This window comes from Chenopodium album, chromosome 9 (assembly GCF_948465745.1).
Source record: "Chenopodium album chromosome 9, dcCheAlbu1.1, whole genome shotgun sequence".
Taxonomy (NCBI): Eukaryota; Viridiplantae; Streptophyta; class Magnoliopsida; order Caryophyllales; family Amaranthaceae; genus Chenopodium; species Chenopodium album.
This window is the reverse complement of record NC_137842.1, coordinates 59,586,047-59,658,135: the sequence shown is the minus strand read 5'-3', so window position 1 is coordinate 59,658,135 and position 72,089 is coordinate 59,586,047. Positions and strand designations below refer to the sequence as shown.

Here is a 72,089-nt window from a genome sequence, read left to right as displayed (position 1 = left end):
CTAAGTTTTTGGGTCAAATTCATAAAAAAAAGCCATTTTGAGCCGAAATGGCTACTTACTTGCCTTTGTTCTTCATTTCTCAACTTATAAACTCCTTGCATCTCAAAACAACTCATAATCACATATTTATAAGTGTTTGTCATTTCAAATTACATAAAAATCGCCAAGTGCCTATTATAAGTGATTGTGAGTTGAAACTTATTATTTCCCAAACTATTTCAGATTTCCAGTGGAAGCAAAACTTCAAAGAGAAAGAGGGTGGAGAAGCCTAAAAGAATTGATCAACCTAAGAAGAAGCTTAGTGAACAACAGTCCAAGAGTGAACAAGCGTCGAAGTTGCACTCTTCGAAAGGTTCACCCATGCCACCTACTCCAATTGTTGAAGACATTGTTCTTCAATCGCTCTCTACTGACATGACCTTTCTTCACAACCGTGCTTGTTATTTGGTCGATCCCATGGAAGTTGCACTTCCTAAGGCAATGTTCCACTATGATGAGGATGCAATTGCATGGATCAGCAAAGAAGATGTGAAGGAATTTCTGCGTGGTGCAAAGCTTAACATTTCCCTCATTCAAACATTCATGAGGTAACTTCAATGCCTACTTAAAGTTCATACTTTTTTCAAGTTATTCAAATTGATGGTGATTATCCTACATCTGATAAATTAATCAATGTTCATGCACGCAGAGCACTACAGGAGCACTTAACTGACACTGATTCTCCGTGTAAAGTTGGGTGGTTATGCCCCGAGCAGTTATCCACTACTAAAATCATAGGCAACCCCCATGACGTGTTGTACTATGTTGAACAAAGTATAAGGGAATCAACGCGTGCGGGAGACAAGTTCATATTCGCCCCATGTTATAGAGAGTATGACTAACCATGTCAAATTCAATCGATTTGGCCTCATTATATGTTGACTCCTAAATATTAATTACCTTGTCTATTGTGAACTTATGTAGGGAGCATTGGAGCCTCATGGTGATTTGTAATTCCACTAACACAATTTATCACCTTGATTCAGCTCGATCATCGGAGAAGTGGCTCGTGAAGTCTATATTGCAAAAGTAAATATATATAGCAACCTATAGTGATGATTATTGCTAATAATAACTAATTTAGTAATCATACGACTAATCAAATTTGATTGTATTTTTTATACTACAGTGTTATGAAGAAGCTACATTGTCGTGCTCCAAAGGGTCCAACATGGAAGACACCGTTGGTAATTTACATGATATTATTGTGATTATCTTGAAAATCTATGGTAGTAAATATTTGCTCATTTCCTTTGCATGTTTCACTGATGTGATTTGTTTGTCATATGCTAGTGCGCACAACAAGAGAATGGAGTTGATTGTGCTTTGTATGTGATGAGATTCATGCTTGACATTGTGACTAATTGTACGGACACTCAACAGCTTGATGAGGTAAGTCCTAAAATTTCTTGAAATGCTATATTGATGTGATTTCTAGCCTTAGACACCTAATATTATCCAACAATGACATGTTATGAGAAACAAAAAGGCTATTTCACAAGAAAGGTAGAAAATGGGTTGAATAGAAGTCATATGGGCCATATTAGGGCCATTTTGTGATAATATGCTCTTTTGATGTGATTTCTTTCCTTATACACCTATAACTAGATAATATTGACATGTTATGAGATAAATAAAGTTCATTTAATAAGAAATGTAGGAAATGGGCAAAGTAAGGTCATATAGGCCATATTCGGGCCATTTTGGGTAAAAACCGTCATAAACCTTAATAAAATGCTCTCCTATACAATTTTAGGGCTTACACACATACAAATACCCAACATTGACATGTTATGAGAAAGAAATAGTTCATTTGATAAGTAATGTAGAAAATGGGCTATATAGAAGTCGTATAGGTAATATTTGATTAAATACATATTTTTTGCCTAATTAATTATTTTTAAAATAATGTTTTTGTATTTCAAGTTTTGCAAGGTCCAAAAGGATGGTCCGTTGACAATCAAGGAGCTTAATGAAGTTCGTGACATGTTGGCGTCTTTCATCACCTTCAACATGTAAATGGCATGCATTGTAATTGTAAATTATTTATGTTAACTTTTGAACTATATATAACTTATTATTCATTATATATGTGTACTTACTATTATTTGTATATATGTAAGCAACTTTTTTTTTTTTGTATTGCGTTTGGGAATATTTATATCTATATATATATATAATTGAATTCTTGTATCTAATATTATTTTTGTATATAATAATTAATAATATTATTATTAGTTATTATAATAATAAAATTATTAATTATTATATTTAATATAATTGCTGGAATTACAGGGTATTATTATTGCAGGTTTTTTGTAAAAAATATTATTGCACGATGGAAAAAAAAAAAGAAAAAAAATATATATATACAAAAGGCACCGGTTAGGCAGGAACCGGTGCCTAAACTATCCACCACCCAAAAAAAAAATGGCGGGAGAGCAGTATTAGGCACCGGTTAACCGGTGCCTATTCCACCCTATGACACCGGTTAACCGGTGCCTATTAATAACTATGGCACCGGTTTTGAACCGGTGCCAAATATGGGGTTTTTGGCACCCCTCAAATAGGCAGCGGTTCAAACCGGTGCCTTAGACCGGGTTTGAACCGCTGCCTAATGCGTTTTTTCTACTAGTGAAAGGAAAGAAGAACGTCAATCCTTCTTCCTCCAAAATCGCCTACTCGAATAATGTTAGCGCCTTTAATCTGGGAGAAGTCCTCGCCATGAACAATCAAGGACAAAAGAAACCGTTTAGGAGAAACTTCACTCCTATTGGCATGAGTTATGACACCGCGTTTGATCGGCTAAACGCAAAAGGTCTTATAACTCCCATTGGACCATTTGGAGATCCACCAGTCGAGAAGAGGTCGTCTAATTGGAACCCCAATGCACATTGCAAATATCATCAAGGTAGGGGCCATTCTACTGAAAGTTGTTGGAAGCTTAAGGAAGCTATACAAGACCTAATTGACAGTAATAAGCTGCCGTTGCCTCCTGCCAGTAAGAAACCGAGTATTGACAATGCACCTCTAGCTCACACATTGGCTATCTCCGATGAAAAAGGCGAAGTTGACCCTTCATCTCTCATTAAGCCTGTCAAAGAAACCAATGTCGAAGAGGAAGAAGAAGAGACCTTTTTTGATGTCGAAGATAATCTTCCAGAACCAGCAAATGAGGTAGAGATACGAATACTCACACTGTATCTGAGGGAGACATCGCAACTGTTACATGAAAATCTCAAAATTTTGAATGAACTTCACAAGGAATATGATGAAGAACCTAAGAAAGAATCCGCACCAGTAAAAACGACTTATAAGGCAAAATACTTTCCCTTACAAGTCACCGAAAGACCCAAGAAGAGCAATAAAGTTTATACTCCAATTGGGATCCCGTATGCACAAATGTTTAAAATGCTCTCATAGAGTGGAAAGGTCAAACCTCTCGAACCGAGACCATTTGAATCATTAAAAAGAACAGATAGATATTACTGTCAATACCATCAGTCAGGAGGACACACCCTAGAAAACTGCTTCAAATTCAAGGATTTGGTGCAGAAAATGATTGATAGAAAGGAATTAGTCCAAGTTCAACAAGAAGAGGATATAAATGTTAATGGAGTATGGGACAGTGGCGAAGAAGATGTCTATCTAAAAGACATATTAGGACATTCACCTTCTGTATCATACACCACGGACGACATTTGGGCTGAAGAAGATTCATCAATAGACGTCCTCATAAGATCCGGGAGAATACAACCTCCCGTTTCAACACAACCTATGCCTACTGTACAACAAGTTCCCATACCTATCATCGAAGACAATGACATCATTAAACAATTCAGGAAGACAAAAGTTGAGATGAATGTATGGAAGCTTCTGGCAACATCTCGAGAACATAGGTTGGCTGTGATGAATGCCTTGGATAAAATTGGGATAGATTCTGACACCACTCCTGAGGGACTAGCTAACTTCCTCACGAGTGATCTCCCTAGTCCAATTAATCTAATCACTTTCTCTGATAAAGATTTACCCCCGGAAGGTCACAAACACTACAAGGCGTTAAACCTCACAGTAGTCTGCAAAAGAATGAATGTTCCCATGACTCTTGTAGACAATGGATCGGCTATTAATGTCTGTCCACTTAGGACTGCGAGGATGCTCGGCATAAAGGATGAGGATTTAACTCCGTCCACACAAGGAATAAGAGCCTACGATAATACTCGACGTCAAGCTCTTGGCAAAATAACTCTAAATGTGACGGCAGGAGCAATAGAACACGCTACTACTTTTCAAGTGGTAGACATCAAAGCCTCATTCAATCTGTTGTTAGGATGCCCTTGGCTCCATGATCTAAAGGTCGTCCCTTCATCTCTCCACCAACAAGTGAAAGCCATAGTTGGAGGAATACCCATCACTATTGATGCTTCGCCAATGAGGATCAAATCGATAGAGAATCCAATCATCAACGTGGAGCATGACGAAGATGATGAAGACCTATGGGGCTTTAACGAAGAAGTCTCCTTAATACAAGAGGATGAAAGGACATCTCTTTACCACGACCCCCATTCCAACATGATTATCAACATTATGCTAAAGAAACAAGGACACTTCCCTGGGATGACCTTAGGAAAGAAGAAGGGGATAGCAAAATCGATAGAGTCACCTGGCCTCCCTAAGCTAGATAATTTCGGACTTGGTTTCGAACCGACTCGGAAAGATCTCAAGCGAGCCCAGGACAAGTTGAAAGCACGTAGGGACACTCGCATTCAAAAAAAAGCAATTCCAATGGATCAGTACCCTCTTACACTTAATGGACAGTTTATAAAAGAAGGAGAGGACTATCCATGCCATGAATTTCCCGAACCATTTGTTGTAAATGGCATACGACAACCAGGATTCGAGATTTTCTTGGATTGCTACTTCATTGACGAAATCCCAACTCCCGTCCATAAGGAGAAAGCACCCCCATGCTTTGACTTCAACGTCATGGGATTACTGTTTGGGCGAGAAAAGATTGAGCCACTTTATGAGGAAGATAACTCCTCACTCATTCAAACGGTCCTACAAAGTGAAAACTTTGACCCCTCAAAGCTAATTACTCCATCCGAAGGATTATTGCAAGGGTGGCGCAAGACTATCAAGGTGACCACTCTGAGTGGAAGGAAGATATCGATCACGACAGGACAAGGGCCAATGTTTGAAGAATCGTCAGAGTCTGAGTCAGAGTCTTTCCCCATAGAATCTTCTGGGTCTTTAGCTATAACACCTCCCCTTCTTATTTCTTCTCCTAGGATAGTTAATGATCCAGTCCCTAAGAACATATCACTCTTTGATGTAATGATCTCAGAGTATAATAACATCGCTCATTCTTCTTACTTCTCGTGTTCTTCTCTAACCCAAGATGATGAACTTTGCTTAGCTAACGATGAAAAAGATAAAGAAATTATTAAAGCAATGGAAACACTTGAAAAGAAAACACCAGTAATTGAAGAGACTGAAACAGTTGACATCTCAAATGATTCAACTCATAAAAGAGAAGTTAAAATCGGACTAACATTGAATAAACAAGAAAGAACCGATTTAAGTAACTTGCTTAAAGAATTCATCGATGTATTTGCTTGGTCATATGAAGATATGCCAGACATTAACAGAGAAATAGCTCAACACACTATACCATTAATACTAGGAATGAAACCTGTAAAACAAAAGTTACGTCGAATGAAACCCGACGTAGCACTTAAAATAAAAGAAGAAGTTCAAAAACAAATAACTGCAGGTTTCATCAAGGTATCCAAATACCCCGAATGGGTCGCCAACGTCGTCCCAGTTCCAAAGAAAGACGGAAGGGTAAGGATGTGTGTCGACTATCGGGATCTAAATAAGGTAAGTCCAAAGGACGACTTCCCTTTGCCACACATCGATATTCTGGTAGACAACACGGCAAATCACGCGCTTCTCTCATTCATGGACGGATAAGCCGGGTACAATCAGATTCTCATGGCGGAAGAAGACATGGAGAAGACAACTTTTATCACACCATGGGGCACTTACTGTTACACGGTAATGCCATTTGGATTGAAAAACGCAGGTGCTACTTACCAACGTGCAGCAACTGCCTTGCTCCATGACATGATGCACAAAGAAGTTGAAGTATATGTCGACGACATGATTGTGAAATCAAAAGACCGTCCAGGCCATCAAGTAGCCTTAAGGAAATTTTTCGAAAGGTTAAGAAAATACAATATGAGGTTGAATCCATCAAAATGTGCTTTTGGAGTCACCTCAAGCAAGCTCTTGGGGTACGTCATAAGCTCTAGAGGAATCGAGATAGATCCAACCAAGATTAAAGCAATCATGTCAATGCCACCGCCCAAGACTGAGAAACAGATTCGAGGATTCATTGGCCGGTTGCAATATATAAGTAGGTTCATATCCAAACTGACAACGATATGTGAACCAATCTTCAAAAAGCTCAAGAAGAATGTACCAGTAATATGGGATGACGAGTGTCAAAAAGCCTTTGACCGGATCAAAGCCTATCTCGCAAATCCTCCCGTATTAGCGCCAGCACTTCCCGGAATACCTCTTAGGTTATATTTGACGGTTACCAAGGAGACAATGGGAGCCATGCTAGCACAAGAGGTAGAAAACAAAGAGAATGCAATCTATTACTTAAGTAAGAAGATGCTCGAATACGAAACACGCTATACACCACTCGAGAAATTGTGCCTCGCTTTGGTGTGGGCCACAACTAAGTTGAGACATTACATGTTGGTGCATACTGTTTTCGTGGTATCTCGATTGGATCCACTCAAATACTTATTCGAGAAATAAACGCTCAATTGACGTATTTCAAGATGGATAGTCAACTTAGCCCAGTTCGATGTGCGGTTTATGCCACAAAAAGCTATTAAAGGATCTGTGGTGTCAGACTTTCTGGCAGATTTTCCAATAGAAGACTCGACACCAATACAGGACAACGAATTTCCAGATGAAGATTTGATGGTCACCGAAGATGATACTTGGACCTTGTATTTCGACGGAGCCTCAAACCAAAAAGGATGTGGTGTCGGAGTGCTACTAGTATCCCCTAAGGAAGAACACGTCCCAATCTCAATAAAGCTTGATTTCGACGTTACCAACAATGATGCTGAATATGAAGCATGTGTGGTAGGCCTTGAAACAGCTCTGGCATTGGGAGTAAAGAAGTTAAGGATATTCGGAGATTCCTCTCTAATCATCAATCAAATATCTAAAAGGTGGAAAGTAAGGAGTGAAAGCCTAGCCCCGTACCAAACTTATCTGGAAACTCTTACCGATCAGTTAGAAAAGGTGGAATACACATATCTACCTAGAGAAGAAAATCAATTTGCTGATGCCTTGGCAAGATTAGCCTCAATGGTTAGGATTCCCACGGATATCAAGCAAATGCCTCTAACTATCGAAAAAAGGCACAAACCAGCATATATACAGGCTATAGAAGACGACGACCCAGTCCAAGACGAAGATGAAGAACAAGAAGAAGAACCATGGTACACAGACATTCTCAACTATGTCACCAATGGAGAATACCCTCCTCATGCTGATAAAAGAGCAAAACGAGCCTTGAGACTTTTGGCTTCTCAATACGTACTCATAGACAATGAGCTACATAAAAGGGTACCTAAAGGTCGAGCCCTCCTATGTGTAGGGAAGGTGGATGCACAAAGAATAATGAGAATGGTCCACGAAGGAATCTGTGGAACTCATATAAATGGCAAAATGTTAGTCCAGAAAATAATGCGAGAAGGATATTATTAGACTACCATGAATAGAGACTGCCATCAATATGTGAAAAGATGCCCTAAGTGTCAAATTTATGCCAATTTACAACACGTTCCCCCATCTTTGCTCTACACCTACACATCACCATGGCCATTCTCTACATGGGGAATTGACATAATTGGCAAGATCGCTCCTCCAGGGACAGGAGGCCATGAATTTGTTCTAGTAGCGATTGATTACTTTACAAAGTGGGTTGAAGCACAATCATATGCTAAACTCACCGCAAAACATGTAGCACTCTTTATCGAAAGAAATATCATTTGTCGATATGGAGTCCCACGTGAAATGATAAGTGACAATGGAACTCACTTTCAAGCCGAATGTGAAGAATTGCTACATAAATATGGTATCCAACATCATCATTCGTCCCCTTATAGACCTCAAGCAAACGGAGCAGTCGAGGCAACTAATAAGAATTTAAAGATTATCATCGAGAAAATGACAGAAAATTAAAAGGATTGGCCTGACAAACTTCACTTTGCATTGTGGGGTTATCGCACGTCAATCCGTACGTCAACAGGAAATACACCATTTTCTTTGGTATATGGAATGGATGCCGTACAACCTGTCGAACTAGAAATACCATCTCTACGTATTGCGCTAGAGAGTAAACTCGATGAAGTCGAATGGACTAAGGCACGATATGAAGAATTGATCCTACTCGACGAAAAACAACTAGAAGCTCTACATCACACTCAATGCTATCAAACTCGTATGGCTAGACATTTTAATAAGAAGGTCAAGACAAGAAATATCAAAATAGGAGATTTGGTATTAAAAGCGCTAAGGAAAAATGTTTTAGATCCAAGGGGAAAGTTTAGACCTAATTGGTCTGGCCCCTACATTGTCAAAACAATCCTGTCAGGTGGTGCAGCAAAATTAACTGACATGGATGGCAATGAATTCTCAAACATGACCAATCTTGACCAACTTAAAAAATACTACCCATAATTACTTGAGTAGGACACTCAAGAGAGCTACGTTCGGCCTGATTCCTTAGGAAAGGATACGTAGGCAACTCATTACGGGTGCGGCCACTTTATTTTTCGACATCTCCGCGTTCAAGAATCAACAAAAAGTCAACAAAAGTCAGAAAAGCAACTGGCGTCACAGAACATAGTCTGGCGCCAGCCAAAAGCCATTAGCGCCAGACGATGGAATTGGCGCCTGGCGCCAGACCTCAATAGCTGGCGCCAATCTGCAATTACTGACGCCAATTCAGTCATAAAATCTGGGCGAATTTTGGTGTTTTTTCGGAAAATTTTCGACTTCCGTACTCGAAAGATTTCCGAAAATTAAATTTTTTTTTTTTCGATTTTTCATTGCTTTAATAAAATAAATTTAAAGTAACAATTTAATTGAAAGCTGAAATTTCATTAATGAAATAAAATTGCATTGTCAATGGAATTTAAATAAGGCTGAAATAAATTAACTTTAAATAAAAATTAAGAATCTAATAAATCTAAAGCTAAGCAATGGTCTAGTCTTTCTTCTCCTTCTTTGCTCTTTTCCAATTCTTTTCCGTTTCCTCCTCTTCATCCATTACTTTAGCTAGTAGGCATCCTTTAGAGGACCTACATTCAATTTTAGAATAGATTGTTTCTCCTTCAGCTAGCACACCATGCTTCTTTTCCACCCAAGCCTTCTTGTCTGTAGCTTTCCTTTTCCCCTTGTCTTTAGTAGTATTCTTCTTCTTAGGCATTATAGGTGTTTTGAACTCAATTCTTGCACCTAAGCGTTCCTTGGCCGGTGTCACCCTGTCACCTAGACGATTCTTCACATCGGTTCTACCCTGATTAATTGAAGACTTCTTCAACAACCACTTCTTTACATCATTAGGTAAAGAAGGGGGAACCTTTTGGGTAATCACTTCCCATAAAGGTCTAGCGCTCCAGTAAGTGTCAAATTTATCTACTTCTTGAGATATGGGATACTCATAGGGAGGACGAAGATCCCCGGAAGGAATATTTTGAAGCAAGCCATATTGTCTCTTTACTCTGCAGCGGTAATAATATGTCATGCGAGACAAGCTTGGAAGACGGCAGAAAGGTTGCTTGTTAACACCAACCATCCTTTTTATTTTCCACCATGGGATGACCCACTTGATAGCGAAATCACGTGATTCAAAGACTTTCTTCCACCCATGGCGCCCAATTTTAGGGATGCGCTTCTTTCTTCTCACAAAGCAAGTGGGCGTATAACTTTCAATGTCGTCCGGAGAGCTAATTAATCCTAGCCTCTCCATTAGCCACATCTGTAAAAAAAAAAATCCAATGCAAATAAATTAATATTACAACACAAAAATATGTGTTTTGATTTCTGCAATTAAAAATATTATTTTTCTACCTGTAATAAAATTGGAGAACCGCAAAGAGGTGCTTTTGGGTCCCTTTTCAACTCATCTAGACTAATCATAGTCTCTCCAACTATCAATGGCATTGGATTTCTCCCTGATTCAATTTGTTCTAGCACAGTGGTCATAATCGATTGACCCTCGTTAATTTTACCACTACTAAGACAATATTGATTAAGCATGCAGAATAAAAACGCCCTTCTTCTATATATGTGAAAAGATGCAGAAAGCGGTTTATCAAAATAATAGCGTGTGAATTCTTTTAAGTTCACGACATTGCCATCTACTATTTTTGTTAAACCCCTTTCCTTCAAGTTAAAGAAGCGCTCGAAATCCTTATAGTAATATGCATCTACTCTAGGGATTACTACCAGGTCTATTGCAGGGAAGCCTAAAATAACACCAAATTCCTCTGGCAAAGGGCTAATTTCATCATACCCTATTCTAAAACAATGTGTATCAATGTTCCAATATTCTAAAGCGGTATGCATGAAGTCTATGTCCAGATCTACCCCTTTAACACCATAAATTCCCCCCAAGTGAAATAAATCCAATTCTTTTCTTTCTCTAGCATTAAGAGATCGACACCATTCATGAGAATATTGGGTGAAGGTTTTAGTGGCTAAAGACATGATTATTTATTTATTTTTTTTCTAAAGAGAAGAATAATTTGTTCGCTGGAATTATGTGAAGAATCGGCTGAGCAGGGGGCTATTTATGCACAAACTACGAGGAATTTCAATCTGAATGAAATACGGAGTCAGCGTCAATTGGCGTCACACACCCGAAATTGGCGTCACCCATCTGCTATTGGCGCCACACGCTAGAAATAGCGCCTGGCGCCATGCGCCACAGGCTGGCGCCAGCTGGCGCCAGGTCAGCAGGACAGCCGCGCGTGCTCAGTTCGCGTTTTGATATTAAATTGGAGTCGGTTAATGACTTTACGGCCCCGTTTTAATTTCTTCTAAATATTTTTCTATCCTTTTATTAATTAATTAAATATAGCAATTATTTTTAGTTAATTTTTTTTTTTTTTTTTTATTTTTTTATTTTTTGAATTTTATATTAAAATTCAAAAATCAGCTTTTTTCTCCGTTTTATTTTTCTTTTTGGGGGAGAGAGTCGGATAATACCCACCATCAATAATAAAAATGACGGAATTTTTGCGCAAAGTTATTATCACATTTGCACACACTAACATACACTAACATAATAATAGATAAATTCACAATAACAATAAAGTACAAGTGTCTAAATAACAAATTAAAGGCAAAGTTCTATAAAAAGTCAAAATAAAATACATATACAGAAATGAACTACGGCGCCGGAGGACGTAGGCCCATCATGCCATAAAACTGCGCCGTCCGAGGAGTCACCTCTCCACCAGCTCCGGCCTCAGCACCAGCTCCAGTCTCCGTAGGAGGAGGGAAATTCAAAACAGGACCGCTCCAGCCAAGGTCAACCTGAGGCTGAGACCGCGGAGGTTGCTGCGATGACGAGCCAACCTCGTACATCCCACCACCTCTGAAAGCCGAGGTAGCCTCTCCTACCGGTGCAGCAGGAGCACCCTCAGAAGAAGACCCTGAGCCCTCAGCAACATCGGCTCGAGCAGCCTCAGAACGACCACCTCTACCTCCTGACGAAGTGCGACGACGTCTCGAGCTAGACCTCGCCGGCTCTCTCCGCCCCTCAGGCCTCGTACGGGTGTGAGAAGCAATCTGCTGACCCTGCAAAAAGAATTAAATCAGAAGCAAGGTAAAAAACTGAAGTCATAATGCAGATATAATAAGTAAAGAAAAGTTACCTCTCGGACAGCGTCGTCTCGACGACAGGTAGCCGCGTTCCTCATCCGGACGAGTTGGCTCCGGAAGGCATCTATGCATCGTGCCATAGCCGAAACCACCTCGCGTGAGAACTGTCAAGGAAAGTTAAATTAGTAAAAGTGCATGATAACTGAATACAAGACTCTGAAGTAAAACTATGCTTACCCTAGTCTGGTGACGAGGAATCGACCGCTCCACGAAGCGCTCACCCTCAGGAGCCGGAGAAATCATCTCCTCGATCGGCCCGTACATCCCTGGTAGTGGATGGACATACGGGGTGGCACAAACTCAGTGGGGCCATCCTGATAAAACAGAAAGAAATCAGCAAGGTATTACTTGGGGGCTACTCATTGAAAAATAAAAAGTTAAGAATCTTACCCTCACATCCTCGGCCGGCACGGGGGCTGGAGCCAACAAAGGAAGTAGCTCCTCAGCATAACTCCGCCCAAGGATCACATGGGACCGCCAGAGGGAACCAGACTCCTCAGCCATGCTCGACAACTCTCTCTCGTCGAACATGTGACGTGGTGGAGGAGCAGGAACAATAAAAATATCGGAAGAGTGTTGTCTAGCAACTCTCTCTCCTAAGTACGCAACCGCTCCATAGGTCCCCAGAAAGTAGCGGCGCTCAGCAGAGTACTGTACGGCTAATCCAGGGACTGTCCAACCACCCCATGGTCGGTATACTACCTCAGGTCCCTATAAAAATACCAATCGAGTAAGAACATGTCTAAAACGTCGCAGAAGAGCAAGATAAACACTAAAAGTCGTACCGAGATGATCCGACTCCGGACACGTGCAGTAGACAGGTCCACATGGTGGCCTCCCCAAGAGGCGCTCACCAGATACCCCCTCGGCGATGGTCTCGCCGGCGCAATGGAAGGAAAGTACTCATAGAACCAGATCTACAAAAAAAGTTAAAGCATGAGTAAATGTTGCCTAACATATAGGGCTAAACTTTATAGGGAATAATGTTTACCTCTACGAATTTCCAGAAAGCACCGACATACAGGTTCAAGAGCAAAGAGCACCGACATAAAGGCTCAAGAGCAGAAAGCACCGACATACAGGTTCAAGAGCAAAGAGCACCGACATATAGGTTCAAAAGCAAAAGAGCGTCGACGTACAGGCATAGCAAAGGCAAGTTCAGGCGAACTTTTAAAGATCGACATGCGTGGATCTTCGGTATTTTCCTTTGGGAGCTTATCGCATCAAATGAGGATGACTTCAAGAGAAGATGTCTTCGACATCATTCCCTAGCTTGCGGAAAGTTGTCACAAACAACTTAAGGTAATTTCGGGCGAAATTGTCTTCGATCATAGTTCCTGAGGCATGGAAGATGATCATAATGCGGATAAGAATTATTTCAAGAGAAATAATTTTCGATGATGTTCCCTTGGACGTGGAAAATTATCATAGCGGAGAGGATAGTTTCAGGCGAAGCAATCTTCTAATTTGGAAGCAGTTACAAGGCGTAGCGGTTTTCGAGCGAGATGGCATTCTCTAGCTTGCAGGAGGTCGTCAAAACAACAGCAACAACATACAGCAACAATCGGTTACTTTCAGAGACGTGTGCTCGACGGTGCAAGATACGCGTTTCTTAACTCTTTTATCTGTTTTAACTAATGCTAGTTTTGCAGGTATCGGCGTTACAAGATTGATTTAGGATCGCCAAAAGTTCTGAATCATTCTCCGTCCCTATCGATACTTTGACTTTCGTTTTCGAAACTTGCGTTTCTCCAAACTCAGTCAAAGTGGGGGCTTCTGTAGACACCCAAATGTGTCTCCCCAAAACCAAACCCAGTGATGAGTGCCTTTCACGTCGAATCATAATCGAATGAAACGAAAGTGTGGAAAGGTCTAGTGTTGCGGAAAGTTTTTATTTCTTTTCTTTTCTCTTCTCTCTGTTTTTGAAAACTTTATTTTAAGAAAACAGCCAATCCAGTTTGGTTGGTCCATGATATGGGTCCAATAGTGGTGTAGTTGGATGGGGTTTGCAAAGACCTTTCCAACGATATATTATAAGCCCAATTCCGATGAATATTGAGGAATTTATGGTCAATTTACTAAACTGGGCCCGGTTTGAGCTTTAAGTACGGCCCAATGATCTAGGGGAGGGCCTAATATGATTTATCATTCCTAATGTAATTAGGAATGGTTTTGGTCTTCTAGAACATTCTAGAAGGTTTTTATCATTCTTAATTCAATTAGGATTCTTTAGAGTTTTAATTAGATCAAATAGCATTTTCGACTGAAATTATATTATTTTATCTTCCAGTACGGGAAATTTATCAGATTTTCGAAAACGCGTTGAATTCCAATTTGGCGTCCAACCCCAGGCCTTGGCGCCTGGAATCAGGATTGGCGCCAGACGCCAGCATTGGCGCCTGGCGCTAGCCACTGGTCCTGGCGCCAATGAGCCAGGGCTGGCGCCAAGGTAGTTTTGTGGTCTTTAGACTCTGTTTTGATAAATTATCTTTTTTGGATGATTTTCTCTATAAATATCGTATCAAAAACTCCGTTTTGATTCATCATCAACCATTCATCTACAATTATCATTCATCAACAATCACTTTATGAATTACCAATAATCAACTCTTTTCATTAACAAATCGTTCACCAATTATTTTCATCATCTTCATCTCTTTCGTCATTAGTTCTTTCATGAATTCTTTAATACTTTGCCTTTTAATACAAAATTCCGCATTCACAAGATCTTGATACACCTAGCCATATTCGAAGTTGCCTTCGCCCTAGACGTGAAAGGTTTTAATTTCTGAGGGTTTGGTCCCAAATCTCTATTTCAATTATTTAATTTAATTGCTTTGTTTATTATTTTCCTTGAAGTTACTAACGTGTGTATTTTGTTATTAGAAAGAGGTACGAGGCATCCAAGTAAGTACTTTAATTGATTAATTGATGTTATGATGTAGAAATCATGTTTACATTGTTATTATAGTATCATGTCTAAGGTATTTTTAATATTAAATATGATTGCTATGATGCCTTTTATTTTCTTCCTAATATTTATGATTGTTAGTATCATGTTAGGGTTAAAGATTTGATTTTTATTGCTTAGTGACATGCTAGGATTTGTTATTAATCTTGTTAGTATCATGCCTAGGATCTTGCTATTTTTATTATGCCTTAATATTAACATTAACATGATAATTATTATAATTGTTATTATTTGTGATTATTATTTTGATGATGATTATTTTATTCATGATAATTATTATTTATGATTATTATTGTTGCTTGATGATTTATTTATTTATTGCTTGATCACCTTTATTGCATGTTAAAGGGAAATTGATACTTGTAATCACGCTTAATAAGATAATTAATAATCTTGTTAGGATTAATTATGATTATAATTTCAAGTGATCGCCAATAATGATTTATTTGTGCATTAAATTCAACCAACATAGATTAAACAGGTTTAGGGTTAATCCTATTGATTGTATGTTAGTCAGAAAGCGCACATGAATACGAGCAGAATAAAGTAGAGGCCTATTATTAGGGCAGGTTCAATCTCTTTTAGGTTGGATTTGTACCATCATCCCCGGACCCTTATTTGGTTCATGACCTTATGGAGTTGACGATCTCTTGGATCGTTAAGGGGTGTAACCTTCACCTCGTGATGGTTTACAAGTTCCTTAAAAACTTGTTGGCGACTCTTTTGCTCTATCTTCTTCCCTTTTGGACGCCATCGTACTTGTTCTTCCCCGGAAAATGAGGGGTGTATGATCACAGTGGGGTTCAAGCTAGTGGGATTTTAAAGGCTTGAAACTATTCCCCACAGCGGGTCTTGTGTTTTTGGGCCTTATCAGCTTTGACTTAAATCCTGTTTTTACTTGTTTTTTGTTACTCTGTATTCACAATGCTGCTATATCGGCATATTCCCTTTTTTGTGGTGATGCCTGTCGATTATTATTTTGAAAGTTTTTCTTATGTCATGAACTTCTACATTTGGCTTATCATCCTTTAATTACTTTATCAGCTATTATTTTTCTTTTCTTTCTTCCCTCTTTTTTTTTTTTTTTTACTTTAAATGGCGATATTATTATTATTATTATTATATATTTTATTTTTTTTTACATATACGCTCCACCGTCTTTCGACCGCCAAATTTTACTATCGACTTTATTAACTATCGGCAATTTCGTCACAGCTGAAGGAAAACTGTACTTAAAAATAATTAATTATCGGCAATTTCGTCACAGCTGAAGGAAAACTGTACTTAAAAATAATTAAAATAATTAATACATAGATGCCATATCCATTTTATCCCCACAGTGTATATGGTTAAGAAGTAACTATATACACTTGTTGCTGGTTCATTGCATAGCCCTGATCACTTACTGCGCTATACTTATAGCCAGTGAAGTATCCTCTCGGCGATCGCATTCAAAGCTACGCTTCAACTGAGCATATACTTGAACCGATTTAACCGGTATTATACATTGAACCAACAACCTCGCGAATCAATGGTCATAACTGATCAGGTTATAAGGTCATTGATTTCACGGAAGTGGTTTTTAGCTGTCCATCCTACATAACGATGTTACTGTTAAGTAGAGGATGCCTATATCAAGAAAATTTTCCTTTGAAACTACTTGTATTTATTGTTTCCGAACACTTAAAATTACTTATATTTCCAAATACAACATTTTATTCAAAATATTTCTTTAGTACAGCTGTGTTCCAAACATTCTTCAACGGCTTTCCATCCATTCCTTCTAGGTAATATGAACCCTGCATTACCATATCTCTAATACGATAAGGTCCTTCCCAATTTGCCGTTAACTTTTCATCTTCATTCCCTTTCCCGATTGCAGCTGTTCTTCGTAGTACAAGATCCCCTACAGCGAGAGGTCGGTGATTGACACGCTTGTTGTAAGCCTTTGCCATTCTGTTCTTATAAGCCGCCGATCTAATCGCCGCTTTTTCACGTACTTCTGGTAGGAAATCCAGCTGCTGCCGTAATAAAAGATCGTTTTGCTCTTTGCAATAGTGCTGAACTCTAAATGTCGGCAATCCTACTTCTGCCGGCACTACTGCTTCCGTTCCAAAAACCAATGTAAAAGGTGATTCACCTGTCGCTTCCTTGGCCGTTGTTCTGTCAGCCCACAATATTTCTAGGACCAAGTCAGCCCATAACCCTTTTGCATCTTCTATCTTTTTCTTAATTGTCGTTATTATTTGCTTGTTAGCTGCTTCCGCCTGTCCATTCGATTGCGGATGGCACACTGCTGCATACGCAAATTTAACCTTGTACATTGTCAGGAGTTCTTTTATCGGCTTACAATCAAATTGAGATCCATGGTCGAAGACCATTGCCATCGGCAACCCAAACCTTGTGAAAATATTTTTCCAAATGTACTTTTTCACTTCTGCTGTTGTTATCTTTGCTACCGGCTCTGCTTCAATCCATTTTGTAAAATAGTCGACAGCTACTATTAAAAAATTTCTGCTGCCTGTTGCTGATGGAAATGGCCCTACTATATCCATCCCCCATTGCGCGAAAGGAACTGGATTCAATATCGGCGTCAAATCATTTGGGAGGAGGCTGATAACTGGGGCAAACTTCTGACATTTCTCACACGCTTTCACATATCGAACTGCGTCTTCATTCATGGTCGGCCAGTAGTAACCTCTTCTCATTGCTTCCCTTGATAAAACTCTCGCCCCAAGGTGATTACCACATGTACCTTCGTGTATTTCTTCAATCAACCTTTTTTATTCAACATCACCTATACACCTCATCAATGGCAATGAAAAGCTTCTTTTATACAACTGCCCTTGATGCATGATGAACCACACGCTGTTCTTCTGTATCTTCCGTGATTCCCCTTTATCTGCCGGTAACACCCCATGGATGAGGTATGCTAGTATGTCATCATACCATTGGGCGACCCTATCAATGCATAATATTTGTTCTGGTACATCACTTATGCTCTTCTCACCCAGTATTTCAACCATCACAGTTCTTTCTAAGTTGTTAAAGCTTGAGCTTGCCAACTTTGCCAAAGCATCTGCCTGCGCATTTTGAGCTCTCGGTACCAACCTTATCTGAAAATACTGTAACTGTGCCGTTAATTGCTTTAACTTTTCCAGGTATTTAATCATAGCTGGGTCTCGTGTCTCATAATCTCCATTGTATTGACTTGACACGAGTTGGGAATCAGTTATAAGCACTAGACGCTTTGCTTCAGCCGCAAGAGATAACTGGATTCCTGCCACCGCTGCTTCGTATTCGGCCTCATTATTCGTTGCTCTGAATTTGAATTTTATTGCATACTCAAATACTTGCTGATCTGGTGACGTTATGATTATGCCAGCCCCTGATCCCATTGATGTTGCAGATCCATCCACAGATACCTGCCAGGTGCCTATATCTTCTTCTTCATCCAGATATGAAGCCTCTACTATGAAGTCTGACAAGTCCTGTGCCTTTATTGATACCCTGGGCTTATAATGTATTTCATACTCCGATAACTCCACAGCCCATTTCAGCAGCCTCCCCGACGTATCCATCTTGTGCAATGATTTCTCCAGTGGATAATTTGTTAGGACATCTATTGGGTGTGCATCAAAGTAGGGCCTTAACTTCCTTGCTGCAACTACCACTGCCAACGCCATTTTCTCAATTATTGGATACCGGCGCTCTGCCGCATTCAGCACATGACTTACATAGTATATCGGCATTTGTTGTTTCTTCCTCTCCACTACCAGCACTGAAGCTATCGTCTTTGCAGACGCTGAGATATATAATTGCAACTGTTCCCCCCTTTCCGGCCTTGCAACCGTCGGGAGAGATTTCAAGTGATTTCGAACCACCTCTAGCGCATCTCTTTGTTCTTTACCCCATTCAAACACTTTGTTCTTCCGTAGAAACACAAAAAAGGGAAGCGCCTTATCAGCTGATTTGCTAATAAAACGAGTTAACCCTGCCATTCGGCCAGTCAGCCTTTGTATATCTCGGATTGTCCTTGGCTGCTTCATCTCAAGCACTGCATTCACTTCATCAGGATTTGCGTCTATTCCCCGTTCGCTGACCATGAAGCCTAAAAACTTCCCTGATCGGACTCCGAATACACACTTCTCGAGGTTCAACTTCATCTGATATTTTCGCAAAGTTTCAAATGTTTCCCTCAAGTCCGCTATGTGATCCTGCTTTTTCTTACTTTTTACAATTGTGTCATCCACATACACCTCCACATTCCGGCCCTTTTGCTTTTCAAAAACCTTGTCAACTAACTTCTGATATGTTTCCCCAGCATTCTTTAACCCGAACGACATGGCTTTGTAGCAAAATACCCCTGCATCCGTTATAAAGGCCGTCTTTGGTCTGTCGGCTTTGTGAAGGCTGACCTGATGATACCCTGAAAATGCGTCTAAAAAGCTAAGAATTTCATGACCAGAAGTGGAATCCACCAGTCTATCTATCCGGGGCAATGGATAACAATCCTTAGGACATGCCCTATTCAAATCGGTAAAGTCGACACACATCCGCCATTTTCCTGTCGGCTTCCTTACCATGACAACATTTTCCAACCACTCCGAATATGTGCACGGTTCAATAAAACCAGCCGCTAGGAGCTTGTTAACTTCATCCTGTATAGCCTCTATCTTCTCAGTAGAGAAGTTACGCTTTTTCTGCCTTACCGGCCTGAACCCCCTGTTGACATTTAACTTGTGTTCCATCACCCCTGGGTGTATTCCTGGCATTTCACTGGCCGAGAAAGCGAAGACATCGGCATTTTCGCGCAACAGGCTTATCAGATTGCACCTCATGTCCACATCCATATCAGCTCCAACCCTAACCGTTCTGCTGGAGTCACCCGGCTGCAACTCAACCTGCACCGTTTCTCCTCCCGGTAACAGTCTCGGAGCTGATTCCGGCCTTGTATCAAAGTTCCCCATGGTCAAATCACGAACTGTGGGCTCCAGATCCTTTTTAGGATTACTCGGTACTGATCCATCTCCAACCGGATTTTTCAAAGCCGTTAAAAAACACGACTTCGCCATAACTTGCTCCCCATGAACCTTTTCTACGGCTCCTAAATTTGACACATAAGCTATTGTCAAATGGTATGTTGATACAACAGCTTGGACATCGTGAATTATCGGCCTTCCAATGATCGCGTTGTAAGCTGATGGAACATTGACAACCAAAAACTCTGCCATCACATCCCTCGCTGTAGGCCCATCACCCAGTCGTACCGGCAGAACTATACTCCCCTCTGGTCGTACTGAAGAGCCATTAAATCCGATAACTGGGTATGATACCGGCGTCATATATTGTCTCCCTATCATCATCTCATTAAAAGCCTTCGTAAAGAGAACATTGGTTGAACTTCCTCCATCTACCAGAACTCTTTTTACATCAGCTCCATTAATCTTTGTAATCAGTACCAACGGATCATCATGCGGAAATACTATCCCCCTTGTATCTTCTTCAGTGAACACTACAGCTGGGATTGAAGTTGGTCTGGGGCGGCTATCGGTATCCAGGGCATTGATTATATGGCGGTGTTCTGATAAGTGCTTCTTTGCTCCACTTATCGTCCCTCCATGCACCGGCCCTCCAGTTATCACATCTACTCCTCTTCCCATCGATAACGGTGGCATTCCTCCACCTCCCTGCCGGACCACATTACCTTGCGGCCTTTCTGGCCTTGCCTCGAGCTGCTGCCTTTCAAGCTGGCGGGGTGGCGGCTGGCTTCCACTCGCACCTAGCCGATATTGAGATAAATGGCCCTTCCTTATCAACTCTTCTATATTATCCTTCAGCTGCGTACATTCTTCTGTATAGTGGCCCACATCCCTATGAAACATACAATATTTTTTGGCATCTCTGGGTTTAGCCTTCATGGGAATCGGCCTCATCCAACCTTCCCTGTTCTGATTTACTGCATAGATTGTCGCCCTTGGTGTATTAAGGGGGGTATACGAACTGTATCGCATTGGTGGTTTTGCTGCCCTTACCTCCTGCCGACTTCCACCTCTTCCCGGGGTAGGAACCCTTGATCTCACGCTACCGGAGGCCGCTCTCTCAGCTTGATACCTTCCAGCTGATATACTCTTATTGCTTGTCTTCATCAACTCTTCACTTTTTATGTAATCATGCGCCTTGTTGAAAGCGGCTGCCAACGTGGGAAAATTCTTCCTTGTGAGATATCGCTTGAACTCAGAATCATTCAAGCCATTCATGAGAGCCATTACGGCTATTTCTTGTTGCAACTTTGGGATTGTGTTCGCCTCATTATTAAACCGCCTGATATAGTCCCTTAAAGACTCATCCGATCGCTGCTCTACTGCCATTAATTCCCCTGAAGTCCTTTGCCTTACACTGTTACTAATGTATTGCCCAACAAACATCTCTGTCAACTTTGTAAAGCTATCTATAGTTCCGTTTCCCAGGTTGTTAAACCAATCTGCCGCTGCCCCAGTTAGAGTTGTTGGAAAGACCTTACACCATACGGCGTCTGAATTTGTGTACAAGATCATGTGCCCTTCATAAGAGGTTATATACTGGCCTGGATCCCCTCTTCCATCATACCGGCACATTGGCATCTTTATCTTTTCCATAGGCTGATTCAGGATTTCTTGTGTAAAAGGCGACGCCCTCAATTGGACTACCGTTCGCACTGTCCCTAACTGCTGGTTTTGGGTACTTACAATGGGACCCGTAGACTGAACTTCTGACTCCCATTGAGTCGGCTGTGACCTTATCGGCGACCTTTCTTGTCGACGCCTCTGTGAACCTCCTGCTCGGTTTGATTGACTGCCATGACCAGTAATCGGTACCCCTTCCCCATCTTGGGTTGCCTTAGCCTCTTTCCTTTTTCTACTCATGGCAGTCATTACTCTTGCTACTGTTTCGAGCTCTTCTGGCGTGAATTCAGCCATTGGATCATGTTCCCCTTCTTCCTGACTTTCTGGGGTTAACGGCATATGGAAATGATTATCTTCCAGCGTATGAGTTTCATCTTCGATTTCAATCTCCGGATTTGGTGCTCCCATTCCCATTCTAATTGTCCGATTAACAACCTTCTCGGCTATCGGTGTACTCTGGTTTTCAGGCATTTTTTTTATTTAATTTTTTTTTTGTGTGTGTTGTAGGGTGTGAGGTTCTTAGGCGATAGAAGCAATTATAATGCTCCCCTCCTTCTAGCGCCAATTGTTCCTGCAAGGATCCGATAACCCGGTCCAAAAGTCCAAAGCACGAGTATAGAACCCGTAAAGCTCCTATCGGCCAGACGAGAACCTACACAGAGAGAAAGGATTAGCTAACCCCGGAGTGTTCCGGGGATAACCACTCCGATGACAAAGTTAGAAAGTGTTTAAGAGAAGGTAAGTAAAAAAGAGAGAGAGAGAGAGAGAGAGAGAGAGAGAGAGTGTGTGTGTAATTCATACCTCATTAATGACTCCCAACCTACTATTTATAATAAATACCATGACAGGTGTCTACAAAGCATGCAAAGCCTTTTCTGCCAAGTGTCAAGCTGTTCTTGCCACGTGCCCAGTATCGACAGACCGATATGTCTGCTTTACCAAACATATCTGCCCATTTATCAGCTCTACCGGGTTTAGATCCGGATTTGTAAAAGATGTCGGCCCGTCCTACATATCCTCCCATACACCTATGTTCATTAAGAGAATTGAAAATTATCAGATTCTACAAGAATGTAAGAGAAACTTTTTATCAAGTATGATGATTGCTTCTGCTTTCCTCATCACGCTATCTGAGAATCATTCCATGACATTACCCAGAAATCCCGTTGCATACTTGCATAAAGTAATGGTGACTATGAATCTATAATGGTTATGATGGTTTTTAAATACAACAATATTTTGTAGCCGATTTTAGATTGGGGGTGCTCCACCATATGGCTTCTTGTTCTAAATATTTAATCAAACAAAAAGATTGACCAATGAAAGTTCAATTAAAAATGTTTTAGTTGATATAATAATTTCTCTCAGTTGAATAAAAATATGTCTCAGTTGATATGAAATTTTGTTTTAGTTGATATGAAATTATATTTAAGTTGAATTATCTGATAAATTATGTTTCAATTGAATAAAAAATGAACTCAGCTGAATAAAAAAATGTCTCAGTTGAATAAAAAACGTACCCATAAATAATGTCTCAGTTGATATTAAAATATGTCTCAATTGAATAGAATAATATCTTAATTGATAAAAAATTATGTTTAAGTTGAATAATCTCATAGATATTTCTCAGTTGTTATATTCCATAAAAATGTCTCAGTTGAAAAAAAAAAAACTCATAGATAATGTCTCATTTGATATAGAAAAATATGTCTCAATTAATATAAAAATATAACTCAGTTGATATGAAATTATGGGCGAACCAAACAACGATCAGAGAAGCAACAGGTGAATCCCCCTTCAACTTGGTCTTTGGGACAGAAGTGGTGGTTCCGGCAGAAGTAGGATTGCCGACATTCAGGATACAACATTACTGTGAAGAGTAGAACGATTTGCTGCTAAGACAGCAACTGGATTTCCTGCCAGAGTTGCGAGAAAAAGCGGCAGTTAAGTCAGCAGCTTATAAGGATAGAATGTCAAGGGCGTACAACAAAAGGGTCAGCCATCGCCCTCTTAGTATAGGAGATGCGTAGAACAGAGGCAACTGGAAAGGGAAATGAGGATGGAAAGTTAACGACAAACTGGGAAGATCCGTATCGGATCAAAGATATGGTGATGCAAGGTTCATACTATTTGGAGACAATGGAAGGAAAGCCATTGAAAAATGTCTGGAATACAGCGGTGCATAAGAGGTACTATGTCTGAAAAACGATGCAGTTTGTTAAATAAACAGCAATGCTGATATGTAAATATGTAAATAATATCGGCTATGAATTAAAGCAAAAAATATTTTGTCAGACTATATCATTTGTACAAGTATTAGGCATCCTCCACTTAACAAACCATCGTTAAGTGGGACGGACAGCTAAAACCCACTTCCGTGAAAAGAACGCACTTGCAACCTGATCAGTTATACTTGTTAACTCACGAGGTTGCCAGTTTAACATATAATACCGGCAAAATCAGCATGTGGTATATGCCGATATGAGGCATAGCCATGTTACTGATCGCCGAGAAGGGTACTTAGCTGGCTACTAAAGTAGCACAGCAAGTGACCGACATTATACATTGAAGCAGCAGCTATAAAGGAAAATCACAATCAAAATCCTTAGTGCATATATCCAAGAACACGGATATATGCACTAGGGGGGCAAGAGAATATAAGATAATTGTTTAGAGAAAATTCTTGATTATTAAAAGAAAATTCTTGTTATCTGTCAACCACTGATAAATATTGCAACCAATTCTTGTTATCAGTCAACCACTGATAAATATTGAAACCGTTGATAACAGTTAGGCTGGGAGGACTCGCTGGAAGGAAAAAAAAAGAGGTTGTTTTAAGTTTATGTTTTTTAGGCTAAAACTAATCTACTATTGGAGTTTGTATTTAAAGTAGATTGGAGGTTGTATTTAAACTAAATTGGAGCCTTTCTATGCTTGGTAACCGGTTGTTACAGGTTATCTCTCCGGCGGTACCCAAGTTCAGTACCCAACTTGCAACAAAGCAAAGTTGAGTACCCACATTTTATATTTACTCCAATTTTAATGTCTTTTTTTCCAACAGGATTCCAACTGGGCAATCTGTAAGCTGTGGCAGCCACCACCCCCTCCTACTAGGGGTAGGGGACGACCTAGGAAGACTTGATAGAGATTGGGACTAAGAAGTTGGAAGGTGGGAGGACTCGCTGGAAGGAAAAAATAAAAGGTTGTTTTAAGTTTCTGTTTTTTTAGACTAAAACTAATCTACTATTGGAGGTTGTATTTAAACTAAATTGGAGGATCAAACTAGATTGAAGGTTGTACTTAGAGGTTGTATTTAAAGTAAATTAGAGGTAGAAATACTGGATTAAATTTATTTTTAGTAATTTAGTAATCTAATCTAACTCTTTATGAAAGAGTTAAGGCTTGTAGTTCATTAATCATAAATATTATAGCATTGAAATGTTTTTCGCCTATCACATTAATTAAACGCAAAATGCTGAAGCTTTGTATAAAAGCATTATTATACTGTTGTATTTAAGTAGTACTAGTTGTGGCTTATTGTAATTTCTTTATTTCAACTAATTAATGATAAAGTTTTGTATAAACCAACAACTCTGTTCTTACATTTTCCAATGGTTCAGGAGGAGTCTTGTGGTCTACCAATACAACAAGGTCAGTAAAGAATCCAATTGCACAGATTTTGGATGATGGAAACTTTGTTGTAAGAGATAAAAATGATGACAACCCTGATAATTTTTTATGGCAAAGTTTTGACTATCCTTGTGATACTATGCTGCCTGGAATGAAGTTGGGAAGGGATGTTGTTACCGGGTTTGATCGGTTTCTAACAGCATGGAAAAGTAGTGTGGATCCTTCTCCGGGTAGCTATACATATCAAATGGATCCTCATGGATACCCACAACCATTTGTTTTTAAAGACTCTTCTATTGAGCTGTTCCGAGATGGTCCGTGGAATGGTTACTGGTTCTCTGGGACCCCGTTGTTAGCAGATGACACCAGGGTTGAGTTCTTCTTGAATGACAAAGAGATGTACTTTACCTATGAAACGGGTGATGTCCCTACTAGGAGGACTTTGGATATAAATGGCAACATTTTGCATCTTAATTGGAATAATGTTACTAATACTTGGGAAACATATCATACAAAACCAAATGATAAGTGTGACCATTATGCAGTCTGTGGCTAAAATGACCCCTAAAATCTTAATCGAAGATTTTTCAACATGTAAACCAATGAAAAAATTAAATCGGGCTGCAATTTGCAAAAAAAAATTTAAATGGTTGCAATTTGCAAAATACGAACTTTAAATGGCTGCAATTTGTAAATTTTCCATTTACAATTCACCGTTGTGGCAAAATACTACTCGCATCAAAAGGTCCGCTAATTCTAAACAACTGGTAAACTACTTCTGCACTATTAATTTATTACCTCATTTTGGAGAATTATTAAAGACTAAAATGAAGTGATTACGGTAACAAAATTCATCTCATAATTTTTTATTTTTTTTTGATATATTATTGATTGATTCTCTGCTTATTTACTTTTGTTTGAATTATCTTGTCAAATTGAATTTTGTGATTAAATGTTTATTTTACTTGGATTTTAGTTGAATTTCATTTTTGTTCACAATTGTTGATTTGGACACTATTTTCAGCATAATTTTCTGGATTGAAGAGAGGAAGAGGGAAAGAAAAGCCAAATTTGGTAGTAAGCTGAATTGCTCCCACAGCCTGGTTTTGTTTTTCACATTAATTAATACTCCAATTTAACATAATGCTTGGATTTACAGCCTGTTTGGTAGTCGGTTATAAATAGATTTTAGTGTAATTTGGCAAATTAACATCATAATGTGCTTAATGGATGGTCTAATATCATTACCATGAGAATGAACCCTTGAATATTCAAACTTATGTATTATACCACTTTTTAAAATGTGTAATTTCCATTACCAATATTTAAGAGGAAAATCAAGTTGATAAATTTGATTGACTTTGTCAGCAATGGTGAATCTTGGCTGCAAATATTGTTTTTTTTTTTTTTGGTGTTCTATCCGGTTCACCCATTGGGCTAATTCGGATCCGGGGATCAGTTATGGGTGGTTAGGTTTCAGTCCCCTCCCAATTGTTGTTGCGGGGGATCGAACACAGGTTCTCCCTACCAAGTGTAGTCCCAATCACTACTACACCAACATCCAATTGGTTGGCTGCAAATATTGTAGGAGCCGGGATTTAAATATTTTATCTCTTGCTCAAAACTAATAACTATACCCAAATATTTTATAAAGAAATATAGGTTATTTAAGTTCATTAAATAATTAATTACAATAATTTACGGGGTCAGGCTCCCAAAAGGCCAGGTGAAAGGTCCAAAAGGCCCAGGTGAAAGGTCCCCCCTTTGTTAGAAAATGGGCAGGGGGGATAAGGGTATTTTCAACTATTTCAATGAGGGCATAAAGATATTTTCGTCTATTTAAATGTGAACAGTGTGTCAGCGTTTGTAATTTGAGATGGCGAACTTGGTGCAAGTATTTACAGGAATGTCACATGATAGGGCAAACTTGGCATATAAGCTTAATTGATGGGGTCTCGCTCTTTTAATGCAACTTATGACTTACTAAACAGGCTGGTAGAAAAATGTCCATAGAAACCATTGTATAAGTCATCCAATTGAAATTTGAAGTTGTGAATACGTAGCAAGGGGTGTTGATATTCTTACATAAAAGTAGTAGGAACCGTTGTTTACCAATGTTGGATAAAAGTATTTTTCAAAATGGTTTTAAGTTAAACGATGAGCAATAACTAAAGTTATAAGTTGGTATGACTTTTCCATTTGTTGAAATTAAATATCAAATCTAAAAGAGCTTACACTAGTATTCATATTACCTCAAAAGCAATCCAATGCACATTTCTGTTTAAACTTAGCTAGATTTGGTACATAATCCTTCTATGTTTAAACTCGAGTTTGATTTCTTCGAGTTCACCCCCGAGTTTACTTTAGTGGATTAATAAGAGCGTGCCAATCAAAAGTCTTCTATTGCATCGTATTACCTTTTATGTGCAAACTATTCAATCTTTTTTCCATTTTACTGCTCAACGAGGACAGATGAATGTAACTTACATATGGTGTAGTTTTTCGGGTTATTTAAGTGCAGAGCTTTGTTGTTATGGGCACCTGTAAATCTGCAATACCCTTTTATAATTTTAAGATTTGAGGCGTAACTTCTTTTAAGAGGTTAGATTGTTATATCCATATTTTATGATTTCATAAGATATAGTCCACTATAAATTTTATATCTACTTAATGGTTATGTGTGAAAATTTGTAGTAAAAATGCTACAATTTTTAAGTATTCATTAGATAAATGTTTGGTAGTATATCTTAGAAAAGTGTTACTTGAGCAGCTTTTGCTGATTTGTGTGTTTGTATTGTTATGCTCAGTCAATTGATCATTAATGCTTAAAAATTTTGGTGTCAAATTGTGGAGATATTGCACTTGAATGTTTCCTAGGAAGCAGTAGAAGAAAATCTGTTGGAAGTCTATTAAAAAAAATCCATACCCAGCCACCCAAGCAATCGTGATGTTATACTAGCTTCTCGATTCTTCTGGTGTTCTTCAGATCACCGACGACTTTGCTCTCATGCTTTTAAACAGTATATGACCAGTCTTGTGCTCTGTTAATACAGTTAGATCAGTTTTCACAGCTTAAGAACTGTGTAATCCTTGCTGTCAGAGATCAGAATGATTATGAAATCCTAAGAATTGTAGAATACCAAATTTTTGCACAAGATTTTTTATTGGAAGCGAAGATGAGGCATAAACAAAGAGGATGATTTGGACATAGTAATATTCTTTCTGCATTTTTGCACTTTTCCTTTCATTCCAAGTCCATATGCTAATGCTTTATTGTTTTAATACAGCGGCTGCATGCATCCTGAGCATACAATTGATGGGTTATTTTCGGTGAAATATGATGTCTTCAGCTTTTGAATAACAATACTTGAGATTGAATTTGGCAAGAAAAGCAGAGGATTCATCAGACCACCATCACAACCTACTTGAACATGTAAGACTTATTTTTCCTTATCTCAAAATGCAAGCCCCCAAATACACAGACACACACCAAAGGTCATTTCATGTCCACTGAAAGTGTTGCTTAGGCAAAAGGCTTTCTCCAAATTCTTGTGGAATGTTAGCGTTACACCATCACATCCTCCATATAATCTCCTTAGTTTAAATTCTTATTTTGTTATTCTTGGTGAAAAATTGATTACAGCGTACCTTACTTGAATACTTCATTACCAATACTCGTGTCATATTCTTCACACTTATATATGTATATGACACTTGACCTTTCATTTCATTGAATTTACAAAATATGGTCGAGTCAGACACTTGGACATGTACGCCCAAGTCTCAACCTTACTAACTACAGCTATAAGCCTTCTTATTGAAACTAAACAACCTTCATGTCATCTTTAGGACATTCAATTGAACTCAGTTTGAGTCTTACTGTTCGTGTTCTTATAAACAACAATTTCTTGAACATTGCATTGGTGATTAGGCGTGGTGGCCAAAAAGATCCGTTGGCAATTTGGCATGATTCTAGACTAAATTACAATTTTTAAACAGAAAATTAAATGAAATTTATTAGTTACCAACAGCAGTATAGATTTATAAAAGAAAATGTTAGTATATGCCTTATGTTTTAACTACCACCTATATTCTGTAATATGTATGCATAGTTCCTACTATCAAACATTTATCTTTCCTACATGGTGAACCACATAAATTTTTGTTGTTCTTTGTTATTGTTCTTCTTTTACTACTCTCATATTTGTAACAATTATACATAACTAACCCTAAAATGGACGGAGTAATATATTAGGTTTAATCAAGGTTGATCAGGTCCAATCAAGTGTAAACATACTATGGACTTAATCAAGTCTAAAGGACACAGTGACACACCCCTTAATTTACTTTGAATATACTAATCATTCCTTTATCCTTATGTTTCATTTCAAAAGTTATAATATAATTGTCCTAATTCAGATTTTGGATTCCAAATCTAGTTTTTTCCCTAGAGGTATTACAGTTAAAGATTTTGCATGATGTTCAAGCAACTCCTCATCTACAATACTTTCAAATTTGGAATTAAAAAATTCTCCCTCGGTTTTATATTATTCTTTCAACTTCCTGTTTTCATCCGATCTTGTAAGTTCTTCCTACTTTTGAGCATACATATTACGGAGTACATTGTCTTATCATTCATTCTACGTTTTGAGGCTATTTTTCTTATTACATTGTCTTTTTCATTGAAAGATAATGACAATAATGAATGTACTTCGTAAGACTTTGTCTAGCTTGATTATTAGATGACCAGTCGAACCCGTGACCTTTGTGTCACGCTGGCTCTGATACCGTGTTAAATGACCAACTCAACCAAAAGCTTAAACTGATGGTTGAGGCCCAGGAATATATTTTATACTCTATTATTTATTAATTTATTTATTATTGGTTCTTCAAAGCATAAAGAACGGCATAATATAAAACATATTTGGGTCCTACTTATATGATAGTTTTGGGTCAACGATCAACCAATGGCTATGCTTAAAAATATTATGTAACAGAAGAAACGGTTGACTTTTATATCTTATATATATATGTCTGTTGTGATGAACATTCAAGCGCTTAAGTTTGTAGAAAAAAATAATTATTCCAGGACTTATCAAAGATTAAAATTGTGAATTTAATATGTATGAGCTTGATAATAAACATATTCAGTCAAAGTTTCAAAGGGTTGAATAACTAAGTGGATCAATTAAAGCATGTAATTAATTGTTCTATAAGGCTGTATTAGCTTTACATTGTTTCACACTTAAATTTAAAGGGAGATGATCACTAAACATGGTATAGTTCTTATCTGGTTTCTTGGGTCTTTGATCATTACTTGTGTTGCTGTAGATACAATTACTCTTGGTCAATCCATTCGAGATGGAAATATCTCTGAAACATTAGTGTCTGCTGGTGGAAATTTCGAGCTGGGATTTATTTCAGGTACTAATGGAAGGAGATATCTCGGAATTTGGTTTAAGAAAATTCCAATTTCGAATGTTGTTTGGATTGCCAATCGAAAAGCTCCTATATCGAATTCTTCTGGTGTTCTGCAGCTCACCAACAACTCTGTTCTCATACTTTCCAATGGTTCAGGAGGAGGAGTCTTATGGTCTACTAATACGACAAAATCAGTAAAGAATCCAATTGCGCAGATTTTGGATGATGGAAATTTTGTTGTAAGAGATCGAAATGATGACAGCCCTGATAATTTTTTATGGCAAAGTTTTGACTATCCTTGTGATACTATGCTGCCTGGAATGAAGTTGGGAAGGGATGTTGTTACCGGGTTTGATCGGTTTCTAACAGCATGGAAAAGTAGTGTGGATCCTTCTCCAGGGAGCTATACATATCAAATGGATCCCCATGGATACCCACAGCCATTTGTTTTTAAAGATTCTTCTATTGAGCTGTTCCGAGATGGTCCGTGGAATGGTTACTGGTTCTCTGGGACCCCTTTGTTACCAGATGACACCAGGGCTGAGTTCTTCTTGAATGACAAAGAGATGTACTTTACCTATGAAACGGGTGACGTCCCTACTAGGAGGACTTTGGATATAAATGGCAACATTTTGCGTCTTAATTGGAATAATGTTACTAATACTTGGGAAACATATCATACAAAACCAAATGATAAGTGTGACCATTATGCAGTCTGCGGCGAATTTGGTATATGTAGTCTTGTAACTTCTGTTCAATGTCACTGTCTGAAAGGGTTTGTGCCAAAGTCCCACATTGATTGGTATGATAGGGAGCAGTTTAGGGATGGATGTGTTCGTAGCGGCCCATTAAACTGCAGCATTAACAATGGGTTTATAAAGTATTCTGATGTCAAACTGCCTGATACAAGATCTGCTTGGTATAATACAACAATGACACTGAAGGAATGCAAGTTTAAATGCTTGCAGAACTGCTCCTGTACAGCTTATGCATCTTTAAACCTCAAAGATCAAGAAAGCGGCTGCTTGCTTTGGTTTGGTGCTTTAATGGATGTAAAAGATCTCAATGGCCCTGGACAAGATCTTTACTTAAGGGCGGCCTCTGACTCTGGTAAGAACCTGTTACTAGTTCTGTTTTTTAAACCTGTTTTCTTTCTTTTTCAGTTGAAACTAAATAGTACGGATTATATGTATTTTGTTTCTGATAAGAATTTTGCCTGTGTTCCTGATACCGTTTATTTTTTTGCAAACATTACATTTGGTATCATTTTGAGAATTTCAATAGTTAATCTCTTGTAAATTTTTGAATTTTTAAGTGACTGTGTTGTTCTTTTTGTAGGTGATCGGAAAAAAGTAATTTGGATAGCAATAGGCTCCAGTTTGTTGGCTGTCCTGCTTATATGTGGCACAATGACCTTTGTTCTACGGAAGAAAAGGATGGAGGAGAGGAAACGAAGTCAGTGTGAAATTTTTGCTGTTTCTTCATATATAAACCACAACCGATTTTAGAAAGTTCATCCAGTACTGCGATTTTGAACTGATAATTAATTCTTTGTTGCATAACAAGCAAGCTCTGACATATTCTCTTAAAATAAGTAGATGCCAATGTAGAATATAAAAAATAAAAAACTTTCCTGAAGGCTTAAACCCTTGATTATTTTTTCCTTTTTATAGTTTTATTAATTTCTTATTTTTTGGCCACAGGATTCTTTAAGACAAGAAAAGTTAAAAAAGACAGCAACAACAACAGCAGCAATAACAACAACAACAAAGACAAAGAGAAGTCTGAGCTGCCAATATTTGCCTTCAGTGTCGTAGAGCAAGCTACCAATTCTTTCTCACAAAAAAGCAAGCTTGGAGAAGGCGGCTTTGGACCTGTCTACAAGGTATCAAGTTCGGTTATTTACTTTGCTCCACAGTTGTTTAAGAAGGTGCAGGGACATATACAAGTGTACAGCAAAAAGTAATGTCAGACACCAATACTAACATGAAGAGATAAATGGATGATCAATATCTGTTTGGCAAACATCCTTATTGACTGGAATACAAATCTTCTGTAATTATTTCGTTTTCTTGAGATAGTGTGAATTAGACAGGTTTTACTTTAATTTCAGTGTACAGATTTTGATTGCCCCGTCTAATATTTTCCCAGGGATTGTTGGTTACTGGAGAAGATATAGCAGTGAAAAGGCTTTCAAAAAAATCAAGACAAGGATTGAATGAATTTAAGAATGAGGCCTTATTTATTGCTAGGCTTCAGCATCGCAATCTTGTGAGGCTTATCGGATGCTGTGTTGAAGCAGAAGAAAGGATTTTAATCTATGAATACATGCCCAATAAAAGCTTGGACCGCTTCATATTTGGTTTGGATCTCTCTAGACTTCACAACAATGCTTATTTTGTTACTTCATTACAAGTTTTCATCTACTACATGTTGAATAATTTAGTTTGTACACTAAAAACTGGCAGTGTTTTTCCTGGAACTGAAGGCTTTAGATTAAAGCATTGACATATATTGTAAAGAAACCTAGGCATGTTTGAAATCATTTTAGTTTACTGCTGCCATCATTGGCAATGGACAATGTATAGAAATGCTTAAAGTGGTGGTCTATTTGCAGGTGAAACGAGCAAATCCATATTGGATTGGACAAAGCGTTTTGAGATAATCAAGGGGATTGCTCGTGGTCTACTTTATCTTCACGAAGACTCTAGATTGAGAATTGTTCATCGAGATCTTAAGGCAAGCAATGTATTACTTGATTTTGAGATGAACCCCAAAATTTCAGATTTTGGCCTTGCTAGAAGTTTTGATGGAAACGATTGTGAAGCAATGACTACTAGTGTAGTTGGAACATAGTAAAACTCTTAACTCACTTTACACTATTTCACTTTAAGCTAGTAGTGGTTTCTTGATCATCTGTTAATATTTCCATTTGCTTGTGACAGCGGTTATATGCCTCCTGAATACGTTATTGATGGGGTATTTTCAGTGAAATCTGATGTCTACAGCTTTGGAGTTTTGGTACTGGAGATTCTTTCTGGCAAGAGAAATAGAGGTTTTAATCATTCGGATCACCAACACAATCTTGTTGGACATGTAAGATCAGTCAACCTTTCGCTTCTTATTTTCTTACCGTTTCTAGTGAAATATACAGAATACAGTCTTTCAAGCTTTTGTCATACAAAATGTGCATTCTTTCCCATTTGCATTTTTAGGATCAAGACAGGACTGTTGGCTTTGTACAACTTTTTTTGAAATATTATTTTACACCGGCAATTATCAAATCAAGTTTATCATATTCAAGTACAACCAAATTATAACAAGTCTTTGAAGCTCTTCCCAATGAAATTTTACTCATTTCAATCAGAATCAGTACTGAACTTTATTTATGGTTTTACAGCCAAAAAAAAATCTGCTTAAATGGTTTTTACTGAAATAAACTGGTTTTTACTTAAATGAACTGATTGATGAAACATTTTTTTATAAGTTCAGAACCACTCTTAACTTGATTTTGTCAATGTTTTGTAGACTTGGATGCTTTTCAGAGACAGCAAGACTTTGGATATTGTGGAACCATTAATCCGGAACCCAAAATACGAATATGAAATGCAACGAGCGATACATTTAGGCTTGTTGTGCGTTCAACAGCATCCAGAAGATAGGCCAAGCATGTCTTTTGTTACAGCCATGTTAAGTGGAGATAGCAAATTGCCTGAACCTAAAGAACCTGGCTTTTACTTTGAAAGGATTATGCCGCAATATTCTGTTTCAAGCACCCCTCATTCAAGCACTCATAATGAAATTACTATGACTTTGTTTTCTGGAAGGTAGAGTTAATCTTAATCATAATCATATTGTTAAGCCGGTGTGACCCTGCTAAGTACTTGAGTTTTTTACTGGTTATTTAAGCTTCGAGAAATTAATTATGTATAAACGTGTGATGTTAATGACTTACAATCACAGTTATTGCTCAAGAGCTCTAAGACAGGATATAAAATGTATAGATTTCTACCATAATACTTGAAATTTCAATATGGCTCATGCACAATTTATCCACCTTAAACATATCACATTTTTTCCTAGCTCTACTTTTCCTGGTGGGTAAAAATTTGGATGCATTAGTTTTAACTTTTTTTTTTTTGTTACACAATTAATCTGAACTCTTTTCGAACAAGGGTTGGATAAAAGTAAGAGTTCTTTTAATTTCAAAAGCCGAAAAAATTGAGTTTGCTGTATCATACTGTCGATCATTGACAAATAACTGTTGATCAGAAATTTTTCTGACCTTTACTTGACAGAGAAAATTGACAGAGGCAAGATGGTATTTAAAGTAGTTTATCAGAGGCAAAAAATGGGTTGATTTGATAAGTTGATGATAAATAAGATTCAAGAGTTCTTTAAATGGAGGACCGGAGGCAATCATACCTCCAATCAACAAAATGCTTGCTGCGACCTTAGTAGTAAGATAGGACTATAATAAGGAGAGAATTATCATTGTTTTATCAACACAAACTTCATGAAAGGTTTGAAAGCTGATTTGGTATATTAATTGGAAATTGAAATCGAAAACCCCTAAAACCCTAATTGGTTCCTGCTAACAAAGAATTCCAATCAAACCTTTATGGGGTCAAGACTTCAAGCCAGTCCCAGTAAATTCAAACACTTTCAAATGAATTAGTAAAAGAAATTTTTATAGAGAACAAAGGATAAAAATACTTTTTTTTTTCCCCTTAAAGGAAACACAATGGAATTAGGGCAGACTTCTCTCGAGAGTATACCCTAGTATAATGTATACATGACAAGCACTGCAGCAAATCTATCATGTTCTCTCTGTATTTTACAGCCTTTTGTCAATAGCTAAAAAATTAAAATCAACCCAAATCGAAGTAAATCTCCTTTAACAGCTGGTCGCTATGATTCCTCAGTAATATGCTTTGCGCGGGTTATTCTACAAAGATGAAAACAGACAATATGAGCGACAATATTAACATATATAATCTTCGACACAGTAATACTATGATAAAAGACTTTCAAAAGACAATGAATAAATGAAGTATCACCAGAACATAGAGAGGGCAATACCAGGGGATTTGGTCTGTGACGATATCCTAGCATCATGCGCTTCTTGTACTGCTCGTATATATCATCTTCAGGAGTCACCTCACCAGGTTGCTGGGCACCAACACCAAGATGGTCTTTCTTTACATTACCTGCTGCAATAGGATCAGCAATGCCTTTCCTTGAACTGCCCAGGCCCTCACCTGCAACATAAAAATCAAGGTAAGAACACTAATCACCAAATTATAATAGTTTTCTGTTGGTAATCAAGTCCAAAACTAATAATCAGGTATCTACAATAGCAAGACAGCTTTTAAGGAAAATTATAGTCGGGTAGGATCTTGTTAGATTCGTCTCTATTAAATACGGGCATAGGCGGTAACCTTCACTAGGAGAGAGTGTCAACTTTACAAATCCAAAGAGGTTTTATCCCAAAACCATACGGCAATAAGAAGAGTAACCTCTGAGTCTTAAAAAGTTCAACTCTCTCATCTTAACAAAGTGGGACACATGTTTTGTAAATGCAATACTTCAACATTCCCTAACATATAAGGTCCCTTTAATTCCGTTACCCAAGATTTATAATCCAAGAAAACTCTACTACTACTAGAAAAAAGTCCCAACTTTTAAATAACATGCACGAATGTTGATTATGCTTCAGCCATAAAATGCACAGAAAAAAGACGATCAGCATAAGTGAAAGTATAGCATGCATATGACTATGACCATATGAGCTTTAAGCAGGTCAGCGCAGATGAATTGTGTCTACACAACAAATACCACTCAGAGTGAAATCAAGTGTAAGGCAAGCTCTGGTATGGTCCAGATGTACACTGACTCGCCCATAACCACCAACCAGTCACTTAAATTTGGCCGTATGAGACATTCCATTTCAAATCAATATATTAATCAAATTACTAGTATGTAAAATGTAATTGCAAGCAAAATAATCCTCAGGACTTCATATTGCAAGTGATAGAGTAGGAAACACACCTTCTTTCCATCCCATTTTTGACAAAAGCTTATGCCCAACATTATCAGCTTGAATTTTTGCCTTGTCAGCAGCCTCCTTGGCTGCTTTTTGTGCAGCTGCATCATTACATTTAGCCAAAAAACCCTCTAGCTCTTCTGGTGGTATGTAGTCTCCCATGTGATGCCCTCTCTTTCCAGCAGCTGCCATGGCAAATTCAAAGATTAGCAACAGAATTCAACTGAACATGCATCCCAAAATTGCTTAAGCCTAACATATCACAGAAAAGGGCAAATTTTGCAAATTTCCACACCCCAACCAGGCTGGAGCTAGAAAGAGAGAGGGAGAGATTTCAAGCATCAACTATCAAAGTGAAACTTAAGATTAAGAACAGCCACCCCCACGTATTGAAGCTACCATAAGCAAGTCTAGGAAGACCAATATGATCATCGTTGAGACTTGAGAGTGAGGCTATTTCAAATTTTTTTTCTCTTTAAAAAAAATAAATAATAATAACAATAACAATAATAATAATAATTTCTAGAAAAGAAAAGGTAGTAATCAAACTAATCTCTACAACCATATAGATTTTGTTTTTTTTTTTTTGGTTAAAAAACCAATATCATATTTACTCCTATTTACTCAAGGTAAGTGGGTGTACGAAAAAAGGTGGACATTAGGAGGGAGTAAAGAAAGTATATAAAAATAATAAAATACATAGTATACATTAAAAAAATATTTAAATAAAAAAAATATAATAAACTGTAAATTCTTAATTTCTTCAAGACAGCCAAAAATTTACCTTGAACTTGAAGGGAAGCTGGAGGAGGCATCTCATCTCGTGATTGTTTAGGTGGTCTTTTCTTCTCTTCAGCTGCTGCTTTCTTCATGTAATACTCCATCATCGCTATAGGATCTGATCCAGAAACTGATGAGCTTGATTCCCCTGCATAATAGAAATCTTATAAATACTATAATCCTCAATCAAGAAGCGGAATATTCATAGACATAAGCAAACTGAATTCATTCCATGTATGAAAATTCACACTTCAGGATACAACAGAAGACAAGGCACATAATAATGTCAATTTCGAGAAAAAATCAAACCATAGGCATTGCTAGATACAAACCCCTGTACACCCTAGGACCTTAACTAACTGCATGTTTCAAGAAACAAGGAAGAAAAATCAACACAATCAGTAATTGATGGAAGGATAACAAAGTTTGATAAATACATCCATTAAAAGACACTACTTGACGAGAATATTAATGGGTAATACCAAACCACGACACAAGAAAAAGGCATTATAATTAAAAAATTCAATACCACAAAAAGGAGGGTATATTGGAAAGACAATTTCCAGCAAAAGCATCACAGAAAGGCTAGTATATCATGTAGCTCCATAAAAACCACAATCATTGGAGACAAATTACTGCAATAATCATCCAAACTTTCTATTTAAAAACATAGTAAACATACAGAAAAACATAAGGGGCCAAATTCTCACCGCTTCTTGCAGATGTAGTCTCAAAAGAACTGGCCTCATTTACGTCATACAAAGCAGAAGCAGGTGTGTGATAATTTAACTGCGGATTACTTTCCATTCGAGGAGCTGAAGCAATCTTATCACCTGTAGATGCAATTTTCATGGGGTAAATACTAGCACCATGGAGAATTCAAAATCTTCTCATATTTACAAATAATGCAACATCATGGCATAAAGCCTTCCATAGGTAGTGAGCAGAGAATTGATTTGGTCATTAGTGCCAAAGAAAAACATTTTCAATTTTTTTACAGGATGTTACAAGGGAAGCTTAAATAAAAATGTAACATAAATCTTCGGTGACCCCATGGAGCATTTTAATTTCATATCCAAGTCCAAAATTCAACACAATAGTGGCAATCACACATAACCAACATAAAATGTAAGCATACCTATCATGATGTCTAAGGAAAAAAAATTCTTCAATGTAACAAAAGTTTCTCAAATTCATCTCCTTCAGTTATGAGTTCTTTAAGGTGTAAGTTCAAACAATAAGGGGAAAAAGGATAACAGGTGGGTGTCAAAAAAAGTAGACGTACTAAAAGCTTTCACAAGAGTCAATGAGTAAGCATACTACGCACATGCCACCTTATAACTTGCACTGAAATTGAAGAGGTTATTTATTTAAATATTGTAAATATCAAAGGACACTCCAGGGATGTGAAAAATGGACCCTACAATCTACATCACGAATCCTCTTCCCAGCAAAACCACAAGCCTTCAATCTGAAATCATACCAAATCTTTTTCCAGGTAAACTAAATAAAAAAGTTTAAAAAAATAAATCATATTCAAGTTAGTGCTGCTTTGCATGACTAAGCTTCCCCTCAAAAAATATCATACCCTATCCGGCTATCCCTCCATCAGGCCAACCCACCAAACAGCCTGAAGTACAATATATTCAGTATGCACTTCTCTATCCAAGTCCACTTCTAAGCTACAAGATCATACTTCAATTTACTCTGTTGACCAAACTTATTTCTAAACAAAGATACTCCAGTGCCCCAAAGAAAGCACTGAAAGTCCCAAAGTCAGAGTAATATCAGAGCATATGCTGAAGAAAACATCTATGCAACACAAACAGAAACAGAGTACTCGAGCCTATGCCCTCGCCAAACTGTGTAGCTCACATTCACATATCACTAGTTAAGGCAAAGGCCTTCAAGTTCATAACAGCACAGAAAGATCATTGGAAATTTGATACAGATGACTAGATGAGAACTAAAATGATAAAAACAATAGTAACTTATCCTACTTGATCAGAAATAGTAATGTTATGCTTCCCAATTCCAAAAAGTACTTAGTTTATGCACTCAAAAAAAACATTCTAGGATGCTCTTAATTATCCCAAAAATATATAAAATAAAAAATGTTGGGAACCAACCACTTTGTGTAGTCTGTAAGTCCTTGCTCATAGCTAGTGCTTTCTCCTCTTCCTGAATACGATACTCATAGTACTTGAATTCAGTGCAGGCTTCATCAAAGAGAAATCTGAAAAGCAAACATGATTAGGGATAGTACAAGCCAGACAACCAATAACCCACACATCTCAATGCAGGAAAGTATATACAGCTTCCCATACACGATCTAAATTCAGCCAAAGAAGCTAACATTCAGGAATTAGACATCAACAGGCCCCATAACGCAAATAAAGATAGCAAAAATCTTATAAATTATACAAAACATCAAAAATAAATCGAAGACCTTAAAATTTATCAAGGACCAACAGCTTCTGGATATCAATTACATTGCTATGCACCATTATTCTATTACAACATTATGAATGTATATTGTCACACTGACTACAATACCAAAATGCATACATAACACGTACACATACCCCTAATGCCTTTAAACATAACTGTTACAATGGCAAGATAATGCCTCAAAAATTGTGTATAGATTTATTCAAATAAATCTTGTAACTGATTTAACAATATCATCCATTACCCAAAGAGAACAGCCTGGATTTAAAACTTATTTTAAGAGGAGTGTGCATTCAACTGCCTATGTCCACTACACATAAATGGGCCCAGTGTAGCATAACTTTTTAATGTCTAAGATGGGAAACAGTAAGAAAGAAAGACTACACTCATGAAGGGTTCTCTTAATTTATATTAAAGACTTGAATGGCTTGAGTCGCTTCAACAAGATAAGAGTTGACAGATTACGTACCTAAAAGGAGTATTTCCAGGATTTTTCTGACGAGTGATATCCTCAATTTGCCTTCCTTTCTTAGCCACAAAACTTGCTAGCCTGTCAGCAGCTTTCTTCACTGCAGGATCACTTGGGGAAGGAGGTGCTGCATGTCACTTAAAGAACTGATTAATACCAAGGGCATGAACAACGCAATGCAAATTACTCTTGTAGCAGGCCTGCCACATTTCCAAATCGTTCAATGAACATCTCTTTCCCCATGGTTGAAAGAGACATAAGATGTAAGCTGCATTCATGAGACAACACACTTGATAATGAATAGTCCTATGTATTCACTATACAAACAGAGAAGCTTTTCCACGACTTCCTTAGGGAACAACACATCAAAAAAAGGGGGAAAAGTAATAGACCTAAAAGCAATATTAAAGTTGGAAAAAAAAATGGTTGAAACAATACATTATCTGAATGCACCCTCTCTATTCCTATACCTTCCACCAGTCATGGCAAAGCATGAAAATCTTTGAACTTCTAACTCAAATAAGTTGCAAAAACAAAACATCACAGACCTTAAGTCACCTCATCTTTCAAACCAATAATAGATAAGTATTTATTTGGTAACAATATGTGCTAACTAACTCTTGTAAAACCTGAACCCTATGAGGAAAACCACAAAAATATGAAGATATCAACTGGACAGTACTATAATATATTGATTAGAACTATGAATATCAAGGACAACCATTCCCCGGGGTATTATGTGCATATATTATATTACATAGACAACTTGCCAGAAATTATTGGTTCTCCTTTACTGTCAACTGCTGATTATATGTCAAGCCAACTACAGAAGATTAATAGAATGTCCATGCAGCAATGCACGTAGTTTAAGAGAAACTACACTTGACATGTAAGGGTCAATAAAGCCTGAAGAGTAAATACTAGTAAAGACACGGATAAACATCACATACAGATTGAAAAATAACAGAAGGCACCCAATTACTGAATTAAGTATAAACTAAGATTGAGATATGTGTATACAAACAGGCATTACCAACATCAAATTTTCTGGATGACACAACAGAAGCTTCTGATTGACCCAATTTCTGCCGTTTTGCAGAAACTCCATCTGATCCATTATCTGTCCCAGCATCATCTTCGTCGTCATCTTCACTTAACTTTACAGAAGGAACCACAAGTTTTGATTTTTGTTTCAAGCTAAACGCAAGCTTGCCACCTGAAGCAGCTGAAGTAGTTTTCCTCTGAGTATTATGCTTAGTTTCCGATCCAATTTTATTACTACCAGTAATTGGAGTTGAGTCCCTAGGTAAATTTGTTTTTGGTCCACGGTCCTCAACTACAGCACCCTTTTCCTTTTCTTGGTGAAGCTGTTTAAACTTCTCCATAAATGAGCCATCATTAACAAATAAGGTAGGAGGCACACCTTTATCCATTAAAAAACCCACTTGCTCTTGATCTGATAAAAGGACTACAACCATTCGTTAAGTTCACTCAGCTCAATAAGACATCCAAGCCGATTCAGAGAGATACACTTATCAATGTACAGAAAACATAAATTGTAACTAGACAAAAGAAATTCGTGCTACTACAATTTTACTGTCATTCTGTCAATAACCAAACAGGCCGATTCAAGAACATTCATATCAAAACATATACTTGTATATCGCCCTTCTCAATCCCTCGATAAATATATAACCATGTAATCAAATAGATTACCAAAAACAGCCGAGTCGGGGCAAAAGCTTAAACAGTCAGCAAAACACAATCATGATTATAAAGCAGCACGTAGTACATACGAGCAAAACATAGCTTTTATTAATCATCAATCCTTTGATCCTTTCAATGAAACTATAATTTCTTATTAAATAAAATACTTCCCAGAACATAATTATTCGCAAATCCCACTACACAAGATTGAAAGCAAGAAATGGACCCAAAAAAAAAAAAAAATCACTCCAAAAACTTTACTAACAAAAACTAATCAACTATTTCTAAGGAATAAGGAAGGTGAAACCCTAGAATTAAACTTTTCCCCAAAAAAACGAAAAGTAAAATCAAATACATAATCAAACAACAAGGAACAACATCAATTCGATCCAAAAATAACGATTCAATTGAGCTGTTTGAAGAATTGAATCAGAAAATAAAAAGTGGTTCAATTTTAGCCCCAATCATAACCTTCGTGATAAGAAGAATTCATCATAAAAATCGAAAATTGAATCGAATTAAAACCTGATTAGAATCGAAAAGAAATACCTAATTGTTGGATTAGGGGATGATCGCCAAAATTGCAGGTAGCGAGCGATTAGAGAGCAGGACTCCGAGAGGGAGAATGAATGAATGTGGATCAGTGAAATCCAAAGTGGGTCGTTTTTATTTTCTTTTGCTGTGATAAATTTATACGGAGTAATGGTGTATAATTATACAAAGTGAAAAATATACGGAGAAATTGAGTATAATTATACGGTTTTTTAATACTTTGGCGAGAAAAATATATTTCAGTAAAATTAAGTTTAGTTCAGTAAATTGAGTTAAGTTCAGTTTAGTAAAATTCAGTTTTCTTAAAGAAGAATTATAATAAAAAATCAGTAAAAATAATTTCTGTTCAGCAAAATTAATTTCATTTTAGTAAAATAAATTTAAGTTCTGTAAAAAATAATTTAATAAGGTGGAGTGAACGGGGCCTAACTCATGTTGGTACTAATTTTTTGAAACAGTCAATTTCAAAACGGATTTTTACGAGCCCTTTCCCTAAATAATGTTGGGAAATTATCTAATTCCCAAATTAGAGTAACTCTTTTACTACAGTGTCCACTAATAGCAACCAAGGTGATCAACTTAGCTAAAAATAAATAAATAAAAAATCACAAGCTTGTTAATTTGCGTGTAGTATTATTGAACTTATTAATACTCCGTATTAAAAAACCGTATAATAAAAATGAATAGCGGTTACAAGTCTAATAAAAGCAAGAAACTAAAGTCTAACAAAAACAATTCTTAAAATGATCACTCATAGAATCACCACATCAATGCCTCCTCGAATTTGCTTGGCAAGCAGCTCCGCTTGTCCTCTCGCATAAGGTATTCTATGATTGTATTCAATGTCATACCATTTATGTAAATTCGCCCTTGACTGAGGACAATGAGGATCACAAATAATCTTGTTAAGCATGGGCGCATTTTCGGTAAGACAAAATGCAAAATCAGCAAGAGATGCACTTCCATCGAATCCAACAAGCTCTAACACCTTAAGTTGATTATGCTGTTGCATTGCGTGATTAATCGGAACATCCCTCCGAGCTGCCATTGGCACTGCTTGTCGTCTAGAAGGCCACAACTGCAAAACCAGCTTAAATTTGTAAGTATAATTTAAATAAAAAGTGTGCACCATCCACGAGACCATATGAGAATTCTACAGTAGTCGTCACCAAAAACGTACCTCCAACTTGAAGGTATGCAACAAGGGGCATGCCTCAATGCACGAGATCAAACCGAGAAAGTTGTCTTTAGCAGGGGAATTATAAAACACATCTGAAGTAATACGAATTATTTCCTGCATACAAAATTAGAAGAACAAACACAAAGATGATTTAAGTTCAAAAAAGTTGCAAATAATATGACACGGAGGTAGTTTTAGGTAAAGCAGCTAACCCGATTCCAATGAATTGAGAGTATTTGGAGTTGATTTGATAAGATTGGTATAAGACTCAAATTTTCCAAAAGGTGATAGCAATGTGGAGCTTCAAAGGTGACATTAACAAGTGATGGAACACTAGTATACTCCACTTGAATCTTCTTACAACCCGGGAAAAATATAAAACTAGTAAGTTTTGGAGCAAGTATTTCCAAAGATTCAATGGGTTTGCAATGATGTAACTCCAAGTGTTTCAAATTGATAGAGGAAATTACAAGTCTTTGATTCCTAGAACTATTGTGAAGAGGAGTAAATGTAGATATTGTGTAGTAAAACGAGCATGATCTCACTGTGAGGCGCTCAAGGTTGAGACAATAGGCTAGAACATTTTCAAACGTGGGTACATCCACAACCAATGCTTGCAAGTGAAGCGATCTGAGGGCAGTAACATTATCAATATAAACTGGGCGAAAATCCCTACGAATTATGTATTTAGTTCCATAATGATTATTGCCATAAAGATCTGATAAGTTCAGTTCTAAGTCGCGAACCTTTTTGTTTAAGGCAAATTTCAACCAATTATCAATTTGATCAACATATGTATCATAGAGGGGAAACTTTATTCTGAAGGTGTTCAGATTCGAGGCACAATTCCTTGCAACAACCTCATTAACCCATGTAATATATCTGTCTATATGATTATTAATGTCTGTTCTTTTCGACAAGAATAAATCAGGGTCGAAATTTAAATCAGTAAGGTGAGTCCAAACAAGCCTCCACCTTTTCGAAAGCAGGCTACTTCTTCCTGCTGTTTTCATATCCACAAAAGATAACAAGTGAACCAGGATGTCATCTGGTAAATTGCTAATTCGATCCACTTTCTTAGTCATTTGGCTGCCTTCACTAACACTTTCTATTTTCTGTCAACAAAATAAAATCTTTTGTTTGTTATACAAATTACAATACATAATAGCAAAACTAAATATAGAGGACATACATGTTGTTGGGTTTAATTAAGTGAAAATGATTTCAAGTTAGTAAAAATAATAATTTCACTTCAGTAAAGATAAGGGTTTGTTCACATTTACTAAACTGATAAGCTGAACTGAAATCATTGGAGCTGAAATAAAATGAATAGAGTTTAAATGAAAATTTTATGAGAGAATGAAATTATGAGCTAAACTGGATTGATTAGAGCTGAAATGAACTGAACTGAAATTAAGCTGAAGTGAACAGAAACTAGGTTCAGTTCATTAAAATTCGGTAATAAAAAAAGAAATATATATACTACCTCCGATTTTTTTTTAGTTGTAACTTTGAAGTATTATTTTTTAGAGATAAAATATTCCAAAGTTGCAACAAAAAAAAATGAAGATGATAATAGGAAATCGGCAAAAAGTTCAGTAAAACTAATTTCAGTTTAGCAAAATTAAAGTGAAGTGAACGAAGAAAAAAAAAAAAAAAGGCCTTACTCTAGAATAAACATATAGGCATATAGCACATACAAGATCTTTCAAAAAAAAAAAATTAAAAAAAATATAGCTCATACAAGTTAATAAACGCATCAAAGACATAATGGTATATCTGTCACACATAACAACATTTAATTATCAAATTTGACCATGTGATTCAAGTACATTTAGGGTAATAATAAGTAAATAAGAAATAAATATGCACCCTCACAAAAACAAGAGTGCAATTTAAAATTAGAGAAAGTAACTGTTAGTTTTGATAACTTCTATTATACGAGTATATAATATGGCATAATATGAGAATTATTTCGGATGCTTGCACACAACTACGCTAGTACTAGAGTATATAAAAATTTTCCCATAAATTAATTTAAATTTTATCAAATTAACAGAAATATAAAAAAAGGAAAAAAAATATATAAAGAAGCAAAGATAGAATGCTCACAATTCTCTTGGGCTTGAATTCTGCCTTTTTGCCTCTTTTCAACGGTGAAGAAGGAGGTGATGAAGTTAAATCTATAACTTCAACAATATGATCAGGTCGGGTTTGTGTCGGATTATCAAAGGTTTTGGCTAGCACATTCCATAGTTCATGAGTAGTTTTGGCTTGCGAAACAAGAGGAAAGAGATTGGATGATATGGTACCAATAAGTGCACCAAAAATTAACCTATCTTGGCGAAACCAAGTTTTATAAGCAGGGTTCAGAAGTGTGGTGTCTTTTGCTATGGTTATGGTTCCAGCGAGATGTTTGTCGTATAAGTCGTACCCAATGAGCACAGCTTCGACTTGAGTCTTCCATGAATGATAGTTGCTCGATGTGAGCGTGATAGAGTTAGGGATCGAAACCTTGATAAGTGGTTTTGAGGGCTCACCCATGTTTGGGATTAGAATTAGGTTGTTATCGTTGTCGTCGTTGGAAATAGCCATGGATTATTTGATTGTAGAAAACTAGTAAATTACCCTAAATCCCTAAGGTATATATATAAGATTTAAGCACTCGTATTATTTTATTTTGTTAAGCATCTTAAACCTAAGTATAGGATCTAAAAGATAAGTACTCTGGCTTTTGTTTTTCTTTTAATTAAATGAGTAGTCATGTGGGGAAAAGTATTGGCGTAATTTTACTTGCAAATAGGATGACATTTTTGTAAATAATGGGAATTTGAGAAAAAACGGTGGTGGAAAATATAGTGGTAAAAAATACCACTACATGCATAATAGTACATAAAAAGTACTATTCACACAACATATATTTTAATGCTACATTAATTATACATGCATAATATTACACAAAAATGTTCTATTGTACTATTAAAAGAGAGAAAATGTACCACAGAATCTCAAACTGCCCTCCTATATGCATGCAAAATTGCAAAGCACATAGACCCTATGCACCTAAATGCACTCTAGTCATGTGTTTTTATGGGGTCAAAATAATGTTTTCTTTTAAAAAACATAAATCCAAGAAGGGAAACTAATCAATAAGACTTGTGTAAGGTAAAGCTTACGTTTTCCCTCAAAAAAAATTAAAAAAAAAATAATAAAAATAAATAAAAATAAAGGCTTACTTCACTTTAACAAGGTAGGCTTTCATCAATTTAAAGGTAAGTATAACAATTTTTACAATAACTTTAATTTCATTAAAGGTAATTTTTAATATTTATAATATTGATTGTATTTTAATGTGTAATTTCTAAATAACTACATGTTTTGAAAGCTAATATAATTAATACGTAGTATTTTTTTTTTTTGAGGGATAATTAATACGTAGTATAATACATTATAAATTCTATTTTTTAAGGATAAATTTTTGTTATAAAATAGTGACTTTTGTAATATAAAATAATTTTAAATATTTTTAGGGTGGCTTTAACACGTCTTATAATAACTTGATGAAAGTCCGTCTTAATTAAGAATTCGTGGAAATTAATCAAGTCACATTTGTTGACCACATTCCTAGATAACATAATAGAAATCGCTCAAGCCTACATCCTTATTCCTCAATGCTTGAAAGGTTGAACCACATACATATAGTTGCTCTCAGTTACCACTTCTTGAACGGTTGACAACAAAACACCCATGGGTGTATGGTACACCCGGTTGTATATAAGAACCTCTCTTTCCTCAACTATTCAAGTAAACAATTACTCTCTATATATTCGGAATGAGAGAGTTCAGTAAAATCAAGACAAGCATTAGAGACTAGACCAAACAATGGTGATGCTCTCATAATATTAAATGCTGTACTTCAAAATTGCTTTACCAATAAGTCAATAACTAAGTGTAAAGAAAGCGGAGAAATCTGAGTTTTGCTAACACATACAGTGAAAATTTTATGAATCGAAATTAAACATATATTAAGAAGCAGAAGATTGCAAAACAATGACAATCCATGTACACTTACCTGCTAAGTAATCAAGCTACCAAAAAGCCCTCGAAAAATTCACAGTGAGGGGAATTCTCTCAAAAAAAAATAAAAAAAAAAAAGGTTTCTTTTTTCAATTTTCCCTCACTACCCCTCCATTTTGTTCATCATGTGGTAAGAAAGGGACATATCATACCCGACGTACACTAATCCAGACTCTATACATCCCAGCCATCCTTTCTCTGGTTAAACTTAGACTTTCTGTTAGACAAACTTCCATACCACTCTGAAAACATTGAGAGACAATCACTCCTTTTCTGGTAATGCACATCAGTGTTTCGACTGATGGCAGCACCAGAAAACTTGGAAGTATCAATTGCCCAAGCAGGCTTGACATATTCAACAGTTGCAGATGAGCTCGCATTAGCATACAAGTAATTCAGCAGAACATCTTCGCAATTAAAAAATTTATCCACCACTCGCCTTCCTGCCTTGGCGGCTTCACTCCAATACCTACCAAAAGCAAGCTGGGTGTCCATGAAAGCTGCCCCTGTTAAAATCATGTTATATCCTTTCTGCTTTCTAGCATACTTTTCGGCCCGATATTTAAGAGGGTTCCCATCAGCAAGCCGTGGATAGAATCCTACAATCCGATCTGGGTGCTCTCGCCATACTTTAAAACCACGCTCTATGTCATTACAAGTCATCATTATGTCATCATCAAGCTCAAGAATAGCACGAGTCTTGATCAAAGGATCAATATTAAACCGATTGTTGAGTGAGTTCAATTTTTCTACCCTAATTCTGACAGGTACAGCAGAATCAAATTCACTTGGTTCAGGAGCTTTACCTTTGTTCCAGACCACAACAATTTCCCTTACTGAAGAACACCTTGAGTAGTGTTTTACGTACATCTTCAAATTCCAGAGCCGAGCCTCATATGTCATTGTCAACATAGTGAATTGTGAATAATGACTATTTAATAGGTAAGGCTCCTCTGCGCCGTTTCCACCATAGATGTATGTGACCCCATTGCACATCAACACCACACCTGTTATAAAAGCTAGAAGGAGAACCAGTTTTCCAGTAAAGGTGTTGGGTCTTATCCAGACCCGTAGAAATGTATGTACTCTATTCAAGCGAAAAGAAAATTGTCTAAATTTGGAAGACAAAGTGTTTGGTCTTTCCCAGCCTGACAAAGCATCACTTCTCTTCCTCAAGTTATTTGGGCACCAATTCAGAGGAACGAAGCACTTTACTGCTCCCATAAGCACACCTAACAGCAAAACAAGTGCAGCAACAGCCAAAACAGATGTACAGCCAACAATAAACCGATCAACTGAGTCACCCGAAGGCACACGGTCCCCATCCATAACTGCAATCCACTCCCCAGGACCAAGCTGCTGTGCATCAAGGTGGTGGTGTCGAACCCCATTCCAGGCATTGCGGCCCTTTTTGGATTCCTTAAAGCCTGAAGGTACTTCAACCTCTTTGTAGTCATCCTCAGTAAGTATTTCCACCTTAAAAGTGCGAATTCGCTTCCCATATGTTTCTCCACAATCTTGGCCAACACGATAGAGAAAACCATCATATACAAAAGGTCTACCTCCATTTCGAGCTCCAGAGCTCTTTTCTTGGTTGTGAATAGGGTTTTTCTTGTGGGGCTTCCATGGCCCGAGAGGTGAATCACTATACCATATTTCGAGCCGCCCATTCTTTACAGCACCAAAACCACTATGATCTGAACCAAAAATCCAATACTTGGAACCATGTTTGATAAGAAAGGAATCAACAAGTGGTTTCTTCAGAAGAACTTTCTCCAGTTTCCACTGCAGAGGGAAGCTGATAGCTCGGTAAAGTCGAAGTTCTCCATTCTCACTACTCTCCGGCATCATGTATATCTGAGAAACAAAAATATAATGTGTTGAGTTATACTATTGCCAAAAGAACTATATTTGAATTGCTATTATTTCTTTCCTAGGTAAGTTCATATTTAAATACTAGGTATATAGAATCTCCTTATAACTACCATCAAAGTGATAAGAAACACTTCAAACTTATAAAACCAGAAACACGAGCATATTTATATATCTGAAATGAGATGGCTCACTTTCTCTATACAAGCAATATGCTCATATGCTAGTTAAGTACCAGTGGTTCCCCAAAAAATTACACCAACATTTTCGAAAATACCATTCTTAACCACATACGATATGACTATGTTCAAACTCAAAAGCAACATTTGTTAGATAGCTAGGATTCACCAACAAGGATAACCAATGAGAAGCAAAGCGGAGATTCAAATTAAAGATGACTGTTGTCAAGGCAATCTAGTAAAATATATAATAAAATGAATTAAACCAAACACAAAAAGAAACAGAAAGCTTGCTCATAGAACATGCAATAGAAACAGAAACAGAAAGAAGATGATAGGAACCAGATGAAAAAAGTTAAAACACGATTTGGATAGTAGAAGATGAAATGTTCTGCAAATTTATTTATTTATTTATTTTTAATAAAATAAATAAATAAAACGAAAAAATGCTCCAGGAAATAGATCAGTACTAGACTATTAGGGTGGGAACATGGTACCGAGGTGAATAAAGTTGCTAGGAAAGTGAGGTTTAACAATGTTGTATCGATATTATGTGCGACAAGTAGGTGTTTTTACCAATCTTTTTACTTGGAAAACAAGTGTATTATTCATAACTACATGTTGTATTACTTGTATCAATTTTATTGTTCATTTCCTCAATGTAGTAGGATCTTACAATCCTAGCCCCCTCGCCGATCCCAACAACCCTGAATTGGATTAATTTACATGAACTATCATCCTTCCTATCAGTAGAGTTGTTACTTCTACTCTAAATTACTTCTTAAATTCCACTGCCAACATAAAGTTCCTTCATATATACACCATATGGGAGGGGGAGGGGGAAGTGAGGGTGTAATGGAAATGAAGATAAAGCAAGATCTAAAAGCTACTCTAAAAGTAAAATGAGATACAGAGTACCAGCTAACAAATTTAATAAACAGGATGAAAAGAAAAGACTTACTTGATCATTGTAATCAAAAACATATGGATAAGAAAGATGCCAATTTTCATCCAATGCTGTACCCAACTGTTCCCATGTCACTCCCTTATCAGTGCTTCTTGAAACACCAATGTCTCCTTGCATTGTTACTGAATTTTTGGTTTCATAGAACATGTATAACACACCATCCTGCATTAAAAATTTAAAAGATGTTAGAAGGGTCATTCAAGCTCTTTCATCAAAATGCTTGTGCATATGAGGATAGGAACTTGCAATATATTAATGATATCATTGGGAGTAAATAATATAACAAAGCACATAGTTATTCAAATGAATTAAATCATAGGAAAATAAAAGCTGGCCTTAAGGTCATTGAAGATTTATATCAAAATAAATATTAAAAGAAAAGCTGCTTTCATTAATTACATTATTTATTTTACACACAGCAAATACAATTCACAATTCCATTAATAACAACTGCCTAATCTCTTCTATAACTCACACGGGAGCAAGACCAAGAGCAAGAGAAAGAGGCAGCATCTTTGAAAAAATGAAATCATGTTTATGTGAAATGGTAAATGACTAAATGGTAGAAAGTCTGAGGGACCTCTAGGGTTGAAAGCTATTCTAGCCAGGATATTCAAAGAAACTTCCAGACAAAGAAAGACGAAATCAGATTCAGGTATAACTGTCAAAGTTAGATAGTAAGAAAATTGGAGCCCTTTATAGGCCCATATCCGTATATTTCCATCTGATTGATAGAAAAACTTTTATCCTGTCACTGACAACTTGACAAGCAACTGTGTACATAGTCTTTTCTACAAGGTCTAACCTCCTCTTTTAGTAAAATGATGGAAGAATATGCATTCATGCATCACATTTACCTAATACTACTATAACCTCAATATCATACATAAATTTATAAAAGCCACATTTTGGATACATATAACGGACTTTATCATTCAATGTTGTATGAATATCACTTTAGAATTCACAGGCTCGTGTGTTTAGGGTAATTGATACTTTATAAATTTATATCAGGACTGTAAGGTGCTAAGCATAAATCTTGGGGAGGGGGGCACTTTAAATAGTACTAGAAGCATTACAATTTAGTAACTTTAGTTATTAGTGGTTTGAAGAACAAGATAGCTAGTTACTTATAGAGGAAAAACTCTGTAAATAGGGGAAATTAGTGAGAATTAGGATACATCGATAAATAGCAGGCCATGAGGGTTTTCTTTAGCTTTGAAATTGTCATGTGAGAGAGAATCAAACCCCCTGAACGCATGAATATCCTTTACTCTCTGTAATTTTGGTTTATTAATCAAACTGCCATCTTCTTCTCTTATATGCCAATAATTGTGCTTTAGCTATGTTATTTAAAAGCCGAAATGATCACCTTTTTTTTTTGTTAATCAACTTGATTATTACTTATATTTCGGTACCATATATACATGCTAGTCATTATCAGATAACTTATCAGCTTTAAAACATCATAAAATTAATCAGATGTGTAACTAATTTTCTAAAAAGGCTTGAATCAACCAACCAACCAACACCCACCCCCCCCCCCACCCCCCGTACGCGAACAATTCCCCAAAGAGAGAGGAAAAGTAAATGGCTTGCTTACAGCTTACCATGGAAAATATTTATGTGCGATTCAGAATATGTTGTACATAGAAACAACAAATGAGAATCACCAGTTACTCATCTTCTCATGATTTTCCAGACCTTCCCACAGAGCAACCGTTGTGGTTACCATTTCCAACAATTCATTCTCAAGTATAAGATTAATCCTCAAAGCATCTAAATCAAATTAGAAAAAAGGCATTTATCAGGTTTATAACTATGTGGTATCTACTTCATCATTACAATCTTAAGATTGAAAGTACAAATATTCAGAATAGATTATCTCATTTAATCCAGCAGGTAATCATCAACCAATGAGTCTAAAAAAATGAGGGGTGGCAAACCATAAAAAGCTCGACAAATTGACAAGGATTGGATAGTTGTGAAAGAAGTTTTCTGACACAAAGCAACTAATCACAATGCAAAAGTACAAAACAAGAGCTCAGCCACTTGAAATGCCAAGCTTTCAAAAGCAAATTGGCTTCTAGCATAATTCTATATGCACTTCCAATATCCATAAAATAGACACTGAAAATGAATTGAGCAATATATATATCCTTTGTTCCATCTTTAAGTTAATTTTATTTATACTCCACAACTACACGCGCAAATTATACACTAAACTAGCCCATAGCCTAAACTTTCTCAGTTCTACAAAAAAAATGCTGATTGCTGATGAACAACCTTAGCCAGACGTTAAAAGGTCTTCCACGCACCTCAATCTAGATAAGAGTTTACTAAAAGTATGATTTAATATCAAAACAAAGTATCATAGAATCATATTAATCAAACACCAAAGAGTTAGGGATAGCTCAAGTGGTTATAGCTTCCCTCCCAATTCCAGAAAATCCTGAGATCATTGATATCAATCCCTGATATAATCACATGCAGGGTCGCCAAAGGTGTGGAAGGCTAAAATGAGGGCATAGCTCACAAGAGCCAAAACAATGAGTCCATGAATGACAATATCATAAATGTACAACAAAATATCATTCTTTGCGAATTAGAGTTTATCAACAAAAGTCTCTAATACCCAAATGAAAGGGAAAAATAAAAACTTTGAACCATACATCGAAATCACCTTGAACAATAATCAAATTAAAAAATGCATGGTATGGCTTTGTAAAACACAAAGATTTTGTATAACAGTCAAGAGCACTCCACTTTAAGTTCCAATCAAAATATAATGATATAATATAAAATAAGCAGGTGTGTAAGGTGTTGGGCTGCATGCACACCACAACTCTACATTAATATGATATTGTCCGCTTTGGACCTAGCCCATACGGATTTTTTTTGGCTCATTCCCAAAAGACCTCATACTAATGGATTGTGCTCATACTTATAAGGATACAAGGATGCAGACAATATGGATGGTCGCGAGTCCCGTGGGTGATAGTGGCGCTGCAAGATGATTTCGATCATGGGGAGCCTGCGAGGCCATGACTTATCTAGTTATTGGCTTGAGAGGACAATAGTTGGGGTAGGCAATCCAAGTCCCACATGGAAAGAATAAGGATAAGAAAACATCTTTATAACTGTATGCACACCCCATTAGTATGAGACCTTTTGAAAAGGTGTCCAAAAACAATTATGTACGAGCTAGGCCCTAAGCAAACAATATCATACTAATGTGGAGTTTTGGTGTGCGTGCGGCCCAACAAGGTACATAATCCGGGACATTCAAAATAGTGAATTGATGGAGAGAGCCCTCTAAATAGGTTAATTCAGCTCACCTTTGGTCATAACACTCTTTACTAAATAAGGCCTTAATCTTATTCAATATGTTTACTAAACGATTTCAAATACCTAAAATTCATCTTATTTGTTCATTACATCCAAGAAGCACCATCTTGTGGACTCCAACTTACCCCTCTCCCAGCCTCTTCACCTCTACCACACCTATTCCAATCAATGCAGTTACCATCTTGAAAAGTAATGATTATATATAGGTGGAATTTAAATATAAAGTCCCAAAGCATAAAAGCAGTGAACAGTCGATCACAAATATATAGAAAGGCTATCAAAGAGGTATAATATTGCACATGGATCTGCTCCAACAAATAGTTCACATGCTGAAGCTAACTTTACAGTTTACACATTCTGATTTGGTGAAACGACAAATTATTGTAATCAAGTCAAAGAAAAATCTATTAGAGCTAATAATTTTTTCAAAAAAAACAGCTTTAAGAATATAAGAACAGACCCAAAAACAAAATTCCGAAAATATCAGGATTCTTAATGCTACTGCTTACTTGGATATAGAGAAAAGGATCCGCAACAAAGTTACTGGGATAGCCAGACTCAGAAGCTGATGCACAGGTAATCACTGGATTGGCCAGAGGCCAAGCTGCACTCTCATTCTTCCACACATTTTTCTGAACACAGAAGGCCAATATTCAATACACATCCAAGAATTATTAAAAATAAATAAATAAAATAAAATTAAAATTACAAGAATACTGACATCTTCAATAGGTTGGAGAGAGAAAGGGGAGGCACCATAGAAAACACCAATAGACCAAGAACCCTCATTGTCTACTTGGCAGCCAAGGGAGGGCACTAAATAAGGAGTTCGGACAAAAGGGCTGAACACAAGCCATGCATAAAGTGAAGCAATCGAACCAAAGAGCAAGAAAGCACTAACGAAGAACACGAATGCTGGTGAAAAAACCCAGTTTTGTTGTTTCTGTTCAAATTTCATTTCTTAAGTATCAACCTCCTTGCTCAAATTTCTCAAAACCCCACTTCTTTTCAGGAAGAAACACATGTGCTATGCTTTCCTAGTCTGCAATCACAATCGCATTCCAGATCATTCACATTAATATATTCAACCCCCCCACTTCATAAAAATTGAATCATGCAACACAGCTACATCATAAAGGGAGTATCATGAGCAAAAGACGGAAATCGGGCAAGAATTGGACAATCAGCTAAACTCTACTCCGTAGTGTATTAGGTGAACAACCCAATCACCCATTTTGTCACTAAAACCAATCATATTCTCATAGAACAAAATTTCAAATCATAGAGGTAAAAAAAAAAAAAAACACACAAATTGTTACTACCTCAAAATGGCAATCAAATCACTCCCCACAAACTTGAAACTTACAAAACAAAATCGAAAGCTCGATTCAATACAATGACATAAAATCACAAGCTAAATAACTAAATCACCCCAATTTTTCAATCTCAAAAGCAAAAAATGAGCAAATACTATCAAAAACCAGTATAATAAAGCAGAAACCTAACAGAGCTAACAAATCATGAACTAAAACAGATTCAATCTACAAAAACACAATCAATTCCAACAAAAAACCTAGAATTGAACTTCCACCGAAAAATCCCAACAAAATCAGTAACACAAAATTAAAAAACAACAAATCGATCTACATCTCAAAAGAGAATAATAAGACGAGAAAATCAAGAAAAATACCTGAAAAAAGTTGGTTAGAAGACGAAGAAAGCATAAAAATGGCGGCTGAAGAAGAGAAGAGAAGAAGGAAGAGAAAAGTGGAGGAGTGGTGGAATACAGCGTGAAAGAGTAGGAGTCTGAATTTTAAGTTATTTGTCGAAAAGACAAACTCAGGAAATTTACGAGTAGCATCATTACGCCGGCGCCTTCGGAATGGACTATTATTATTCAAATGCTATTGAATTTTGAAAATTGAATAATCAATCAATCAATTTTATAAACTTGTTGAAAATGCCAAAATTATGGAATTCAAAGTTTGAGATTAAGAAAATTAAACAATAAGGAAGTTTTGGAGTGGAAGCAATAGGGAGGGGGGGGGGTGTGTGTTAGAAAGGGAGAGGATTGGAATTATGCGAATGAGAGAAATGGTTCGTGGTTGTTACGGGGTGTTTTTGGTGATTTTTATGAATTTGTTAGTGAATAAGAGAGGATCGTGTGGGATTTTGGCTTGTTATGATTCTGTTTTTCTTATGGTTTGTTTGTTTTATTTTATTTCAATTGTGTTCTAGAAAAATAAGTTTTGAAAATTCAATTTTAAATGATTTCGGATAAAATTAGTTACGATTATATAATTTTAGACAAAAATAAGTTCAAAAAATTTAAATAAAATAAGTTTGGATACGTTTCAGAAAATATAATAAATTCAAGTATAACTAAATAAGTTGGCATAACATAAATTCAAACATAATTAAATGAACTTAGATTACCTTATTCTAGTGCATTAAGATCAACAAACTTAGCCATCATCTTAAAACATCATTATTACGTAATTAAGTTTGATAAATTGACCCAACGAAAACATGACATAGATTTTCACCTACATACACTCTTTTTTTTTTTGACACAAACCGCAAGGGTAAATTCATTAATCAAATGGCCTCTTTGTCAGAAATGACAAAGGGTAACGAAGTTTGTGGGCATTCCTCCATCCAAATCTGCTCCCCAGTTAAGGAAAGGGAGAGTTTTGCAATGGAGTGTGCCACTTTATTACAAGATCTAGGCTGAAAAGAAAAGCTACAGCTAATACATGAATTTGCAACTCGCAGAATGTCATTAATTAGCAGTTGAGTTGGAGTATTTTCCCTCGAGTTGAGCTGCAGGAGGTTTATCAGATGCAGGCAATCTGATGAAACATCAAGTCTTCTGAAACCAGCATCATAGGCATATTGGGTGCCAAAGAGGATTGCTTCAGCTTCTGCAATGCAAGCATTACTCTCACCAACAAGGGGCCTGCCACCAGACATCAACACATCTCCCTGACTGTCACGAACAACCATGCTAAGACCAGCATTACCATCTGTTGAGATTGCTGCATCTGTGTTCAATTTATACCATCCAGGAGGGGGCGGGGTCTTAACACACTCAGATACGGGAGCAGTTGGGCTTGGGGCAGTAGAGTCACGACTATTGGCTGCTTCAAATCCGCCAAGAAAGGTAAGGGTCTTCTCACAAGCAAGTTGGGCGTCTAAAGTTTTCTTTTCAAACGTCCATAAATTTCTTAGCTCCCAAATCCTCCACCAAAACATCATGAAAATTTCCCTTCCCTTTCTCATAGAGAGTCTTTTCAACATATCAATACACCATTCCTTTGCAGAAAAATCAGCCCACCTACACTCAATATCGAGTCTCAAAGGGGAAAGCTTCCAAATGATACGACTTTGCGGGCAAAAGGCTAACATATGCATAAGTGTTTCAATCTCTTCCCCACACCGAGGACAAATAGGATCGAGTTGCATACCCCTTGAACACAGCACATCACGCACAGGTAGCCCCCTTCGCACAGCTCTCCACACCACGGATTTCACCTTTGGGGGAACATCTGCCTCCCAAATTTTCTTCCATAGACTTGCATCGGCTTCACCAGATGACGGGCCTGCAGAGCTCTTACTTCTCTGTAATTCGAGATGGTATGCAGAACGGACAGAGAACTTCCCATTTTTTGTGCCTTTCCATTGCAAGACGTCATCTTGATCACATTGTGGCAGACGTATATTTTCAAACTTGGCGCACGATTTCTGTTAATCCTTGCCCCACATTCCAGAATTTATGCCCATCTTCATCACAATCAATCCATTCAGAAACAATCACACCTCCTACATTGTCTGAGTTTTGGTGGGAGAACAGACGGGAACCAACTACCCAATTCGACCCTTCCTTTATCAAGTCTCTTGCACCTAAAATGGATCGCCAGGTATAGCTTGTTGTAGGTGGAATTTTTGCCCCCCAGAACGACGTGCGAGGGAAGTATTTCCCTTTAAGAACTCTAGCTGCCATAGAGTTTGGATTCTCCACAATCCTCCAGCATTGCTTTGCGAGCAGAGCCGTGTTAAATACACTCTTGCTCCTATGTTTACAGCAAATTTTAATCAATTCTTGAATTTTATTGACTCTTGAATTTCCTACCTAGCATAATCATAATGTTCCTACAAACCTAAAGCCTAGATTTGACCCATACTTCCTAAGTCTCAAAATGTTAAGCTCAAGTTGTTAATAATATGTTGAGTCTCAAAATATAAACATATACATACATAGTAATGAAAACAAAAACAAGCTAATGGAATTTCATTCTTAGTTAGTACCAAATTCAAGGAAGACAAATGGGATGTAGACTTAGGACCTATTATGATTTATTGAAATGGACTGAATTAATTGGAGTTGAACTTAAATGAAATGAATTGTTTATGAGAGAAGGAAATTAGGAAATGAACTGAACTGGAATTAAGCTAAAAATTCAGTTCAATTCCAGTTCAGTTCAGCTCAGTTCAGTTCAGTTCAGTTCAGCTCAGTTCAGTTCAACTACTAATTTCCTTCTCTTATAAAATATTCAGTTCAGTTCAGCTCAATTCAGTTCAGTTCAGCTGAGTTCAGTCAATGAGAACAGACCCTTAATCTAAACAACACATTCAAAGACACCCCTATTTATAGTCTTTATTACTCTCTTGTGTCCAAAAGTCTATATAAATATTTGATGACATGTGTTACTTATATGTCATTGTAGACACCCATTTGTGTCTCCCCAAAACCAAACCCAGTGATGAGTACCTTTCACGTCGAATCATAATCGAATGAAGCGAAAGTGTGGAAAGGTCTAGTGTTGCGGAAAGTTTTATTTTCTTTTCTCTTCTCCCTGATTTTGAAAACTTTATTTTAAGAAAACAGCCAATCCAGTTTGGTTGGTCCATGATATGGGTCCAATAGTGGTGTAGTTGGATGGGGTTTGCAAAGACCTTTCCAACGATATATTATAAGCCCAATTCCGATGAATGTTGAGGAAGTTATGGCCAATTTACTAAACTGGGCCCGGTTTGAGCTTTATGTACGGCCCTATGATCTAGGGGAGGGCCTAATATAATTTATCATTCCTAATGTAATTAGGAATGGTTTTAGTCTTCTAGAACATTCTAGAAGGTCTTATCATTCTTAATTCAATTAGGACTCTTCAGAGTTTTAATCAAGATCAAATAGCATTTTCGATGGAAATTATATTATTTTATCTTCCAGTACGGTAAACTGATCAGATTTTCGAAAACGCGTTGAAATCCAATTTGGCGTCCAACCCCAGGCCTTGGCGCCTGGAACCAGGATTGGCGCCAGACGCCAGCCATTGGCGCCTGGCGCCAGCCACTGGTCCTGGCGCCAATTAGCCAGGGCTGGCGCCAAGATGGTTTTGCGATCTTCAGACTCTGTTTTGATAAATTATCTTTTTTTGGATGATTTTCTCTATAAATATTGTATCAAAAACTCCGTTTTCATTCACCAAGAATCTTCAATTCTCTTCTTCATTCATTCACAAATCATTCTACAATCGAATTATTCATCAATTCTTTTCATTCAATTTCTTTCATTCATCTCTTTTCATTCAACTTTCATCTCTTTCATTCATTCTTTTCTAAACTTTGCTTTTTAAATACAAAATTCCGCATTCACAAGATCTTGATACACCTAGCCATATTCGAAGTTGTCTTCGCCCTAGACGTGAAAGGTTTAATTTCTGAGGGTTTGGTCCCAAATCTCTCTTTCAATTATTTAATTTAATTGTTTTGATTATTATTTTCCTTGAAGTTACTAACATGTGTATTTCGTTATTAGAAAGAGGTACGAGGCATCCAAGTAAGTACTTTAATTGGTTTAATTGATTTATGATGTAGAAATCATGTTTACATTGTTGTTATGATATTCCTAGTATCATGTCAAGGGTATTTTTAATATTAAATATGATTGCTATGATGTCTTTTATTCTCTTCCTAATATTTATGATTGTTAGTATCATGTTAGGGCTAAAGATTTGATTTTTATTGTTTAGTGACATGCTAGGGTTTGTTATTAATCTTGTTAGTATCATGCCTAGGATCTTGCTATGCTTTAACATGATTATGATGATTATAATTATTATTCATGATTATTATTATTATGTTGCTTGGTACATTATTTTTATTCTTTATTGCTTGATCACCTTTTATGAATGTTAAAGGGAATTTGGTACTTGTAATCACGCTTAATAAGATATTAATAATCTTGTTTAGGGTTAATTGTGATTATAATTCAAGTGATCGCCAATAATAGTTTGTTTGTGCATTAAATTCAACCAACATAGATTAAACAGGTTTAGGGTTAATCCTATTGATTGTATGTTAGTCAGAAAGTGCACATGAATACGAGCAGAATAAAGTAGAGGCCTATTATTAGGGCAGGTTCAATCTCTTTTAGGTTGGATTTGTACCATCATCCCCGAACCCTTATTTGGTTCATGACCTTATGGAGTTGACGATCTCTTGGATCGTTAAGGGGTGTAACCTTCACCTCGTGAACGGTTTACAAGTTCCTTAAAAAATTGTGGGCGACTCTTTTGCTCTATCTTCTTCCCTTTTGGACGCCACCGTACTTTAGTGTATGATCACAGTGGGGTTCAAGCTAGTGGGATTTTAAAGGCTTGAAATTATTCCCTACAGTCATAATGAGATTTATGACATGGTTTCACATAGATAATGACATGACACTACATGTCTACATGTTAATATTTGGACCAAATTTCAAAACACTAACACACCTTGGAATTTCAACCTTTTATTACCACTATTTTAAATGGTCTACTTCTATTAAGTAGACAATTATTCCACATTGATTCCTTTTTTACTATATTGTATTTGTTGTTGGAAAAAATTAACAAAAATAATTCGAACTATTGACCATTTTCACATTTTAATTCAAACTACACTTTAACTTAGAATAACCAAAATATAGGGGGTAGTTGCTCATATTAGTTTAAGCAAGTAAGCAACCTACTAAACAGGTTAATTTATACACGTGGGACTCATTTTAACTTTTTTTTAATTGCATTTACTTCTCCTGCCTTTACCGTTCAGTTTTGAAACCATTTACTTATTCTTCGTAAATCATCCTCTTCTACTTTTATTTCATCTTCCTCTAACCTCTAGTGACCATCAAAATTTCATTTTTTTTTATTTCTCCTTCCAAAATTAAACCCATCACCCATGTATGTCTACATACTAGGAAGCAGGGGGGAACTAGTAGTAATTGATCTGATTTTCTGTAGAAGTTAATTTAGTGTAAGGAACTTAGATTAGGGGACTGATGTGATGTTGTTCTTGTTGTTGTTTTTTTTTTTATTTAGTTGGTCCGATCAAGTTGGGACATACTTGTGCCAATTTCGTTGTTTGTTCTTTTGTTGGTGGCATAAGTGTGGTAGTACATGACTACATGGTTGATGAACAATGTAATGGATGTTTGTAATTCATTTGAATTGAAATGAACAAGAACTGCAACTAAAATTTCAATGGAACATTAGAAAGAAGGAAATATATGATTGGATATCAAGGAAAGAATAAAAATGGAAATTTACAAAATTTGATGACAAAATTTGAAGATGAAAGGTCATGCATGTGAAATTGATATTTGATGAAGGCACTTTCACGGAGGAAACCCCGCAAAAAAAGACAAGATTGGTACTCCAATATAGTTTGGGTGGTAATAGGTAGGGTGAGTATGGGACGAGTACCCATACCGTTAGTACTAACGGTTAGGTTACCCAATAACCAATATTACTAAAAGTTCGGGTACTCAATAAGATATCTAATAATGATAATTAAACTTAATAATGTATATGACATCATTTAACACTAATTAACAACAATATCACATGATCTTGACCAAATTATTAATTAATAATATTGCTAATCATTGATATTATAAAGTGATTATGAAGTAAAGTAAGAGTTTAGATTTTAGAAAAACATATTTAAGTAAGGAAAAAAAAAACAAAAACTTGTTTATCAGATCGGATCGGGTAACAGTTAATTTTAAAATGATACCCAATGATCATACCCAATAACAAATTATCGAAAAGGGTACCTGCACCGTTTTAGTTATCAGGTCGGGTACCCTAATTTTCGGAACGGTTACGGATCGGGTTTTCGGTTTTTTGGGTAATTTTTCTCAGCCTTAGTAATAGGAGAGAGAAGTAATAAATGCAAATGAAAAAATTAAAGTGGGCCCCAAACATATAATTTAACCTGTTTAGCAGGTTGCGTACTTACTTAAACTAATATGAGCAACTGCCCCCTATACTTTGTTTTATTCTAAGTTAAATAGTACTCCGTAGTTTGGATTAAAATGAGAAGATTGTCAGTAATTCGAATTGTACTATTTGTTTATTTTCTTTGTTGTTTTTATTCCACAATTAATGTCACTTTATTATTTACTCCCTCCGTCCCCTAAAGAACGACCCATTTGGCCTAATTTTAGTCCCAAAAAGAATGAGTGATTGACCCATTTGTTTTTCCCAACATCTATTAAAATCACCAAATATACCAATATATCCTCAAATAATTTTGTCATGTAGCTCTTTCTCCCTATTTTACTCTTGTATTTTTTCAGATCTTTATGTCATCTCATCTCTAAATTTCTAAACTTTTTTTCTCTCTCCTGCCACCATTAATTTTTCTTGTGTTTTCCCATACATTTGTACTTGCAAATTATTGTTGACTTGTGTTTTATTTCCCATACATTCGTACTTGCAAATTAAGTTTCATAATACTCCGTATCTGCGAAATCAACCCAAATGAGTCGTTCTTTCGGGGACGGAGGGAGTAATTAACATTCATATGTTATAACTTTTCATTAACTTGAATTTCAAAAGTTTTTAAGCATTTATTGCAATTTTCTATTGCATCTCTCTTTCTATCCACCAATTTAATAATTGGTGTAGTGGTGATTGGGTCACGTGTTTGATTCCTGCACCCTCAATTAAGCCCTAAATCTGAATTAATCCTAAGGGTGAATTGAATTAAAACACCGAAAAAAAATTTCTCTCTTTCTATCCCCATATATTTTTTCCATTTCTCTTTTATGATTACTTTTTATTTTATTATTCAAACTTAAGGTAACGTTTTCAAAATCTTACTACGTACTTAAACTTAAGGTAATTTTTTCATTTTGTATTTTTTCCCCGTGTGCTAAATGAGTTATAATATACTAATGACCAATGGATATGAGGTGTCCAAATTCAATTTAGATGTCCATAAGTCAAGTCTAGGTATTGGTCGTCCAATGGTTTTTGACGAAGACTCTACTTTGTTAATTTGATGTAGGCACCTTTATAAGTTGTGAATTTAAATTAAAATCAACTTGTAAAAATAGACTATTTGTCTGTTGAATGGTAATAATGTTCTGGAATCGTTTAATGACCACATTCATCTTTTCAATTTGGTGCTCAATTGCTCATTAGTAACATGTATAAAATAAATGAGAAGAAAAAAATATTATAATAAAGAATAATATGTGATGGATAACAAATTGAAGAGTAAACTATTAAAGATCAATTTAGGCTAATGTTGGACCTTGGATCTAACGGATTTGGGTATGGGTCGGATTTGGGTTACACTAACTACATATTAATACTAAAGAAAATTAAATTAACAGCAACTTCTCTAGAAATTTAATGAACACGATGAACACGATGACAATTTGCCTTATGTAAAAACAAGATTGAAAGGTCGAGTTAAGTTGTTTAATCTTGCAGATGGGCCAAAGGTAATCAGTGTTTGACCATCCCCCCAAAGAAGGGTAAGAAAATTATAGGAATCGGTAAAGACCATGTGGGAATGAAACTCTCAATCAAAAGCCCATTGTAACCCATACATGCATGTCATTATATTGCATCCGCATGTAAAGCTGATGTACAGATCCCAAAGTTACTTCCGTTAATGATCCAATCCTCTAACAGGTCACCATTATCCAAAAACCATTCCGTCTCAGCTTGTTGAGTATCTTTGAACCAAGAACCATCTATTTGTAGAGAAAGTAAAGCACTCCCTTGGTTGAACAATTCAAGCTGAGCTATATAAAACCCAAACAGAGGAGAGGCACCACCATCACCTTTAGCAATAAAATGAAGGGGTTCTTCCAGAAGCCTCCGTGTTGACAAAGACTGCATGTGTGTCCATAACCTCTACATATTGTGAAGCAAACAATCGTGTAGCATTATAATCCCTTAAGATTTTGGAATTTCGACATAACCATGGACACCAAAGCGTATCGACGAAGGTACCTATTCGAGTACTAGAGGCCCATCCTAACTAATAAAAAGTCAGATATAATCTTGGATTCAATATGAGAAAGAAAGGTCTCCATTAAATTTAAAGTGAATACCAAGACATCCACCCCTCCAAACTGTTTGTGCACTAAAGTATATCCTAAAGAGATGTTGTAAATCCCCTGGTTCTGAATATAGAGATCACAAAACACATCTTGAATTGGAACACCTCTGTGATGAAGTTCTACCTTAATTGTGAGAGCATGATGTAGCAGTTTTCATAAAAACAACTTCCATTTAGGCTGTAATCGGAGAGACCATAGAACTTTCCAAAAATTACCTGTACTATAATTTGTGTTGAAGCATATCATAACTTGTTTTCACCGAGTACCTCCCCAACGGTGTACTAGACCAATAACGAAAGTCTTCCTATGTAGTATCAAATAACTCCATAGCTAGGATTTTTTTTTTTTTTTTTTACAGCTAATACAAAGAGACTTAGTCTCCATTTTTCAATAAACCTACAGACAAACAGTGAAAATTAGACATAAGATTAGTAATCATATTAAGAAGAATTTTGTTCCTTCGAGGTGCTATGTCCTGTTCCTAGAGCCATTTAAGCACACTTGATTCTTGACAGCAGATCTTCAAGTGCCAGATGTGCCTTCCACAAGCAATCTTTAGACCTTTGTGAATTGCAGTGAGCATACTATACTCTTCTTCCTTCTGAGCACACCACCCCTCTCCCTAATCCACAGTGGCATCACCATTAACCAAGTACCAGCACCAGCTTCTGCTCTTGCCTCTCTGTTTATTTCTTTGAACCTTCAAAGATGTAGTCTCGCACGTGCCTGAGCCAGAAATCAAGTCTATAGTACCCTTCCTTTGTTCTGCATTAGTATTGCTAAGATCAAACCCAGGGGGGCCTTCATAGTCCTGGTTGTGCTGCTTCACACTGCAGTCCTTACTGAACGGGTATCCTTGAAAGGGAATGCTTGCCCTGTGCTCCAAAATTTTAATGACTGCCCTTGGGTTTGGTTTAGAGTTTTTGAATAGGAGGTTATTCCTAGCTTCCCAAATACATTCCAGACCTGCAATAAAAGTTAGTAAGATTTTTTCCATGTACTTGTCCTTACCTCCTAACATTCTTAACCAGTTCTGAATCCAATCCTTGATTGGGATGTTATCTTGAAAAGCTACATTAATGCCTAGGTTGCAGCCTTTCCAAATGTGACCGACAAAGGAACAGTCCCTGAATATATGTTCGACTGATTCAAGGATGTAGCTTTCCTTGTTATCACTGTCAAGGCAGAGCTGGCAATTATGATTGCCCCCTAGCCCTCTTCTTTTTCTTTCACTCCCTACAGGCAAGGCTCCTTTCATTATTTTCCATAAGAAGGTCTTTTGCTTTAGAGTACCAGCCATTCTCCAAAAACTTTTCCAAATCCTACAATCAGAACCACTCTGAGCTTGATTTTGTTCGGAGCAATAATTTAATCCAAACAGGAACCTGTAACCACTCCTCATAGAGTAGGTGCCAGCTCGGTTTCCTTTCCACATTATTGCATCATCATAACCTGCTTCCAAGAGAGGTGTCTCCTGAATTTGTTTTGTGGTGTTGGCAGTGAACCACGAAGAGCATTTCTCTAAATCCCAGTCTCCATTTCCCTTTTTCAGGCTACTGACTGTATCTATTATGGGAGTAATTTGGTTCTTCCATACAGGTGGATTGCCCTTAATCCAGGGATGGTGAATTCTTGCTTTGCACCCATCACCTAAGGACCACATGCACCCTTTTTTCAGAACTTGCAGACCCCATTTGACACCTTTCCACCCACATGAGCCAGTATTTCTATTTTCCCACGAACCGTCAAAGAGCTTGATATTATCTATCCCATACTTGGGGCAAAAAACCTTACTGAGTAAAGAGTCAGTGTCATTTATAATGCGCCACCCTTGTTTAGCTAGGAGCTCTTGATTAAAGAACCGAGCGTCCAAAATTCCCAATCCTCCCCTATCCCTTGATTGCGTGAGATGAAACCATTTCTTCCAGTATACACCCTTACCTGTCCTGTTGTCGAGCCACCAGAATTTAGCCACTATGCTGTTAATTTTTTTAAGTATACTAACAGGGCACTTAAACACAGACAAAACATATGTGCCTAAACTAGTGAGAACCGATTTGATTAAGGTGAGTCTACCAGCATGTGAAAGGAAGAGAGAATTCCATGCATTTAACCTTTCTCTCACCCTATCTACTAGCCCACCAAAGATCTGTTGCTTGTTCACTCCAAAATCTGCAGGTATGCCCAGGTAGATCCCAAATTTGTTGCTCCTTTTGATGCCTAGTAAATCACTGTAATTTGTTGCTTCATTATCTTCCAAGTTAGGACTAGAAAGGAGAATTGATTTTTCTTGGTTGATCACTTGCCCCGAAGCCTTACAGTAGGTGTTGAGAGTTTCCTTTAAGGCTTGCACATATCTCTCCTTACCTTGTAAGAAAAAAACCGAGTCATATGCGAAAAAAAGGTGACTGATCTTTGGGGTATTGTGAGCCACCCTTAATCCCATTATATTTCCTTTCTCTTCCTCCTTCTTAAGAAGCCCAGATAAGGCTTCCATACAAAGGATGAACAAGTAGGGGGATAAGGAATCCCCCTGACGAAGCCCACATTTAGGAAGAAACTTTTCTTGTGGGGAGCCATTAATGATAACAGATAGCGAGACAGAGCACACAGTTCATGATTGTTCTAACCATCAAATCAGGCACACCAAACTTAATTAGAACTTTCTCTAAAAAATCCCATTTAATCCTATCGTAAGCTTTACTCATATCTGTTTTAACAGCCAACTTCCCTATCATTCCTTTCTTAGTTTTCCTAATATGTTCCAGTAATTCATGACCAATAAGGATGTTATCAGAAATGACACGTCCTGGGATAAAAGCATTTTGGAATGGACCAACCAAGTCACTAATCACTTTTCTCAATCTATTAGTAATGCATTTGGAGATAATTTTGTAAGAGACATTACACAGCCCGATTGGTCTAAACTTATCCATGGTTTCAGGATTATCACACTTCGGAATAAGAGCTAAATTGGTACAATTGAGTTCTTTTAAGATGTTACCTGATTGAAGTGCAGATTGCACCGCATCAATAACGTCTTCCTGAACCCACTTCCAATTCTGCTGATAGAAGCCCGCTGGAATCCCATCAGGCCCTGGGGCTTTCCACGGCTTCATGGAAAACAGAGCATTCTTGATTTCTCTTCTTGTGTACGGACGTGAGAGTAGATCTCTCTTATGCTCATGTGAGTTGCCGTGAAATTCCTTTGATGCTTTGCTCAATTTCCTTATTCCTATTAGCATCCGTGTCGAAATCGCCGCCCTTGTAGATTTCTCTAAAATATTTTGAAGCAAGCTCAGCAATGTCCTTTTCCTCAGTCACCCATTCGCCTTTGTCATCTTTGACTGCCTCCAATTTATTCCGTGCTCTTCTCCCTTTGACAAAGTTGAAAAAATACCTCGAACACGTATCCCCCGAGCAATTCCATTTTAATTTCGCCCTCTGCCTCTAATAGATCGCCATATTCGTAGAAAATTCCTTGAATTTCTCACTGATGCGCGTGAAATCCTCGTCCTTACCTTCGTTTTCCAGCACCAGTTGCGCTTTCAGTAAGTCCCTCTCAAACTTATCCCATTCCCCCTTCCATTCCTCCCTTTTATCAAGAGACCATTTTTTAATTTCCAATTTTGCCTTTTGAGCTTTCCTTGCCAGCTTAAACATTGGCGAACCTCTCTGATTCGCGTTCCAGGCTAATTGAGCCCTACTGATACAGTCGCTGTAGGACAAGCTCCATTGATCTAATTTGTAGATCCTTCTCTTTTTTTTTTATTTGGTTGATTTTGAAAGATAATTGGGGCATGGTCAGATAGTTGAATAGGTTTATGAGTGATAAGCGCATGTGGAAACTTGTTTAAACAGTTTTGGTTGGCGTAGCCCTTATCAAGTCTTTCCAAGACTAAACTATCCCCCTCCCTTCCATTAGACCATGTATATTTTGGACCCTCGTATGTTATGTCGTGTAGATCATTGAGCTCTTTCCAATCGTTAAAAAAACTTGCACCTCTTATGGTTTTGGACTTGTCTCCTAGTTTGTCTAATTGTGAGTCAACTTGATTAAAATCCCCTACAATAATGATTGGTAAGTTAAGGTTTGGGTTAATCCATTGATTGAGGCATTCCCAAACCTCCTTTCTATGAGAAGTGTTAGGTTCGCCGTACACCAAAATCAATCTCCATTTTCCATTAATTGACTCATTGACATCGACTACAAGGAAATTGACACATACAAAGACAACATTGAATAAGTTCTTGATTTTCCATCCTAGCCATAAGCCGCCACTAAGCCCTTTGGCGTCTACACCTTTATAATAATTAAAATCTAAATTTCTTAATCGATTGAAAACTAAATCTGAGTTACTTTTTGTTTCCGAAAGGAAAATAAAATCCGGTGCAAAATAACCAACAAGTCTTTTAATGTTAGGAATAATCGGGGTTGTTGGGCATTTAATTCCCCGACAATTCCAAATTAACCCGATCACTGTGAGGTGGTTGAATCGGGTCAACCACCGCAAGCCCTTCTCCTGCTTATTTTAGAACAATGTTAGTTTCGAAAGCAAGAAAAGATTTCGGCCCAGGCCTAGGCCTAGTAGAAGTTGAAGGCCCTGCTCTTGCTGCTACATCTTCAAAAGTCACGCGTTTCCCTTTCTTCCTTTTTCTTGCTATAAGTGAGTCAACATCATCGTCTTCTTCTTGTATAAATTGAATTGAGACGAGGTCTAGGTCAGAAATCGCCTTTCGCTTTAGGGGGCAATTTCCCTGCTTGAAGCGCCTCTTAATTTTCTCCTTCTTGAATCGTCGATTGCGCACCTTCCTTCCTCTTCGATCTCTATCACCCCATCTAGTGAAGATGATAGCACTGTCAGACATTGTTTCTGATGGTTGAGCAGCTTCAAATTCCTTGTTTGCCCAGACTTTGACCTCCAATTGTTCAATCCTAGGTTGCACCTGTTCTGGAATCATAGCAGGGGCTTCGACACTATTTTCCTCTAGAAGATCTTCCTCCTCGATATTAACTTGCTGCTCTCCTGCCCAAGGACTCATCGGTTCTTCTGGGATTTGACCAATTGGAAACCCATCGTTCTCCTCATTTCCTTGGTAATCCATGTGATCATAGGTTGGGGAATCCGGCTCTCTTATCTCTACTGCTCTTGGTTGATTTTGAGAGTCGAACTCTATGAAAAATCGCTGATTAAACCCTGCATTATCCATTCTCCTGCCTGCAATCTCATCATTTAACTCGACTCTTGACTGAATTGCGGAGCTCATCAAAAGATCGAATCTGAGACTCTCTATATTCGGGCCATACCTAGGCACAACATCCTGCATTCCCCTATTGTTCTGTAAATTGGGAATTTCTGGATGGTTTGGATTATCCCCTATCGCTGCTGCATTTCGGTATGGATCCTACCCCATATCACTCCCTTGTCTTGGACTACCATTTTCATTCCTTCCCTGCATTTCCCCTGAGTCCCCTGGATTTCCTTGTAAATTGCCCTGTTCCCTTAACTCCACGCCTTCCATGGAATTTTGCGGATAGTTTTGCAGAGGCTCACCCCCAAGGTTGACAACAGGGCCACTAAAAGGAGCTCCCCTGCTATTAACTCTAGTACCTGGAACAACAGATCTCCCCCCATTTTGGATTCCTAGATCGAAGTCCACCATAATGTCCGAGGCTCTAAAGGTTGGTGAAGGGGGGTGGTCATCGCCAAAGGTTTCCCTAGGGGTAATAGTACGTTCTGAGGCCGGGGTAGCTCTCAAGTCTAGATTAAACATCGAGAAGCCATCCTCGGACTCAAGAGTTGGGATGCCTCTTGATTGGTATTGCATCATCATACGACTAACATCTTGCATGATTAGATCCTCGTGTCTCCTACACCTAGAATGTTTATGACCTATCCTACCATATCTTACACAATATTTAAATAAGTTTTCATACCTTAGTTGAATCCAGATGAAAGCATCATCATCTAGCTTGAGAAAAAATCTTGGAATAAGCGGCTCACCAAGGTTTAACAGCACCTCGATTCGCAGGTAATCATTTCTAGGAACAAATTGCGGCTCGAAATCGATCTGGAACGGCATCCCAAGCAGTTCACCCACAGTCTCTGCCATGTGAGAATTTAGGTAATCGCAGGGGAGACCACATATTCTTACCCAAAACTTCGCCCTCCTAAATCTCACAGAGTGTGGAACCTGGTTTGGCCACCATGGCGCGAAAACCATAAGTGCACCATCAAAGCAGGCTTTGGTTTTAGTCAGGAGATCACTTTTGTCTTCCTCATTTGAACATTTGAAGACATATAAATCATTCATTTTAAAGACATCAATATAACCCCTTGTGTTCCACCTTAAATTTATGAAGTCACGGATGGAAGCAGGGCTCAAGGTGCGATAGTCTAAGAGGTAACCATAAACGCATTTTTGCCAGAAGGCCCTGCTCCCATCCACTCTGTATGGTTCTAGCTCAGCTAGTGCTGCTGACCTGTTAATATTCCTAGCACGATTAATTCTTTCTATCATTTTGGTGAAAGGAGTAACAGAGAGTTAAGAAGAGAGGTTGTTTAAACCAGAAATTAGGCAGTGAGCTGGTTGTGCACAAACTGCTGTTATATATAATAGCCACCATCACAAGGAGGCGTTTCCAATTCCTGTCTCGGAGCAGGCGACAATAGCGTGCAGATTAGCATTGGCTAATGTGTATTACCGCCGTAATTAATTGGTGGATTTAGAACCCCAAGGATCCTTAGATTTGGAATCCGTTAGAAGTAAACGCCGTTACTGAGAAGAAGGTTGAGGATAGAACAGGATCTAACGGTGATAGCAAAAACTTAATAGAAAAGGATATGGAAAATAAGCCGTTTACAAAAGGAATGATTACACAGCTCTAAAGTTATTGGCCTTTCTGAGTGGTGCCAATAGATGAGGCCAGATGGCAGCCCAGGGTAAATAAGTAGACCGGTTAATAGCCCTTGGCACAATTTACCCAAATTTATAATGATGAGTATGGGGGGAGAAACTAGGTGGAGTTATCCGAGCAGCCACCTTGACTAAAACACCCTTGAGGGCAGCTCTATTTCTAGAGTGAGAAGCTCTCTATTCTAGAGAGAGAACCTAAATTACGCCCATAGCTAGGATTGTAGACACATGCGCAAGCACAAACCAAGCTAAGGCTCCCTCTGTTTATATATATATATATATATATATATATATATATATATATATATATATATATATATATATATATATATATATATATATATATATATTTCAAAATTTGCACATTTCTGAGACACGATTTTGACCATCAATATTTTTAATGAGAGAATAGTAAAATTATGAA

General features: G+C 37.2%; 4 protein-coding genes across 5 annotated transcripts; 1 reads left to right on the top strand and 3 right to left on the bottom strand.

Moving 5' to 3' along the window:
* Positions 1-17,781: 17,781 nt before the first annotated feature.
* On the bottom strand, positions 17,782-22,134 carry LOC145557832 (uncharacterized). The gene has a single exon (XM_081619016.1). The coding sequence runs from the start codon at positions 22,132-22,134 to the stop codon at positions 17,782-17,784; it is 4,353 nt and encodes a 1,450-aa protein (XP_081475142.1).
* A 1,551-nt stretch (positions 22,135-23,685) lies between these two features.
* Positions 23,686-34,603, top strand: LOC145557831 (G-type lectin S-receptor-like serine/threonine-protein kinase At4g27290). The gene is made up of 12 exons (XM_081619015.1): positions 23,686-23,852; positions 24,557-24,617; positions 24,725-24,779; positions 25,284-25,837; positions 28,347-28,474; positions 30,551-31,824; positions 32,053-32,169; positions 32,448-32,599; positions 32,866-33,076; positions 33,332-33,569; positions 33,660-33,810; positions 34,243-34,603. The coding sequence occupies exons 1-12, from the start codon at positions 23,686-23,688 to the stop codon at positions 34,543-34,545; spliced, it is 3,411 nt and encodes a 1,136-aa protein (XP_081475141.1). The 3' UTR covers positions 34,546-34,603.
* A 784-nt stretch (positions 34,604-35,387) lies between these two features.
* Positions 35,388-42,851, bottom strand: LOC145558629 (SURP and G-patch domain-containing protein 1-like protein). 2 transcript variants are annotated; one of them, XM_081619925.1, is made up of 9 exons: positions 42,717-42,851; positions 41,494-41,928; positions 40,461-40,587; positions 39,670-39,776; positions 38,251-38,373; positions 37,545-37,688; positions 36,766-36,945; positions 35,797-35,975; positions 35,388-35,662 (listed from the first exon to the last, which is right to left on the bottom strand). In XM_081619925.1, the coding sequence occupies exons 2-9, from the start codon at positions 41,891-41,893 to the stop codon at positions 35,636-35,638; spliced, it is 1,287 nt and encodes a 428-aa protein (XP_081476051.1). In that variant the 5' UTR covers positions 41,894-41,928; positions 42,717-42,851; the 3' UTR covers positions 35,388-35,635. The 2 variants fall into 2 exon arrangements, with proteins under 2 accessions (XP_081476051.1, XP_081476052.1); XM_081619926.1 differs by having other exon boundaries at positions 41,494-41,916.
* Positions 42,852-47,898: 5,047 nt separating this feature from the next.
* Positions 47,899-56,334, bottom strand: LOC145558628 (glucosamine inositolphosphorylceramide transferase 1-like). Its single transcript, XM_081619924.1, has 5 exons — positions 56,033-56,334; positions 55,064-55,384; positions 54,852-54,974; positions 50,989-51,156; positions 47,899-49,833 (listed from the first exon to the last, which is right to left on the bottom strand). Exons 2-5 carry the CDS (start codon positions 55,298-55,300, stop codon positions 48,151-48,153), a joined length of 2,211 nt encoding a protein of 736 aa, XP_081476050.1. The 5' UTR covers positions 55,301-55,384; positions 56,033-56,334; the 3' UTR covers positions 47,899-48,150.
* Between the last annotated feature and the right edge of the window lie 15,755 nt (positions 56,335-72,089).

What these genes read in the sequence shown, in the direction of transcription:
- LOC145558629 (XM_081619925.1), bottom strand. Translation starts at nt 41,893, where the DNA reads ATGGATAAAGGTGTGCCTCCTACCTTATTTGTTAATGATGGCTCATTT. An exon ending in ATCCAGAAAATTTGATGTTG is followed by an intron (nt 40,588 to 41,493) that starts GTAATGCCTGTT and finishes AGTGACATGCAG; the next exon opens with CACCTCCTTCCCCAAGTGAT. An exon ending in AAAAATGGGATGGAAAGAAG is followed by an intron (nt 35,976 to 36,765) that starts GTGTGTTTCCTA and finishes TTTATGTTGCAG; the next exon opens with GTGAGGGCCTGGGCAGTTCA.
- LOC145558628 (XM_081619924.1), bottom strand. Translation starts at nt 55,300, where the DNA reads ATGAAATTTGAACAGAAACAACAAAACTGGGTTTTTTCACCAGCATTC. An exon ending in ATCCTTTTCTCTATATCCAA is followed by an intron (nt 51,157 to 54,851) that starts GTAAGCAGTAGC and finishes TTTTTAATGCAG; the next exon opens with GATGGTGTGTTATACATGTT. An exon ending in TTTTTGATTACAATGATCAA is followed by an intron (nt 49,834 to 50,988) that starts GTAAGTCTTTTC and finishes TTTGTTTCTCAG; the next exon opens with ATATACATGATGCCGGAGAG.
- LOC145557831 (XM_081619015.1), top strand. Translation starts at nt 23,686, where the DNA reads ATGCGTAGAACAGAGGCAACTGGAAAGGGAAATGAGGATGGAAAGTTA. An exon ending in TTGGTAACCGGTTGTTACAG is followed by an intron (nt 24,618 to 24,724) that starts GTTATCTCTCCG and finishes TTTTTCCAACAG; the next exon opens with GATTCCAACTGGGCAATCTG. An exon ending in ACTAGTGTAGTTGGAACATA is followed by an intron (nt 33,570 to 33,659) that starts GTAAAACTCTTA and finishes TGCTTGTGACAG; the next exon opens with CGGTTATATGCCTCCTGAAT.
- LOC145557832 (XM_081619016.1), bottom strand. Translation starts at nt 22,134, where the DNA reads ATGCCTGAAAACCAGAGTACACCGATAGCCGAGAAGGTTGTTAATCGG.